At 40.7% G+C, this 72,089-nt stretch overlaps 2 protein-coding genes across 2 annotated transcripts; both read left to right on the forward strand.

The window, feature by feature from the left end:
- The first annotated feature begins 38,234 nt into the window (after positions 1-38,234).
- Positions 38,235-42,420, forward strand: LOC133823962 (COP9 signalosome complex subunit 2). The gene is made up of 12 exons (XM_062256821.1): positions 38,235-38,470; positions 38,680-38,772; positions 38,882-38,960; positions 39,758-39,998; positions 40,080-40,154; positions 40,242-40,376; positions 40,564-40,751; positions 41,053-41,121; positions 41,190-41,280; positions 41,370-41,504; positions 41,785-41,897; positions 41,996-42,420. The coding sequence occupies exons 1-12, from the start codon at positions 38,467-38,469 to the stop codon at positions 42,084-42,086; spliced, it is 1,314 nt and encodes a 437-aa protein (XP_062112805.1). The 5' UTR covers positions 38,235-38,466; the 3' UTR covers positions 42,087-42,420.
- A 4,611-nt stretch (positions 42,421-47,031) lies between these two features.
- On the forward strand, positions 47,032-48,893 carry LOC133823963 (uncharacterized). The gene is made up of 2 exons (XM_062256822.1): positions 47,032-47,501; positions 47,596-48,893. Exons 1-2 carry the CDS (start codon positions 47,235-47,237, stop codon positions 47,881-47,883), a joined length of 555 nt encoding a protein of 184 aa, XP_062112806.1. The 5' UTR covers positions 47,032-47,234; the 3' UTR covers positions 47,884-48,893.
- Positions 48,894-72,089: the final 23,196 nt, after the last annotated feature.

Below are 72,089 nucleotides of genomic sequence, written 5' to 3' on the forward strand. Positions count from 1 at the left end.
TTCTGATGAAGAAGTGAAACGATGGTTTCCTTTTAGTTTGGTTCAAGGTGATAAATGATAGAGATCTCATTTCAGTAATTAAATTAGTTTACTGAAATATCATTTACACGGAACTAAGTGTTTTAAGGATAAAATACAATGAGGGGTAAAACGATATTTTAGTCCTATCTCATTGTAGACCGTCTATAGAGGATTGAGTAAAAATTATGGTTGTAACAATGGATAATTAATAGCGTATCTATATTTGTTATAGAGCATTCTATGAATTCAAGAGTGCAATTCCAAGTCTATAGTGGAGTTACGAGGAATTAATAAGTTAGTAAATTTATTTGTTAGATTTATGATAACTTATTGGAGCTTGATTTCATAGGCCCATGGTCCCCATTGTACCTTGGATAAAATCATCTAGATAGTCTCAATTAATTGATTTAATTATCAATTAGAATTATCAAAGTTGACCAGGTCAATTTTGGATAGTTTCACAGAGTTGTGTAATTTTGAGAAGAAAAGAGAAATTATGGCAGATTTATTAATTAAGATAAATTGGTATCTAAATTAATAAATAAATTTAAATCAAGTTTCAAATTATAAATAATTAATTTGATAAAGGATTTAAATAATTATTTAATTAATTAAATCAATAGAAAATAATTACAGGCCTTGATTTTAAGTCCAATGGGCTTATAATCAAATGGGAAATTTCATGGACCTATAGCCCATGATAATTTCGACCTAGGGCTTCAAAATGGCTGTTATTTTATTGATTCTTTAATTAAATTAAATGACCTAATTGAGTCTATAAAAGGAGTGCTTAGAGAGAAGATTTCAGAGACGACAGATAAGTCACAAGTCAGATTTTCTGATAGTTTTATATTCTCTCGAAACACAAGTCCTTTTCTAAGACACTTTGTTATTTTCTCTTCTTCTCTCTATATCTATCTCATGTGTTGAGAATTTCCCACACTAGTCTAGGTGGTTCTAAGGATACATTGGAAGATCGTGAAGAAAATAGAAGATCGGTTCAGTTTCTTGATAATACTCTGCGACAGAAAGGATACAGAGTTAGAGAAACTGAAGGAAGGACTCTTAATTCCACTGCGTATACTGTAAGTATTATATTATTTGTTTCTCTTTGAATTCAATTTTAGAAACATGTTTTAGGCTATCTCGTATTAATTTGTTTAATATTAGATATACATGAAAATAAATAAAGATCATGTATAAGTTTATCTAACAACTGGCCTTAGAGCCTTTGGTAATATTTATTTTCATGCATGAACATGTTTAAAATTGGATTATTTGATATGTTTGAATAATTAGATGGTTTTTCATGTTTTTATGAACATATTGATTTTATGTGAATTTTAGCAATTTTTAGGTTATCTTGTTGTGTTTTCTATGCTATTAATTTTTATATATGCTTTATTTTGTGTAAAACATGTTAAAAATTAATTAGAAAATAGTTGGTTGAAAAAATTGCACAAAATTTTTTTTCGAAATTTTTTGTTATGGCTGCCGTGCACGTGCGCAGCAGCGAGCCCAGCGCACCTCCGCGTGCACGCCTAGTGCGCCACCACCCAGCCCCGCGCGCGCGCCACCAGTAGCCAGTGCACCCCACAGTGAACAGTACCCGATACGGGTACTGTTCATCCAGAATTTTTAATTTTTAATTTTTTTGAAAAATAAAGAAAATTAAAAATTGTGGAAATACATTATTTATTATCAAAACTAAAATATCATTTTTGTTTTATCATTTAATTTTTTTTTAAAATAAGATATTTTGGTTAGTTGAGATTTAAATAATTAATTATTTTCTACAAAGATTCAAATTCAAATTTAAAATTAGACTAACAACTTAATTTTAAATCTTTTAATATATTAAAATATTAGAATTATGATATCAGATATTTAAGATATTTTCATTTAAATTCTTGATATTTTTATTAAATCTTTATTTGAAAATATAAATATCTTTTTATTCTATAGTTTTTAATATTTAAATTATTTGAAATTTAATATTGTTAGTTAGATATTTTTATGGATATTTGAATTTGTTTAATTATTTGAGATATTTTAGGCTTGTTATAACTATTTGTATTTTATTATTTTTAAATGGTTAAAATATTAGATAATAGTTGTAACAACACAATATATTTTTTGAAAATAGTTTAGATATTGATTTTAAAATTTAAAATTGGTTAAATTTTGGAAAATATCATTTTTTTCAGCCAATTAATAAAATATTTTTTTTAATAAATGGGATTTAAATTAACTTTGGTTAATTGTTGATAAATCCTATTTAAATTAAATTAATTTTTTTTTTTTCAAAATTAACCTAAAACCAAGTTGATTGTTGATAAATGAAATTTAAATTAACTATTGTTAATTGTTGATAAATTTCATTTAAATTGACTTATTTTTGTAAAAATTTAATTAATTTGAATTTTTTTTTATAAATTCTAGATAATTAATTGTGGTATTTTTGCAAATGAAATAAATTGTGGTATTTTTGCATAAATTCATAGAATTGCTCATATAGTAACATGATTAGGCTCATCCAATTATAACATGTCTGTTTGCACTATATGTGGTATTTTTGCTATTGGGCTTAGAGGCATATAGCGGCCCATATGTTTGTTAGATATATGGTATTTTGCCAAATAAAATATTCATAAAATGATAGGTTTTATTTGGGCCCATTAGAAAATGTAAAGTTTAAATTCCTCTCTTGTGGGTGATTCCACTTGTGAAGGCCCATTTGCTTTGCATGACTATAGTGGGCCTAATCAATTAATAAAACGAATGTTTAAATTCCTGTCTTTTGGACCTTGTATGGAAGATAGGGGGTCTTTGTAGTGGTAACGACATACTGGACCCAGCCCTCCTCCATACAAGCCCAATTGTTAAGGCCAATTTACCTGAGTTGGACTTAATTGTATAGGTTCATTATATTAGTTAAACCTAAATATTGATTAGCAACAAATTAATTCTAAATTAATTGAATTTGTTTCAATGTGACACTTTAGAATTAATAAGAAATTATAGGACTTTGGTTTTAAAAATTTTAATCTGTTTAATTTTTTTTTTTTTGGAAAACCATAGTCATTAATTTTCTAAAAATAAATAATAAAAATACTAATTTTAATTTTATAATGATCTTATTTTAAGGATTTTATTTGATCTCCACCGTTGGTTTAACATAGTCAATAGCTTAATGGGGCCTCGAGGCGCTTTGATTCGTCCCCCTACGAAAGGTGTTCATTAGTTATTTTGACAAGGTTATATTTCGAAAGATATATAATTATAGGTCAAATTCTACTAGACTCACCCCTACGGTGACTACTAGGACTAAATCTATGATTATTGAAACCGTGGGTCTAGCTCATAAAATAAGAGATTTTGTTTTCTTATTTTGATCGAATAGTAGGTTGTTAATAATGGTGTCAATTATTAAATGAGTTTACAACTCTATTTAACTAGTGGTATTTTTGACTCTCGCCAACCGGGACAAGGATATCATAGATTAGTTAAAAACCTAAAGAAATAGAGATATGATTGTTTTTGGTATTTTTTCTCATATCTTACATATTTTTGGTATATGTTGTGCTATTTCTTGAAATTTGTGTGAATAGAAGTTTTATTGAGCAAATGTGATTGATTTCTATTTTATTGGTACTTTGTAGTTTTGAGTTATGGTTGTGTCTACTCCCATCCTTTCTCAACTTTCGATGGAGAAACTCACTGGAGAAAACTTCCTTAAATGGAAGCAAAACATCAACAATGTGTTGATAGGTGACAACTCCAAGTTCGTCATGACTGAGGAATCCCCAGAAGTTCCAGCTGAAGGAGCTACCAAGTCTGTGAGGGACAAGTATGAGCGTTGGCAGGCGGCTAACAACAAGGCGCGGTACTACATGTTGACTAGTATGGTCGACACTCTCAAGACAAAGATGGAGAATGTCGAGACAGCCTACGAAATCATGGATCAGCTCCAAGACATGTATGGTGCCAAGTCAGTGCAGACTCATTTTGAGACCACCAAGAAATATTCCAATGCTCGAATGGCACCTTCTCAACATGTTCGTGATCACCTGATCAAGATGACAAACTACTTTCAGGAAGCTGAACTGCACGGAGCCATAATAAATGAGGAAACTCAAGTTGGCTTAATCCTCAACAGTCTTTCTCCAGCTTTCCTTCCATTCACCACCAACTATGTGTTGAATAAACTCAACTATGGTCTGACGCAACTCATGAATGAGCTTCAGACTTTTGAGTCTATTATGGGTGGACCTAGTAAGGGAGGAGAAAAGAAGACAACTACTACTACTGCTGCTGATCCAGCTAAGGCTAAAGCTAACCAAGCTTCATCTTCAAAAGCTGGAAACAAGAGGAAAGGTGGGCAAAACAATAACCCCAAGCCTGAAAAAGCTGCAAAGGCGAGTGCACAACCAAGTGCACAGACGCCCAAGGGGAAAAACAAGAAAAACAAGAAAGGTAAAGGTAAATGTTTTCACTGCAAAGAAAAGGGGCATTGGAAACAAGATTGCCCCAAGTTTCTAGCAGATAAAAACAAAGGTAATGATTATAGTTCATTTATCTTAGAAACATGTGTTTTAGAGAATGATAACTCTGTTTGGATTATTGATTCTGGATCTACTAACCATGTTTGTAACTCTTTACAGCTTCTTGAATCGTGGGAGGAAGTGAACGAAGGCGGCTTAAAGCTTAGAGTTAGGAACAGAGCGTTCATTGCGGTCCAAGCTAGAGGAAGAGCTCGTCTGAAGTTCGGAAATAAATTTTTAATTTTAAAAGATGTATTTTTTATTCCGGATTTTAGTAGAAATTTAATTTCAGTTTCCATGTTGCAATTAGAACGATTTGTTATGACTTTCACAAGTTTTAATATATCTATTTCTTTTAATGGATCATAATTGTGTATTGCATGTTTGGAAAACGGGCTTTATATTCTGCGACCTAACGAACCCCTCGCTCTTAACAATGATTTATTCAAAGTAGCTAAACCTAGGACCAATAAACGTCAAAAGACCGATAACAATAATATGTCGTATTTATGGCACTTGAGACTAGGTCACATTGGCTATGATAGGATTCAAAGACTTACAAAGGACGGACCTTTGAGGGGACTCACCTTAGGTGAATTACCTGTCTGTGAATCTTGTCTAGAAGGCAAACTGACCAAGCGTCCATTCTCTGCAAAGGGTGATAGGGCCACAGAACCACTTGGTCTTGTGCATTCAGATGTTTGTGGACCTTTGAATATACAAGCCAGGGGTGGTTTTGAGTATTTCGTCACTTTCATTGATGATTACTATAGATACTCATGTCTTTACCTAATGCATAGGAAATCAGAAACATTTTCAAAGTTTCAGGAATTCCTAGCAATGGCTCAGAACCAATTAGGTAAAAGGTTAAAGATCTTGCGATCTGATAAAGGTGGAGAATATTAGGATATGCAGTTCCAAGATCATTTAACTGAACTTGGGATTTTATCACAACTTACTGCCCCAGGTACTCCGCAACAAAATGGTGTAGCGGAACGCCGAAACAGAACTTTATTGGAAATGGTTAGATGCATGCTTAGTTACTCAACTCTACCAACTTCGTTCTGGGGACATGCAATTGAAACCGCAAATGACATTCTCAATGTCGTGCCGCCAAAATCAATCCCCAAAACACCTTTAGAACGATGGAATGGTCGTGAACCTAGTTTACGCCATTATAGAATCTGGGGGTGTCCCGCTCACGTCCTGAGGAAAAAGGAGGGAAATCTAGAACCGCTAACTAAAGTTTGCATGTTTGTTGGCTATCCTAAAGGTACTCGGGGTGGACTTTTCTACAGTCATTCAGAAAAGAAAGTGTTTACTTCTACAAATGCTACTTTTCTGGAAAATGACTATGTCCAGAACTTTAAACCTCACAGCAAAGTAGTTTTAGAGGAGATGGTTAAAGAATTGACTCCAACCAATGTTCCATCGTCATCAACGCGTGTTGATGATGAAATTCCCACTCTTCATGTACAACCGATGCAAGTCGATTTAAATGAAGAAAGTACCACTGTTCCTAAGCAAACAGTCACGGAGCCTCGTCGTAGTGGGAGGGTTTCTAGAAACCCAGTTCGATATGGTTTGGATGGTGAAACCAATATGGTTGTTGGTGACTCTAGTGATGATGATCCATTGTCTTTCAAACAGGCAATGGCTAGCCCTGAAAAGGAACTATGGCTCGAAGCCATGAAACAGGAAATGGAGTCTATGTACTCAAATTCCATCTGGGATCTTGTGGAAGCACCTAGTGACTTTAGGGTCATTGGGTGCAAGTGGATCTACAAGAAGAAACGAGGTGTTGATGGAAATATCGAGACTTATAAAGCTCGATTAGTGGCAAAGGGTTATACCCAAAGAGAAGGCGTGGACTATGAGGAAACTTTTAGTCCGGTAGCCATGCTCAAATCCATTCGCATCCTCCTATCCATAGCAGCCGCTCTCGACTATGAGATTTGGCAAATGGACGTCAAGAAAGCTTTTCTTAATGGAAAGCTTGACGGGTCATTTATATGGATCAACCAGAAGGATTTAAAGTATCTGGACAAAAAGGAAAAGTTTGTAAGTTAAATAGGTCCATCTATGGACTTTAAGCAAGCTTCTCGTTCCTGGAATCTTAGGTTTGATGAAATAATCAAAACTTATGGCTTTGAACAAAATATTGATGAGCCCTATGTTTACCAACTGAAGGCAAATCAAATAGTGGTATTCCTGGTTCTTTATGTAGATGGTATCTTACTCATTGGAAACAATGTTAAGAAATTATCAGATGCGAAGAATTGGCTGAGCACTCAATTCCAGATGAAGGATTTGGGTGAAACAAGTTATGTTCTAGGTATCCAGATCATCAGGGATAGAAAGAACAAACTTTTAGCTCTATTTCAAGCAGCTTACATTGATAAAGTGCTTGAATGTTTCTCAATGAAAAATTCCAAGAAAGGGCGTCTACCATCCCGCCATGGAATTCATCCTTCAAAGAAGCAGTCTCCCCAGACTCCTGAAGAGGAAGATGCAATGAGAAAAGTTCCTTACGCATCTGCAGTTGGAAGTCTGATGTATGCCATGTTGTGTACTAGACCAGATATCTGCTATGCAGTGGAAGTAGTGAGCAGGTATCAGTCAAACCCAGGACCGGAACATTGGATAGCAGTTAAGCATATCCTGAAGTATTTGAGACGGACTAAGGATTATATGTTAGTCTACAAGGGTGGTGTTCTGAACCCTGTAGGCTACACCGATTTAGATTTTCAGACTGATGTCGATGATAGAAAGTCTACTTCTGGAATGGTGTTTACTCTTGGGGGTGGAGCTGTGATTTGGAGAAGCGTAAAGCAGTCTGCAATCTCATATTCCACCATGGAGGCTGAGTACATAGCTGCGTCAGAAGCAGCTAAGGAAATAGTCTGGCTAAAGAAGTTTTATTCAGATCTTGGTGTTATTCCATAAATGGATAAACCACTTGTGTTGTTTTGTGACAATACAGGAGCGATAGCTAACTCGAAAGAACCTCGAAGTCACAAGAGGAGTAAGCATATAGAAAGGAAGTATCACATTATTCGAGAATATGTGGCCAGGGGAGATGTGAAGGTTATGAAGATTGCAACTGAAGACAATCTTGCAGATCCATTTACAAAGACACTACCAGAAGCTACATTTGATAAGCATATCAAGGAGATGGGATTAGTAGAATTAAGGCATTAGTTTCAATTAGTGCAAGTGGGAGTTTGTTGGGGTTTTATGCCCTAATTAAAACCCAAATTCTTTGTAATCTGATTTTATTATCAATAAAAGAATAGAAATCATTTTTTGACTTGGTCAATCACTTTGCTCACATGTTTTATTTTCATGATTATTTGTTTAATATAAACTTCTATTAAATCCCGAGCATATAGCTAATCTTATTTATAGTGACGTAATCACAGTGGAATATAAATATGATTATATGTTCAAAAATAAGTTAGTCCTAAGATTAGTCAGTGCATCGGATTTACACTGACTTGCCAATCTACGATATGATCTACTTACACATTACAGTGTTATGTTCTTTCCAGAACATTAGCAAAGTAGATAAGATCGGATGTATTTGTTACATCGGACAGGACCGATATTGACAGTTGATAAGATAAGTAAACATACCGTTATTATTTATTCTAGTCATATCATATAGTTGACCATAGGTCAATTCAATCTCAATTCTAAGTGGTTAGTATTCTAACTGATTGTATTATTTGAGTTCTTTGACTTGTTCGTTACCAGCTTACCCTACGGACTAGCCCATACTTACATCTTGGGAACTCGGTAATGTAATTGAGTGGGAGTGTTAATCATAGATATGAACATTTATAGCTTCTGATGAAGAAGTGAAATGATGGTTTCCTTTTAGTTTGGTTCAAGGTGATAAATGATAGAGATCTCATTTTAGTAATTAAATTAGTTTACTGAAATATCATTTACAAGGAACTAAGTGTTTTAAGGATAAAATACAATGAGGGGTAAAACGGTATTTTAGTCCTATCTCATTGTAGACCGTCTATAGAGGATTGAGTGAAAATTATGGTTGTAACAATGGATAATTAATAGCGTATCTATATTTGTTATAGATCGTTCTATGAATTCAAGAGTGCAATTCCAAGTCTATAGTGGAGTCACGAGGAATTAATAAGTTAGTAAATTTATTTGTTAGATTTATGATAACTTATTGGAACTTGATTTCATAGGCTCATGGTCCCCATTGTACCTTGGATAAAATCATCTAGATAGTCTCAATTAATTGATTTAATTATCAATTAGAATTATCAAAGTTGACCAGATCAATTTTGGATAGTTTCACAGAGTTGTGTAATTTTGAGAAGAAAAGAGAAATTATGGCAGATTTATTAATTAAGATAAATTGGTATCTAAATTAATAAATAAATTTAAATCAAGTTTCAAATTATAAATAATTAATTTGATAAAGGATTTAAATATTTATTTAATTAATTAAATCAATAGAAAATAATACAGGCCTTGATTTTAAGTCCAATGGGCTTATAATCAAATGAGAAATTTCACGGGCCTATAGCCCATGATAATTTCGACCTAGGGCTTCAAAATGGCTGTTATTTTATTGATTCTTTATTTAAATTAAATGGCCTAATTGAGTCTATAAAAGGAGTGCTTAGAGAGAAGATTTCAGAGACGACAGATAAGTCACAAGTCAGATTTTCTGATAGTTTTATATTCTCTCGAAACACAAGTTTTTTTCTAAGACACTTTGTTATTTTCTCTTCTTCTCTCTATATCTATCTCATGTGTTGAGAATTTCCCACACTAGTATAGGTGGTTCTAAGGATACATTGGAAGATCGTGAAGAAAATAGAAGATCGGTTCAGTTTCTTGATAATACTCTGCGACAGAAAGGATACAGAGTTAGAGAAACTGAAGGAATGACTCTTAATTCCGCTGCGTATACTGTAAGTATTATATTATTTGTTTCTCTTTGAATTCAATTTTAGAAACATGTTTTAGACTATCTCATATTAATTTGTTTAATATTAGATATACATGAAAATAAATAAAGATCCTATATAAGTTTATCTAACAGACTTCTTGTCATCAACATTAGTCTAAAATCTGAATATGTGTAGCCTAACAGGTACAAAGATCCACCTAAAAAGACTAACATATAGTCTTTAGTCCATCAAGGATACCGACTTCCAGCTATTGTTTATTTCCAAGGTTTTACTAACACTTGCTCACCACTCCCACTGCATAGAAGATCTTCGATCACAACACACAACATAGCATGCAATAAACTTCTAATTTCAAATGCATAAGGAATTCGTTACATCTTTTCTTTCTCTTGAGGAGTCTGTGGAGACTGCTGCTTAGAAAAATAAATTCCATGTCAAGACACTAAACATCCTTTCTCGGAATTTGTTACAAAGTAATGACCAAGCACCTCACTAAAGTAGGTCGCTTGAGTTAGAGCTAAAGTTCAGTTATTTATTTCCCTGATGTTCTGGATACCAAGAACACGACTTGCTACAACGAAATATGGAATTTCGTTTTTAGCCAGTTCTTTATGTTTGATAATTCTTGACATTGTTTCCAATGAATAAGATATCATCTACATAAGGGATTCAAAACACCATAATGTCTTTTTCCCTAAGTTGTCAAACACAAGGGTCAACTGCATTTTTTTCAAAAACTCAGGTCTTAATGTTTCCATTTAACCTTAAGTTCCAGGAGCGCGAAGCTTGTTTAAGTCCATAGATTGACTTACTCAGCTTGCCGAATTTCTTGTCCAACTACTTTAAATCCTTTTGATTGATGCATGTTAATTGTCTCATCAAGATAGCCATGAAAAATGCTTCTTTGATGTCCATTTGCCTTATCTCTTATTCAAGAGTTGTGGCTATGGATAAGAGTATACTAAATGAATTTTAACATGGCTACTGGAGAAAAAGTTTTCTCTAAGTCAAATTTCTCTCTCTGCCACGAGTCGAGCCTTTAATGTCTCGACCTTTCTATCAGCTCCTCTCTTCTTCTTATAGATCTTCTTGCACCCCATGGGCCTAAAGTCCAATGGCACATCTATAAGATCTCAGAAAAATTAAGAGTACTTAGACTTTATTACCTGGTACTTGGATTTGAGTCAAAAAATCCCTTTCAGACTTACCCATTTCCTATTTAAAGGCCAACGAATCATTGTTACTTGTGTCCCCAACCAACTTGTGGGTTTCACTATCCATATCATAGGTACCGGATTCCGAGAAATCCTCCCACTATGACGAGGCATCGTAACTTTCTGACTTGGATTAGTGGTTTCTAAATGTACCTTGTTTTCATCGACTTGCGTCGGTAAGGATGGAACAATAGTTTATCGTTTTTCCATCTAATACTATTTTGATATGAGACTTAAAATTCATTATGTAGTCATTATCCAGAAAAGTAGCATTTGTAGAGCCAAACACTTTCTTGTTTACTGGACTATGAAACAGACCACCCTGAGTACCTTTAGAATAGCCATCAAACAAGCAAACCCCCAGCTCATTGTTATAGCTTTCTACCTTTTTCCTCATGACAAAAACATGACACCACCAAATTCCATAATGACGTAAACCAAGTTCACAACCATTTCATAATTCTAGTGGTGTCTTGGAGACAACTTTTGAGACGGCACACCATTTAAAAAAATATCACATGCGGTCTAGGTAGTATGTTTCCAGAAAAGATCTGGGTAAGAAGTTGGTAGATTTTAATAGCTTATCATAGAACACACATTTTCATAAACGTGTGATTCACACCGCTCATCAACATTGTTCTGTTGCGGAGTCCTTGGGGCAGTTGTTTTAGACAAATCTTCAAGTTTTATTAAATAATCTTGGTTCTGATTATCCAAATATCCTCCACCCCTATCAGATCGCAAGATCTTTAACGTTTTACTTAATTTGGTTTTAAATCCATAGCAATGAATTCTTTGAATTTCTTAACAAATTCGCAGAATTCCTATGCTTTAGGTACTTACATGAGTCTCTAGAGCAATCGTCGATGAAGGTGACGAAATACTCATAACCACCCATCACTTGAACATTCATATGTCCCCAGACATTTGAACATACTAGCCCTAGTGGTTCTTTGGTCCTTTCTCCTATCACAGAGAATGGACGCTTTGTCATTCTGCCCTCGAGACTAAATTCACAAACAGGTAGGTCACCCTAGGTGAGTTCCCTCAAAGGCCCATCCTTTGTTAGTCTTTGAATCCTATCATAACAAATATGACCAAAGCGAAAATGCCAAAGGTACATCATTTCTAACGTTATTGACCTTTTGTCGTTTAACGGTCCTAGAATTAGCTGTCTTAAACAACTCATTATTTATAACATAGGGTTCGTTCAGTTGCAATAGGTATAGCCTGTTTTTCATACATCCACCCCACAATTCACATTCATTTAAAGAAATAGGATTTTATTACTTGTGAAAGTAACTACAAATTGTTGTTGATGTAATAAGAAAAACTTAAATTGAAATTTCCATTGAAAATCAGAATAAAATAAACATTGTCTTAAAACAATATATTTATTTCCAAAATTTATTCAAGCTTATCCTTTTGCCTTGTTTGATACGAACAACCCTTGATGGATACCAAGCCGTGGCTTTTTATCCTTCATGGCTTTCCCAATGCTAAAAGTGTAAAAAGGTACATGCATGTTTAGTAAATTGTGATTTAGCGATCCAAAACCGAAGGATCATCCTCTAAAATCACATGCATCCAAGACAAATTTAATTATTTTGGGTTCCATATGCCTTGAGTTCTGGGCAATCTTGTTCCAATTCTCAGTTTCCTTGCAGTTGGAAACACTCCCCTTTTTGTATACTTATAATCAGGCGTTACTCCAAGATGCTTTGCAACATTTTGTGCCTTGCCAGTTGACTTCTTGTTATTTTTGTATGAATTTCTTCCTCTTTGCTCTTCGAAGAAGAAGAAGATCAAAGCAGCTTCTCCTTGAGCTTGTTTAGTAGTATTAGCATTCTTTCATTTGCTCGAATTACCATCAACAATCCTCTTTGAAGGATTTGGTGATCGTTGCATGGGAAAAATAGGAATATCTTTGATTATCACGAACTCGATATTGTCTAAAATCAACACCATGTTGATGTTGAACAAACATTTCGTGAGGTTCTCACCATAGAGTAACATTTTAGAGATTAGAGAGACTATAAGGTGGGAAGCCTAGAACTTCTATTATCAACTAAGTAGAAATCAACGCATTGCTTGACAAACATTTATTCATTAGATTTTTTAGAAATAGCATAACATACAAAATGTTTTGAGATAAACAAAATACTAAAACACTTATCTTCCATTTCTTAGGTACTTTAGCTAGCCATGAACCCATGTGTCCCGGTAGGCGAGAGTCACAAATATTCACGTAGTTAAATAGAGAAACATCTCAATTAATAAAACGTCATAGACTTTTATTAACTACCTATTCCATCCGATCAAAGTAACAGAAACTCATGTGTCCCGGTAGGCGAGAGTCACAAATATTTCATACTTTATGAGTTTGACCCACGATTTCGATTATTATAGACTTAATTCCTATAGTCACCGTAGGGATGAGCCTATAGAAGGTCCATCTATAACCATCTATCCTAAGAAATTTAACCATGTTAAGAAGTCCAGTGGCCACCTTCCGTAGGGAGACGAAATCAAAGCGCCATGAGGCCCCACTGAACTCTAACCTTGTTAAATCAACAGTGGAGATCGAATTGAAAATTTTTAAAACTCATTATTAAATATTTTAGTATTTTATTCTTTTTGAAAAAATATCAACTTAGGTTTTCCAAATTATCAAAATAATCAATAAACCAACTAAGGTTCGCCAAATTATAAAAATAATCAACAAACCATAGTTTATAATTTTTCCATTAATTCTAAAATTACCATTGAAAATTAATCCAAAAATTAGAATTAATATGTTTCTAATCAATTATTAGGTCCAACTAAAAGGAATAACCTAATACAATTAAGTCAAACTTAGGTAAATGGGCCTTAACAATTCGAGCTTGCATGGAGGAGAGCTGGGTTCAGTATGTCGGACCCACTACTAAGGCTCCCTAATTTCCATACAAAGCCCAAAAAGACAGGAATTTAAACATTTGTTTTATTAATTGTTATTCAATTGATTAGGCCCAATCTAGTAATGTAAAACAAATAGGCATTCACAAGTGGAACCACCCACAAGAGAGGAATTTAAACTTTACATGTTCAATTGAGCCCAAATAAAACCTAACATTTTATGAAAGTTTTATTTGAGTTTTCCCACATTTTTTAAACGCAAAAAATAGGTCATCATTATACTTATATTTAAAGCCCAAATGCAAAAAATAACTTAATAATGATACTTGATATGTTAATAATTGGATGGGTCTAACATGTTACTCTATAAGCATGTATTATTATATTATGCAAATATACCACACCAATATATTATTTTGCAAAATACCATAATTAATTAACATAAAATTCATCGGAAAAAATTCAATATAATTAATTAAACAAGTTACAAAATATTAAATTAATTAAAATAGAATTTATCAAACAAAATTCAATTTCAAATAATTAATTTAACCAAGGTTGTTAAGTTGTTAGGAATGATAAGATATTTTATTTTTAAATATTTTAACAAATTTTAAAATATCAAAATATTTTTTAACCAAATTTAAAATATCTAGTATAATTTGATAACTAATTATAAATATTTTAAACAATAAAAATATATTGAATAATCAGATAACTAATTTTAATATTTTATTTATAACAAAATAAAAAAAATATCTTAAAATGTCATGATTATCAGATAACAAATTCAAAATATTTTAAAAAGAAAAAATATCTATAAAATTATCACATAATCAATTTTAAATATTTTAAACCTAACTCCACAAAATAACCAATTTAATTTTTTTTTTTTTTGCGAAAAAATGCCGCGCGCGGGTTCCGGCACCGACGTCGTATGGACGTCCGTATGCCCTGGGTCTCGGCGGCGGCTCCATGCGTGCCCAACACACACATTGCAAAAAATAGTCCAATTTAAAAAAAAAAAAAAAATCTATGCAGTTTTTAAATCCAAAACAAGCAAAAAACAACCAAATTATTGCTAAATTTACATGAGAAAACATAACACATACACCAACAACATGTACCATCCAATTAACACCTAACATATCAATCAATTTCATACATGAAAATAAACTAGCAACCTATGGCTCTGAGGCCAATTGTTGGTAAAAACTTATTGTATGATCTTTATTTATTTTCATGCAATTTATATATTATCAAACAACACATGCAAATTCCTAGAACATGCTCCTATGAAACTGATACAAATACAGAGTAAAGTAAAAACTTATATTACGCAGCGGAACTGGAACAACTCCATCCTTCAATCTCTCTAACCCTTGATTCCTTTATGTAGCAGAGTATTATCAAGAGATTGAATTAGATCAGCAACACAGTCTTCCTCACCAAGCCTTTGATAAAACTAGAACTAGTGTGGGCTGGTTCTCAACACATGAGATAGAGATCTTGAAGAGAAGAAGAAGAGAGAGTGGCCAAGAAAGGTTAGACTGTCTAGGTTTTCACTTACCAATCAACTGAAACTCACTTCCTTATGAAAACCCTAGATATCATATTTTTTATATAGGCAACTTAATGAGATTTATTTAAATTTAAATTAATTAAAAATAATAAACAAAAATAAAAGCCTTGGGCTACCATAAATGAACTTGGACTCAATCTCTTTGTTTTGAATTTAAATCCCAACTGGGCCTAAATTCAAAACCTTTTATTTATTTATTTTTCTAATTAATTAATTAAATCCTTATTCAAATTAACTAATTATAATTTGAAACTTGATTTAATATTATTTATTTATATTGATACCAATTTATCAATATTAATAAATTTACCCAAAGATTCTCTTTTATTATCTAAATCTCATATCTATGTAAATTTTCCAAAATTGACCTAGTCAACTTTAAAAATCCTAATTGATAATTAAATCAATTAATTGAGACATTCTAGATGATTTACTCAAAGGTGATGCGAGGACCATGGATCCATGAAATCAAGCTCCAACTAGTTATCGTAAATTTATTTACGAATAATTTCACTACCTTATTAATTCTTCGTGACTCCACTATAGACTCGGAATTGAACTCTTGAATTCATAGAACGTATTTTCAAAATCATAAATACGTTATCCATTGTTATAACCATTACAACCAGTCAATCCTCTATCGATGACTTACTAACGAGCTGGGTGCAAATTATCGTTTTACCCCTCATCAGTATTTTATCCTTAACTCCCACTAAGTTCTTTATAAATGATATTTCCGTGAACTTAATCACAGAAACGAGATCTTAATCATTTAACCTTTTGAACAAAGCAATTAAGGAAATCATCTTTTCACTTCTCATACAGAAGTTATAGATTTCGTATCTATGAATAATACTCCCACTCAATTACACTAATAAATCTTCAAGATGTAAGTATAGGCTCGACCGTAGGGTAAGTTGGTAACGAACAAGTCAAAAGATTTAAATAATATAATTAGCTGAATATTATCACTCAGAATTAAGATCGACTTAACATATGGTCAACGTTGTGACATTGATTAGATTTGATAACAATGATACTTATTTATCAATCAATAATCAATATCGGTCCTAGTCCGATGTAACTAAATACATCCGATCTTATCTACTTGGTCGATGCCTTGGACAAGGCATCACACCCTGAATGTGTAAGTAGATCATATCGTAGATTGCCTAATCAGTGAAAATCCAATGCATTGATCTAATCTTAGGACTCGTTCTTTTGAACATATAATTACAACTATAATCCACTGTGACCTAGTCACTATAATTGTAACTATCCATATGTTCGGGATTTTATAAATGTTTGTATTATTTCAATAATCATGTAATAAAACAAGCAAGCAACACGGTTGTCAAACTAAATGATTTCTACTACTTTTATTGATAATATGAAATCTTGCTACATGTCCGACATGGTTTTATAAGGGCATAAAACCCAACACTTGCCAGGCCCAATAAGCAAGCAAGGTCCAAAACCTATGTAAATGGGCTTAGCCATCCAAAATGAGCTAGCTGGTACCCAGACCCGAGTCCAGGTGCATTCAGTCAGTCAAGGACATTGAAGCAGTCAAAATGCACACCCCTCCTCCCATAAAAATCAGAGGGAACCACTAAGAACGAGTCAGATGGGCGAGATAGACGAAGGGAGAACGGAAAGAAGAAAACGACTATAAAGAAGACCCTCAGGGTTGAGAAGGGAGGATCGAACAATCACTTGACTCTCTTTTTACTTTCTTATTGAAACGAGGCTATTCTCTCTCTGGACGATCTAGTCAAGCAGGTCCAATTAGTCAATCTGATCTGACCTCACCGGAATTGACCCAGCCGTTCAGTTCTGCCGTCATTGCCACCATCACTCCAACCATTCCATTACTCATCCATCCGTTACTACTTCATTATTTACATCTTAGTTTTATTGCTTTCAATCATCTTTCGTTACTGCCCGACTAACTTGAGCGTTGGAGTCCCTTTGGCTGACATCTCACCGGTGCTCCCAATTGAACTCTCGTCTCTCTCTTTGTTCTTGACAGGTTGCTGGTGCCCGTCTAATCAATTGTAGGAAATCACATCTACAGTTGATAGAATATCTTCCCCTTATTTCGGGAAGTTACAATTCAAATTTGAAATAAATACAAATAAATGCATTAATTACATAATATCCCATAATAATTGAGATTTAATATGATAGCAAAATATCCCTAAGGAATAGGGATCTCCTAATAGTTGTCGTGTGCAAAGCGCGTTGCTGACCTCAAACGCAAGGTTTACACGTGTACGCCCTAAATATCCATGAGTTATTAGCGAGCTGGAAAAGGGCATAATTCAATCCGCCACGTGGAAACCGTCTACCCGGAGCAGCTGTTACGAGTCTCCACCTCTTTAGCCCGAGCTAATCAAAGGGTTAGCAAGTATACTCGAAGGCATCGGGTTAGCAGTATGGATATCACGAGCTGGCGCTACATCAAGCTCGAGGTGTGGCATAGATCTGGCACCCCCAACCATTTGTGAAGTCAACCACGCAATGTAAACGTGCGCATATCAGACATCACGTGTCTACTCCATTCCTGAATTCTCAAACACAGTATAAACGTGCGTGTTCAGGCACCCCACGACTGATTTGGGTCATGCGACCCATTATCCCCCTTACCTATTGATTAGACAACACTTCATTGTTAGGTTTTAGGAATTAATCATAAGTGTCACAGAGGTGACATGATGGGTAAGAAGGTCACGGGATGACCCCCTTTACCAACACCCAGATATCCTCTCCCTATAAATATGGAGACCCTGGGCGTTGCAAGGGGTTGGCGTTTTGATTGTAAAGAAACACCCTATAAGGAATACTCAAGATATATCAATAATATTGACTGGTGGACTAGAGGGATTTTAACCTTCGAACCACCTAAAAAGAAAGGAGTGATAACCTTCCCACCATACTAATTTTGCCAGTTTGGAATATAAATATTTACATATTATGGTTCACTATTTAGCACTAATCCATCCCGTTTATTCGTATAATTATCTGTTGGCGAAGAACCGTGTCAACAGTTTGGTGCTTTCATTGAGAGGATTTAGATTGGTGCTATTGCAGAAACCTAGCCATGGTGGTTACTCGTTCGAGGCATGGTAATGAAGCGGATCAACGTGTTGGGTAGGAGGCCCACCACGCTGCCATGTCCGATGAACAAAACCCCGAGGTTCACCAACGACCGGGAAAGCAGCCAATGGGCCAGGGCAACACTGGAAGTTCGGCTCCCCTACTGTCGAATTCGAACTCGGATTTCTACACGGCGATAGAGATGGAAAATGCACAGTTGAGAAGTCAGCTGTCAAAAGCAAACAAGCAAATCGAAGAGGTCTTGGCCCAGTTACCCCCTCTTACAACCGACGTTAACGTCGGAAAGAGGCATAGTGGGACTCATAAGTCCCGCCGAGATAACTGGTCCAGGCCCAGCCGGTTGGTCAAAACCTCGACTCCAAATTCTACTCCCACGTCACACCACCACCAGGAAACTGTGTTTGAGGAATTTCCTAGGGCCGATCAGCAATTCAGCCGATCGGTCCGGACCTCAACTCCTAGCTCAATTCCACCCTCGAACGCACCCAGGAGGGCCTCAGGCAGCTCGCAAAGGAGATTCGGGGAGGGCTCGCGAAGACAGCTTGCCCCGGCCAGCCATCCTGCACCACGGTCAGACCACCGAGCGCAGGACGCATGGAATGGTAGAGTGGAGCGGCCGCGACCTAGCTTGATCCGCCCAAACGGGACTAGGATCGCGTCACCAGTCAGGCATCCCCCATCACCAATAAGATACCCGTCTCCTCTCCGTCCAGTCCGAGACATTCCAGCTCATGGGAGCAGCAGGAGAAATCCTCCTTCCGCCGGTCCTTCCCGTCGCAGCCGAGCGCACGGGGAAATCCTAGGTCCTCACCCTCAGCGGCGGGCTCCGAGTTTTTCAAACGAGAGTTATTGGACTGGGAGTCATCGAAGTGGCATGTCCAGCAAAGACCTGTGCCATCGTTTGAGTTCGGCTCAAAGCCCTCGGGCCACCCCTCGGGCCGACCTTCGAGATCGCCTCAACTCTCAGAGAAGAGATCCAGCTAGAAATGGTAGTCGTGCTCACCAAGGGGAGGGTCTATCAGAAGTACGTGACAGTGGGAATGTCCCACCTAACCTAGCTCAAGCTAGGAGGGACAATAACCCGCCTAACGCTTACAATGGAATTGGAGTTGTTGAACAGCCCCAGAACAACCAAGGAAGTAAGGACCAAACCCTAGAGCGTCTAGCTCAGATGGAGGAGCTGATGAAGAAGCTCTTATCGGAAAAGGAAAAAGATGAGTACGACTTGGGGGACGAACTTGAGCTCTTTGCCCCCAGCATAGCAGCCACGACGTATCCACCTGGTTTCTGTATGTCCCACTTGTCCAAGTTCGATGGAGACGGAGACCCGTCGGATTATTTGGGTATGTTCAACACCCTAATGATGGCCCACAACATCGGTCCCGAGCTAAGGTGTTTGATATTTCCTTCCACCTTGACTGGGTCGGCCAGGCAATGGTTCAAGCAGAATAAAAAGCAGTCCATCAGCTCGTGGAAAACCTTTTCTGCCGAATTCAAGAGGGCATTCTGAGCTTCTCAGGCTGCCCGCGTCAAAGCTGACACCTTGGCAAACATAAAGCAGTAGCCCGAGGAACCTTTGAAAGCTTACCTGAGCATATTCGCAAACGTCGTAGCTCGAGCCAGGGACGCGGATGATAGTTCCAAGCTTATGGCCTTGAGGACTGGGATCCTCGTTGGAGGCGGACTCTGGAAAGAGATATAGAGAAAAGGTGTCAGCACCGTGGACGAATTCCTAAACAAGGCCCAGGGATGGATAAACCTGGAGGAGGCGCGAGCATCGGTCGCGGGAACCAGCCAAGCCCTTGATCAGCCCGCTGGAGTGGGAACGGATGTCGTGAAAATGACTCAAGCTGTTACACAGAATAACCAATTGGGTGGAGGCAAGAGAAAAGGGAGCAGTGAGGGCAGCCAACACGGCCCAAAGAAGAACAAGCCCGTGGAAAACTTTAAACCAGTCTACGCGACTTACATCGAGCTCACAAACACAAGGGAGAACATTTTCCTAGCAAACTCTGCTCGCCTTCCCTGGAAGAAGCTGGAGCCTTTGAAGCACCAGAAGGCCAAGCGGGACCCCTCCAAGTTTTGTCGATTCCACAACGACATTGGCCACAACACTGACGATTGTAGGCATTTGAAGGATGAGATCGAGACTCTTATCAGAGCCGGACCCTTGGCTCAGTATGCGCGGAATAGAGTTCCCGCCGATCAACCAACTCCAGAAGCTCCGATAAGTCAGCCCGGGCCCCGGATAAATCAGGACACCTATCCTCCTATGATAGGAGGAGAGATCTCCACGATCTCCGGAGGCCCCCATCTGGCCGGCACAAGCAGAGGTGCCCAGAAGAGATATGTCAATGAATTGAAGGCTCATAACAGAGTGGAGTTCGTCCTAGAGCAGCATCTACCCAAACAGCAACGACTGGAGAGGCAACCAATCATATTCACCGAGGAAGATGCTAGTCACGTCCAATTCCCCCATAACGACCCTCTGGTCATAGCCGCCCAGCTCGCCAACTTGAGAATTAGGAGGATACTGGTCGATAATGGGAGTTCAGTCAACCTGCTGTTCTGGTCTACGCTGGAATAGATGGGTTTATCTGTCACCGAGTTAAAAGCCACCTCCATGATGCTATATGGATTTTCCGGAGAAGGGTCGGCAACAATAGGAACAATCGAGCTGGTGATTACCGTGGGAGAGGGACCCCGGGCTATCTCAAAACTCCTCGAGTTTGTGGTCATCGATTGTCCCGCTGCATACAATTATATTCTGGGCCGACCTACATTGATAGCATTTGAAGCCATAACCTCCATCCGCCACCTCGCACTAAAGTTCCCTTCTTCCACGGGGATATGCACGGTCCGAGGTGATCAGCTCGCTGCCAGGGAATGCTATAGCATTTCTATGAAGGGAAAGTCAAGACCCGGGCAGCAGACGATGGCCATCCAGGGCGGGAGTGAGGAATCTCAGGAAATTGTACCTATTCCTGAGATAGAAAAATCTCAGAATGCCAGTGGGGAGAGTATCATCTTAAATAATGATATCAACCCCAGAATAGGCGAGTATAGATCCGAGCTCCAGGCCATCGAAGAGCTCGAGGAGGTGAATATCGACCCACAAGACCCCTCGAAGGTGGTAAAGCTCGGGAAAAACCTATGTAGCGAAAGGAAGGCGGAGCTGATTAGGTTTCTGCAAGAAAATCTAGATGTGTTCGCTTGGTCTCATGGAGACATGGTAGGGATCATCCCGAGCGTCATCATGCACACCCTCCACTTAGATAAAAACGTGCCTGCAAAGTCCCAGAAACAAAGGCGCCTAGGAACGACCCGAGCTGAGGCCCTAGAGGAGGAAGTAGCCCGGCTCTTAAAGTGCGGCCTTATCCGCGAGGCAAAGTTCCCGATCTGGGTCGCCAATCCTGTGTTGGTCCCGAAGCCCAACGGGAAATGGCAGACCTGCATCGACTTTTCTGATCTAAACAAAGCCTGCCCCAAAGATTGCTTCCCTTTGCCAAGGATTGACCAATTGGTAGATGCCACGATGGGGCACGAGCTCATGTCTTTTATGGATGCGTACTCGGGCTACAACCAGATCGCCATGAATCTAGCAGAACAGGAACACACTAGCTTCATGACCCCAACTAACGTTTATTGTTACAAGGTCATGCCTTTCGAGCTGAAAAACACAGGAGCTACCTACCAGAGGTTGGTAAATAGGATGTTTACCAATCAGATCGGGAAAAATATGGAAGTGTATGTTGACGACATGTTGGTCAAGTCAAAAACTACCGATAACCATGTCTCCGATCTAGAGGAATGCTTTAAGATTTTGAGAGAATGCGGCATGAGGCTAAACCCCCAAAAGTGTACTTTCGGGGTTGCGTCAGGAAAATTCCTGGGTTTCATTGTCAATACTAGAGGAATAAAGGCGAACTCCGATAAGATCAGGTCGCTACTTGAGATTCCCTCACCCCGGTCGTGAAAAGACGTTCAAAGTTTGACAGGAAGGGTGGCAGCCCTTAATCGGTTTATTTCCAAATCTACCGACAAGTGTTTGCCATTCTACAACCTGCTCCGGGGAAATAAAAAATTAGAGTGGACCGAGGAATGCGAGCGTGCCTTCCTCGACCTGAAAGCACATTTAGCCAAGCCGCCTGTATTATCCAAACCAACAGCAGGAGAACCTCTTTTCCTTTACCTAGCTATCACGGAAGATGCGGCTAGCGTCGTACTGGTCCGGGAAGAAGACTGGTCTTAAAAGCCAGTCTATTACATCAGCAAGAGGCTTCTCAGAGCTTAATCCTGGTATCCATTGATGGAAAAGATGGCCTTCTTCCTTATTACGGCCTCCCGAAAGCTCATACCATATTTCCAGTCCCACTCAATACACGTCATAACCGATCAGCCTTTAAGGCAGGTTTTGCAGAAACCTGAAGCATTGGGACGTCTGTTGAAGTGGGCTATCGAGCTCAGCCAATTTGAGATACTGTACATGCCACGAACTGCTATAAAAAGCCAAGCCCTGGCTGATTTTTTGGTAGAATGCACAGGATTCCGAGAAGACTCGGTGGAAGAATCAGCTCGAGCCTCATGGAAAGTCTTCGTAGATGGCTTATCTAACGAGAACGGCTCCGGGGCTGGAATCATATTGATATCCCTAGAGGGACATCGATTCCACTCGGCGTTACGATTTGGATTCAAAGTGTCCAACAACGAGGCCGAATACGAAGCTTTATTGGCTGGGCTAAGGGTGGCCCAGGAGCTGAGGGCCAGCTTCGTCCAGTGTTACAACGATTCCCAGCTCGTGGTAAACCAAGTGTTAGAAGAATACCAAGCACGGGGAACCAAGATGGCTGCTTACCTGGCCAAGGTAAAGAAAGAGCTATCCGCATTTGAGCACGGCTTAATCGAGCAGATACCTCGGGAGCAGAATGCCAACGCTGACGCCCTGGCGAAGCTCGCCACCTCCGGCGAGGCAGAGACTTTGGGGCTAGTGCCGGTAGAGTTCTTGGAAAGACCAAGCATAGAGGAAATCGGGACAGAGGTCGAGATGATCGACACCCAACCGACTTGGATGACTCCAATCCTCGACTATCTCACAGCAAGGAAGTTACCAGAGGAGTGAAACGGCGCAAGGAGGGTACTTTACCGAGCTCTGAGGTATATAGTGATAGACGGGATATTGTACCAGCGTGGCCTCTATTTACCTCTTCTACGGTGTGTTCTGCCAAGCGAGGCGAAGACCATTTTGCAGGAGGTGCACGAGGGTTTTTACGGAGATCACGCTGGAGGGCAAAACCTGGCCTTGAAGATATTTAGGCAAGGGTATTATTGGCCCACTCTGTCAAAGGACTCGATTTCCTACATCCAAAAATGTAACAAGTGCCAGCGATTCGCCACAATTGCCCGGGCTTCTCCAGTCGAGCTGAAGATGATCTCGTCCCCATGTCCGTTTGCGGTCTGGGGGATTGACCTAGTTGGTGCTCTCCCCACTGGAAAATGAGGAGTTCGCTATGCGGTGGTGGCTATCGACTAATTCACAAAGTGGGTAGAAGCAGAGCCCCTGTCGACGATCACTTCAAAGAGGGTCCTCGACTTCGTGGTCAAGAATATTGTTTGCCGATTCGGGCTGCCAAAGAAGATCGTGTCAGATAACGGAACACAGTTCGATAGCGATCTCTTCACCGAATTCTACGAGAGGCACGACATAGTTAAAAGCTTCTCCTCCGTGGCCTATCCCCAGGCCAATGGGCAGGTCGAGGCTGTCAACAAGACGCTAAAAGCAAGCCTTAAGAAGAGACTGGATGAAGCCAAGGAAGTTTGGCCCGAACAGCTCCCCCACGTACTGTGGGCATACCGGACCTCGCATCGAACTTCGACGGGTCACACTCCTTTCTGTTAGGAAAAATAATATTGCCTCAATGGAAATGGTAAGATAATGTTACAACTCTATGCAAAATATTACAATGGACAAGATTGATTAAATAAAGTGTTACAATATGTGACACTCTATGTCACGTTTATTTAATCTAAAACATTATATTATAAAATAATATAATATTACATTATATTATAAAATAATATAACATTCCCCCACTAGATTAAATAGTCATCTATTGTAACACTTATTTAATCAATCATTATATTTAAAAATATAACATATCCCCCACTTGATTAAATAAGAACTCTCTCTTATAGGAGTCATTGCACTGATGCATAAAGTAAAGTGTTTTTCAACTTGAACTTTACTATAGTGTAATTATCACAAAATTTGTCGAAAATTTGGTTGCACTAGGCATTGAACCATCTTTTCATGATGACAAATCGGTGATAATACACACACTTTTGCGATGTTCACTTGAGACCTCTATGTCTCGCTTTGCACCGTTAATGGCCATGTGCACTTTCCATTCATGGACGTTCTTGAGAGTACTCCCAATTCTCATGAGAGGCGGCACCACCCCTAGGTCCATATAGGTAGAATTCTTACAGTATTTTGTTACCAAAAATACTTGTCTTTACAAGACTGAATTCTATTAAAAAACCTTTCGGTTTTAACCCTCCACTTGGTAACACACAAGTACTCAATATCTCAGATGGGACTTGTTTTGAGTACAACTAATATTCACTTGATTGATTTGTTATTACCTATTGAACCTAACACTAGTTGAATAACTAGTGTTAAGATAGGTTGCCATCAATCGTGAATCTCTTTAGGGAGTTTAAGTCCCATCCCTCGAGATGATGCAGCCACTAAATCCCTCGTTAGTGGCTTAGTGAAAGGATCCGCCAGATTTTCACTTGTTCTCACATAGGATATTGAGATGACTCCTCTTTGAATCAATTCTCTTACATATCCATGTCTTAGACTAATATGTCTAGACTTCCCATTATACACTCCGTTGTATGCTCTAGCCAATGTTGCTTGGCTATCACAATGTATCGATATAGTAGATACATTATCTTTGATTAGGGGAATCTCTATCAACAGATCCCTTAACCATTCGGCCTCTTTGCCAGTAGCAGCTAGAGCTATGAACTCTGCTTCCATGGTGGAATGAGATATACAGGTTTTTTTCTTGGAACCCCAAGAAATTGCACCTCCACCAAGTGTAAAAACCCAACCAGTTGTGGACAAGTTGTCCCCAAGATTGGATATCCAACTTGCATCTGTATATCCTTCTAATATCGAAGGAAATTTGGAGTAGTGAAGGCTTAGTCCTTTGGTTTTCTTGAGATAACCAAGGACTCTTCCAATTGCCTTCCAGTGATCCACACTTGGATTACTTGTAAACCTACTAAGTTTACTTACCGCAAATGCTATATCAGGTCTAGTACATTGGGCAGCATACATTAGACTCCCTATAGCACTAGCGTACTCCAATTGAACCACCGCTCTTCCTTCATTCTTCTCTAGTTTTACACTATGATCGAATGGAGTATTGGCATCTTTAACCTTGAGATGGTTAAATTTGTTCAATACTTTCTCAACGTAGTGGGCTTGTCCTAGCGCAAAACCCCCACTATGTTTCTTTACTTTGATACCGAGTATGGTATCAACTTCTCCAAGATCTTTCATCATGAAGGTTGATGATAGAAATCTCTTCGTTTCTTCTATCCCTTTTATGCTATTACTTAGAATAAGCATGTCATCCACATATAAGCAAACAATGATCACATATCCCTTACAAGTTTTGGAATACAAACACTTGTCTCCATTGTTATGTCTAAACCCATTAGACATGATGGCTTGATCAAATTTCTCAAGCCATTGCTTAGGAGCTTGTTTCAATCCATATAAGGATTTTACAAGTCTACAAACTTTATGTTCATATTTTGGTAGGACAAACCCTTCGGGTTGTTCCATATAGACCTCCTCATTGAGGTCACCATTAAGGAATGTCGTTTTGACATCCATTTGATGAACATACAAGTTGTGTATAGAAGCTAAAGCGAACAAAATTCTTATAGAAGTTGTTCTTGCAACAGGCGCATAGGTATCGAAATAATCGATACCCTCTTTTTGCCTAAACCCTTTAGCTACTAATCTAGCTTTAAAGGTTTGGATAGTGCCATCAGTGTGATATTTTCTCCTAAATACCCACTTACACCCAATTGGCTTAGACCCCGGTGGGAGGTCTACCAATTCCCAAGTGTTATTGGAAAGAATGGAATCCATCTCATCATTGATGGTTTCTTTCCAAAATGCACTATCTCTCGATTGCATAGCTTCTCTATAAGTCTTAGGATCATCCTCAACGAGAAGTACAATAGGAATTTTCCTAATGACTTCCTCTCTATTTCCTTCTACCATGTAGAATGAAATTCGTTGAGAATCTACTACTAGACTTTTGTGATTTTTAAGTCTTTGACTCCTTCTAGGTTCAAAGGGTTGCTTTACATCCTTTTGAGAATTCTCCTCTTGAGAATTAACTTTTGATGTAGAAGCTTGAGAATTATTCTCATATAACAAATTCTCCTTTAGAGATGTTGAAACTTGAGAATTGTTGTCACATAACATATTCTCAAAGAATTCAACTTCTCTAGATTCAATCACAATATTAGACTCTAAGTCTAATAGCCTATAAGCTTTACTATTGTTGGCATAACCAACAAAAGCACATTTTATGGCTCTTGAGCCTAACTTTGTTCTATTAGGTTCGGTTTTCTTGCAATATGCAAGACACCCCCACACTTTGAAGTACCCTATGTTGGGTTTTCTTCCTTTCCATAACTCATATGGAAATATCTCATTTTTCTTCATCGGTATTCGATTAAGAATGTGACAAGCGATTAAAAGCACTTCACCCCATAAGTTGAAGTTCAACTTAGAAAACACCAACATAGAATTTATCATCTCTAGATAAGTCCTATTTTTCCTTTTGGCAACACCATTGTGTTGTGGTGTATAAGGTGCAGTGCACTCATGAATTATACCATTTTCTTCACAAAATGTATTGAATTCATTAGAGAAGTACTCTCTATCACTTCTTAGTACCTTAATCTTTTATTTAGTTGACTAAATAATCTCAAAGTCACTTAACCAACTTTTGTGCGTTTTCTAAGAGTCTCTTTGAGATTCTTTTGAAAACATCATTTTGACATCCATTGATTTTCTCATCAAAATCAATTTGAAGATGTCAATTTTAAACACTTAAATCAAAGAAAATAAACCCTCAATGATTTATTTAAACACTTTGATATCTAATGCTTTGGTTTAACATTATCTCCTCTTTGACATTAATTTAAAACATATAACCGTTTTTAACAAGAATGAATAAAATTCTCTTCAACCTTATTCATTATTGGTATAAAGATTCAAAATTGCTTCTCCAATTTTGTAATGTCACCTCATTGAGACATTGAATATTTGAGAATTATTGTCACTAAATAATTCTCAAATGTTTTCTCTTTTGACCACACTTTAGACTCCAAGCCTATAGGTCAATATTTCATTCCATAATTTTGGATTCTCTTAATCCATTTTCTTGCAATAGCAAGACTCTTATCAAAAGATGTAACCCTTTTAGGTTCATCTTTTCTTATCTCATAAGTTGAGATGGTCAACACTTAAATGAGAAATTTTAATTTCTCAAATAGTTCTCTTTATTTACCAAATAAATGGTAATTCATCACATTGCAATAAAATATGATAAAACATATTTACATTATTATCACCTTAATTATCATATTATATGAAACACCATAATAATCATGATAATTCTCATGTATATATCAATATAATTTTATATATTAACATAATTATGTCTCAAAGAAATTTCACATAATTTTCCAACATACATCCATCATATTAGCATGCATTTTGAATCTCAAAATTATATTGTAAGTGTATCACAAATATCATACAATAATTCACATATCCACATATTGATATATTCTATTGATTCACAAAATCAATATATAGGCATGTCAAAAACTACCTAATTATCATGATTTATAAAATCTCAAAAAATAATTTTCATGTCAAATGTATGTCTTACTATCTCACATATAGCATACACATAAGATTAAAAATCACTAGATTATGTAGAGCTTCTCAAAAGTTCACTTCTAAAGATTTAACTTTCACAAATAGATGTGTAACATATGTTACAATGTATCTCATATTGTATTAATATGTTAACATCTACACAATTATTCATATATCAACATATGAAAACATGCTAATACATGAAATAAAATCTCATCACTATTATATAAAAGAGTGTATACATTTACACTTACCCTGTCTTACCACCTAGTTCAATGGGATCCATCAAACCTATCAAACCTCACTAGGACTTGGTTCATGATCTTGATTGTCTCACCTTCCATTGAAACAACAATGGGGCTAAGCTTTTGAATGTTAGGAAAAATAATATTGCCTCAATGGAAATGGTAAGATAATGTTACAACTCTATGCAAAATATTACAATGGACAAGATTGATTAAATAAAGTGTTACAATATGTGACACTCTATGTCACGTTTATTTAATCTAAAACATTATATTATAAAATAATATAATATTACATTATATTATAAAATAATATAACACTTTCTCCCTGGCTTTCTGGAGTGAGGTCGTCCTCCCTGTCGAAGTAAAGGTAGCCTCGCATAGAGTCCAGACATTTGACCAAGACCAGAACGACAAATTGCTCTGCGCGTCCCTCGACCTAATTGACAAAAAACGAGAAGCTTCACAGCTGCAGCTCGCGCATTATCAACAGAAGATCACTCGTTATTTCAACTCAAAGGTCAAGAAACGCATCTTTAGCGTAGGCGACCTGGTACTCAGAAGAGTCTTCTTAGCCGGTAAGGATCCCAAGGACGGAGTGTTGGGACCAAACTGGGAAGGGCCCTATCAAATAACAGAGGTCGTGAAAGAAGGAACCTTCAAGCTAGCTCGGCTTAATGGAGAAGCAGTCCCACTGACTTGGAACGTGATACACCTGAAGAAATATTATCAGTAATACTTTTGTAAGGCTTAATTAGAAAAGCCACCTTTGTTTATTAAATAATGAGAGATAGTCTTTTCGCGTTGTCGTATATGTTTGTGGATGTAATGTTAAAAAAAAGGGGGGTACGTTTCAAGTAACCATGAAAGGTCCTTTCCTGATTACTTGGGGAGCATATATCCTGGATACAACCAGGTCCTAAAACTTAGAAGTTGATTCAAATTAATTGATCGATGTTTTTCTTAAAAAGCACGAGATATCAATAAAGGATTAACGCGAACTAAGTTTTTAAAGTTAATGTCCTGGATACAACTAGGTCCTAAAACTTAGAAGTTGATTCAAATTGATTAATCGATGTTTTTCTTAAAAAGCCCGAGATATCAATAAAGGATTAATGCGAACTAAGTTTTTTAAGTTAATGTCCTGGATACGACCAGGTCCTAAAACTTAGAAGTTGATTCAAATTGATTAATCGATGTTTTTCTTAAAAAGCACGAGATATCAATAAAGGATTAACGCGAAATAAGTTTTTAAAGTTAATGTCCTGGATACAACCAGGTCCTAAAACTTAGAAGTTGATTCAAATTGATTAATCGATGTTTTTCTTAAAAAGCACGAGATATCAATAAAGGATTAACGCGAACTAAGTTTTTTAAGTTAATGTCCTGGATACAACCAGGCCCTAGAACTTAGAAGTTAAGTATAAATTGATTGACTGATATTTTTCTAAAAAAGCATGAGATATCAATAAAAACACTAACAGAAACTAAGTCCTTACCAAATGCGTTGAAAATGAGTAACAATAAAGGTAAAAAATAGATTAAAGTGAAATCTGGGGAAACCAATTGTCTTGAGGAGAAAAAAGCTCGTGGTAGAAGATTACAAATAAAAAATAAAAAAGAGAAGGATCAAAAGTCCTAGGCCCCTTCAGGCCGCTCCGACGAAGTCACCCCTTCGGCATCCTGCTCGGCTGCAGCGGAAGTCTCCCCAGTCTCAAAGGGTGCCTCCTGTTGAAGTCGAGCCTTAAACTTCTCAAGGAAGGGCTCCCACACCTCCGGTGCCAGGAAGGAAAAATCACCATCCTGGTTGAAGGCTCATCAATGATAAAGCATGGCCTCCATGGAGGAGCTGGAAGATGCCCTCTCTGCCACAAGGGCGGCCTTGGCCTCCTCAAGCTCGACCGTCGCAGCATCCAAGGCGACCTGTGTAGCCTCAGCCTCCAGTAGCTTAGCCCGGTTTGCCTCCAGATCAGCCTGTGCAGCGACCAAGGCGGCCTACGTGACCTTCTTGCTTTCCCTGGCAGCCGTTAGGGCAGCCTTGGCATCTCGCTCTTGTTGTTGAGCAGATGCGAGGGTGCCCTGAGCAGTATGGAACTCGCCCTTGACTTCGTCAAACCTGGCCCTGAACCGAGCTATGCTTCGGTGTAGAGCCAAAGCTGCCTGCAAGGTCAAAAGATGATAAGGCATGTGCTTTAGAAAAAGCAAAGAGAACCATGGATTAAGCAAACTTACTGTGAGGGTCATCCCCAGTGAAGACTCCATAACGTTCTCGGGGCTCCTCGTTTCAATCTCCCGCAAGTCCCTTGGGGTGGCATTGTAGCAATGATCCACCATATAGGTCGCAGTTTCGTAAACCGTCCCTCGAAAGGCCTCGGGGATTTTCTCCAGGGCCTGAGTGTTGACCAGGATGCGCACAGTGGGAGTAAGAGCTGGCAAGGTCCCAGTTGGTACCTCCAGTTCCCGGTTAGAGACCGGAGGTTGCGGGGGAGGTGGGGGCATCTTCTCTATGGCGGGAGGATCCTGGCCCTTCCCCTTGGAGGGAGACTTGGAAATGGTCCCAAGAGGAGGAATTTTCTTGGTCAGCCGGGGCTTCTTTATTAATGGTCCAGACGACCCGGAGGGAGGATTCCCCCCCTGGAAAATGGATCGCAGGACGTTGTCCCCAGGCTGTGACATCTCCTCGCCTGAAACAAAGACAAGGAAGCGTTAGTATGCGTGTAAAAATACTTGATAAAAAAAATCTCTAAAGAATCTAAAGAACATATTGAAAAGGTCCTACCCTCCGATCTAGAGGAGGAATCTATTGCCACGACCTCCGGCCGCGGAGCTTCTACGAGGGAGTCTAAGATTATAACTTCACGAATGAGAGGAGGCTCTGGGTCCGGATCCGCCTCAGGACTGGACTCCTCTACATACTGCCTAAGCCCCAGAGCTACTACACCCTCCAGAAGGGAGGGCCACGACCAAAGGTTGGTCCCATACTCCTAAGAAAAGGCTAACCTAAAAGCCAGGGTATTGTCTACTACTACAGTGCCCCTAGGGCGACCCATGTCATAGCGCAACACTAGTTGATCAACGCACTAGAGTAGAGTTATGTTATGGTCTGGGTCATTTTGATGACGATGTACGAGTTGGCTGGGGTTAAACCTAGCAAGCTATAGGTCTGCGGCAACCCTGTCTAAGTCCTTAAACAAGTATGGGTTACCTTGGCCGGAGGGGCCGGCTGCTGCTGTAACATCCCAAATTTCCTAATATGGCTTAGTGCCTGGATTAGGGGGCCGGGAGGCAATAATTGAGTTATTATGTGAATTATATTATAATATAATCATGCTTGTATGTTAGAGATATTAAATATGTGTATGTGGGTCCGTTTCTTATAAGAAGGATATATTAGTAATTTGACCCGTTTGGGGTATAAATGCGAATATGTGCTTGTGTGATTAAGACCACATTATTATGTTGATATATATTTGGGTTACTCAACGAGAGGTGGTCCCGATGAGCAAGTTAGCGGAAAAGTCACACCAGGGTCTTAATACCCGGTTCGGGGTGAGCTTAGGGGTATTATAGTAATTTAGTACATTACCGGGAATTAGTGGGTAATGGGAATTTATTGGTAACCGTGTGAGAATATTGGAAGTAGCGGGAATAATAGGATGCAAATTGTGGATAGCGGGATTTAAAGCAAAGGACAAAATTGCCCTTGTAAACACTTGATGAATAAGATAAGGGCAAGAGGCAAAATGGTCATTTTTGGGTTAATTGTGGTGTTTGGGTGAGCTGGGATTGCTGAGAAGACTAAGGAAACTAAAGGAAAAAAAAAGGAATTCAGCAGCTCCCTTTCTCTCTCCCTCATTTATTCTAGGTGCCATGGAAGTTTGAGGAGTTTTTGGAAAATTGAAGAGGATCAAAGCTTGGGAAATCAAGGTGTTAGGCTTGGGGATTAGTTCAAGGGCGTTTTTCATCTCTGAGGTAAGATTTAAACTTAGTTGCTCTTGGTGATTCTGTGATTATTGATTGAAGTTTAAAGTTTATGCATGTTAGATAGTTGGAAGGTTGAGTTTGTGGATTTTGATAAGTTTTATTATGATATATGGCTAGGTTTTGTTTTTGGAAAGGGTTGTGATAATTATGGGAACTGAATTGGAAGGTTAGGGTGGAATTAGATGGGTTTTAGTTGGGTTCGGTTGAAGAAAAACCCAGAAATTTTTGGGTTCGTGGTGGTGAGCCGCGGCTTGCGAAGGGATTTTTGAGCCAGCAGGGCTCGGAGGCAGGGGCGGGCCGCGACGCCTCAGGGGCGCGCCGCAGTGCGTGTTGGTTTCCAGGGAGGCCAAGCCTCTGGAATTAGAGGTGGGTCGCGGCTCGGGTGTGAGGGGTCGCGGCTCTTAAGGGGAATTTTGGCTTAAATGGGATTTTTAGATTGGGAACTTAACCATTTAGGCTCGGGATCGATTCTTCTTCCTTGTTAAGTGGAATTCGATGTCCCGGAGGCTAAGAGTTGGTCTGGAAGTTGTTAATTACCTGTTATTGATGGGAACTTCCTTATCGCGGTTGTGACTAGGTTTTCGCTAAGGGCTTGAATCGGGGGTCGTACTCAGAGGGTCGTCGCTAATAACCCGCATACGGACCAAAGGTAAGAAAACTGCACCTGTTATGTGAATGCTTGATTAGAGCTTAGTTAAGGTGATGAACATGATTATAATTATGTTGCGAATGTCTAATTAGGTACGCTGTAACGTGCATAATTATGATTATAATGCATTGTATGACTATTTGATAAGTATGTTATATGAAACATGTGACTGTCTGTTATGACTGTGAAGCTTAGTTTATAAACTAGGGTATTATTAGGATGTTAAGTGGGGATCAACTTATTAGTTGAGAATATGATGGGCTCTAGGAGATCCTTATTAGTTGAGAATCCCAAGGTTTCAACTTATAAGTTGGAGGCACGTGGTGGTTTGACTTATAAGTCAAGGGCATAAGGAACTTAGTTTATAAGCTAAGATTGGCAGAATGCACGTGGAGTGCAGGCCACCATGGCTGGGCCACCCTGGGAGTGCAACATGCACTTGACTGGCTCGGATGCCAACAACTTGAAAGAAAGTGCAACATGCACTTGTGTGACTCTATGGTCTCCAATTGGGTTTAATGAATGCACTGGATTCAGTTATTACTGATTGATGGTTGTTTTATTCACTGAACTGTTGATTATGTTTTCTTGCTGAGTCTTCTGGCTCACAGGTGCTTTGTGGTGCAGGTAAAGGTAAAGAGAAGCTCAACCAGCCATGAGTCGAAGGGCATTAACAGTGGTATGTACATATGCAGTCTGCTTGACCACCACAACCGAGATACTCAGAGGAACTAGGGTTAAACCCAGCTTTTGCCGCTTAGGACGGCTTATTGTGTAATCTGAGTTTTGTAATAAGCTTTTAAACTAACTTTTTTGGGATCCCATGTAAAGAACTTGTTTTTAACTTAATGGAAATGTTTATGAGATGATCAAAAGTTTTTAATACCCAAACCTTAGTGGCTTAATCACATGTTTAGTCCAAATGACTTGTTTAGCAAGTCCAACACTAGTTTTAAACACACTTGGTAATGGACCCTAATTAGCAGGGCGTTACAGCTGCCCCGGACTGGATCCGCTCCGCGTCGACTCCCTGGGCGATCTCAAGAGCCCACTTCCGATGCACGAGCGACACCTCGTCTTCCTCGTCCTGCTCGTCGTCATCCGCAGCACCCCCCTCGGGGATGGGCGCCATCTCGCAAGCTGCTGGGACGGTCCGCGGCCTCCTCAAGGCCAGGGTCTGACCCGGAGAAATTAACTTACATGCCAGCATCGTCTCATCAGACACGAGCTGGCGGTAGTCTTTTTCGCTTGGAGGGAGCCCGGCCAAAGTTTCATATTGACCCTTGAGGGTCACCGATTTAGCCGTCCTCGCAAAAATAGCTGCACGATGGTATTCAAGTCAATACGCATGGAAAGAAACAAGTCAGCGATGATTTTGCAAGCTGAGGATAGAAAGAACTTATGAGGACGGTTGAAGTAGTGGTGTTCGCAGTTGCGGAACCCCGTCGACATAAAGAACTGGTCCTTGAAGTCGTTGGGGTGGCTGGGCAGCTCGATGACTGCGGCAGAGTTGGGAAAACGGGTCAAGTAATAGAACCTGTCGCCTCGCCCCCGTTGATCTGGGCTGGCTTTGAGGCAGAAGAAATAGAGAATGTCCGTCGGTGTAAGGACCTCCCATTCCTGCTTCAGGAACAGATACCTCAGCCTCGCTAACAGGCGGTAGGAGTTAGGGGGGAGTTGAAAGGGGGCTAGCTTCACGAAGTTCAGGAAGTCCGCGAAGTACTGGTCCAAAGGAAGAAAGGCCCCAGCCTTGAGGTGTTCGTCGCTCTAGGCCGTGAACTCCTCGTCGAGTGGTGTGCAGCTCCGCTCGCCCTCGAGGGGCGGTCAGGCAACAAGAACGCCTGTCCTTATTTCGATGTTGTGGGATAGCAGGATCTTGTTGACCTTCCCCTGAGTTGTAACCTTCGAAACAATCCTCTCGGCCTCGAAGAAGGCGTCAGGTCCCACCTCAACCTCTTTCTCCACGGTGGGACCGAAGTGGGGGATAGGGGATTCCGCTACCACCTCCTTCCCCTTGTTGGCCTGCTGGGATGATGAGCCGGCGGCGCTCTTTTTCGGCATGTTCTTCCTGGGTCCCATCTGGTCGCCTAACGAACAAAGATGAAGAAAGTTTAGAAATGCGACCTAAAAATAGGAAAGGGAATCTAGCGCGAGAAATGATTTTCCTTACACGGGCTGAGGTAATCTCAGCCCGTGGTGCGTGAGGCCACGCTAATCTATGAACACGGGACTACGTTCCCAACGGGTCCCCGATTGCTCGGGATCCGTGTGTCAGGAGGGTCAGGATAATGCTTGCCTTGGAGGGAAAGTTTCAAAAAGCAAAACCGCCTGGGAAAAGTGACCCCTAAGCTACCCGGTTTTGCATCCTAGAAACTTATCGCCTTCCCCTCTCCAAACAGACATTTCAAAAGGTTACCCAGAAAAGTCACCCCAGAATTATCTTGTCCTATGCGTCACATTCCTAAACATATTCTCATATGGTCATACCCCTAGGATAAAAACCTACGCACAAAACACCAGCCAAAAAGAAAAAACAACCTACAATGTGCGACTAAGAAAGAAGTTTACCTAAACAAGAGAAATGGAAACATCTAAACGTACAACAGGCAGAGGACTTACAGAGTTTTTTGCTGTGTGAAAATCGCAAAAGGCGTAGGAGTCGGAATCCTGGTGGAGCCTTTAGAACTGGAGTCACGGAGAAACCCTTGTGTCTGGAACGTAGAGAACTCTGGAACGATAACTGGAAGGAAAAAGGCTTCCGAGGCTAAAGAAGAGAGAAGATGAGGAATTTTTTTTCAAATAAAGGGTGGCTCATGCGAAAGGTGGCCAACCTTATATATACGTAAAAGGCAAAGGAGCGAGGACCGTTCGATCGCCTTAATGCGAGATACGAGGGTCACAACTCAAAAGACGAAACGACGACCGAAGATAGGCTAGGCCATTTAATGCGATTCTTGGAAGTCGGACCATCACCAACCACGATGCTCCACGTGTCCGATACCAACGCAATAGGCGGGACATGAAGAGTCGAAAAAGAAGCCTAAAAGCCCCCACTGTGGCCACAGGTGACGTCACGTGTCACGAGTAGGGTCTTGGGGGCAAATGTACGCCCTAAATATCCACGAGTTATTAGCGAGTTGGAAAAGAGCATAATTCAATCCGCCATGTGGAAACCATCTACCCGGAGCTGCTGTTACGAGTTTCCACCTCTTTCGCCCAAGTTAATCAAAAGGTTAGCAAGTATACTCGAAGGCATCGGGTCAGCAGTATGGATATCACGAGCTGGTGCTACATCAAGCTCGAGGTGCGACATAGATCTGGCACCCCCGACCATTTGTGAAGTCAACCACGCAATGTAAATGTGTGCATATCAGACATCACGTGTCTCCATTCCTGAATTCTCGGACACGTAGCATAAACGTGCGTGTTCAGGCACCCCACGACTGGTTTGGGCCATGCGGCCCATTATCCCCCTTACCTATTGATTAGACAACACTTCATTGTCAGGTTTTAGGAATTAATCATAAGTGTCACAGATGTGACATGATGGGTAAGAAGGTCACGGGATGACCCCCTTTACCAACACCCAGATATCCTCTCCCTATAAATATGAAGACCCTGGGCATTGCAAGGGGTTGGCGTTTTGATTGTAAAGAAACACCTTGTAAGGAATAATCAAGATATATCAATAATATTGACTGGTGGACTATAGGTATTTTAACCTTCGAACCACCTAAAAAGAAAGGAGTGATAACCTTCCCACCATACTAATTTCGCTAGTTTGGAATATAAATATTTACATATTACGGTTCACTATTTAGCACTAATCCATCCCGTTTATTCGTATAATTATCTGTTGGCGAAGAACCGCGTCAACAACACGCTTTCAAGATCGCCCAACACTTTGAGCTCATTATTCTAGTCAGCCTCATTTTTAGCTAGTGATTTCATCGAGCTCAATCTTCGGAGACCAACGTCTTCAAGTTTGCAAGTAATGTTCGAATAACACCCATATGCATAAGAGAAGATTCATTATTTCGAGCTTGATGCTTAAGCTCGAGCCTTCTGAACTTGTGCTCGATCGCCAACAAGAACAAGTCAGGAATTATGCAAATTTATACGAGTGTCCAGGTACTGCTTGTTATTTTTGAGCTTATGCTTTACGAGCCTATATTTCGAGGCTCATTTATGACGGTGTCAAAATTTGGGTGTAACACATATAAAGTTATAATATTAATTAATTATTTCTTAAAAATTAATTGATTAATTATTATATTAATATATAAGTCACATATTATTTACCCAAAAATGGACTACCTGATGACGTGACATGATTGACCTACACGTGGGATACACGTGGCAGTTTAAGTAAGTATGGTCTGTTCGACCATCGACCAGAAGAGAATTGTCTCATAAGACAACATAATTACGGGCGACCAGTGTGCTCGCATATTTTCATTTATTTTCTTGAGATATGTAATCTTACAATTACGCATTAATTGTAATTTCTATTATTATTTAGATAAACTTGTATTAAATGTAATTATGGCTCAATAGTGAGAATTTGGAACTCTTAACTTTTGAACTTCAGAATTCTAAGAGAGAAATAGAGTGTTTTATCCACCACAATTGTATTCATCAGAGAGTTTGTGAAACTCATGAACCCTATTCATTGATCACAGTTCTTGAGATTTTATATCAATAAGAAAACTAAGTGGATGTAAGTCATTACCATTGATTGTGACCGAATCACAATAAATTTTTTGTATCGTTTATCTTTTCGTCTTGATTTTATCTCATTTTCTATCATTTTACTTATTTCGTGTTGTTGAGGGTCAACACATATTATATATATTCGAGGTAATGAATAAATAATATTTTTCTTATATATTCAATGAAGATTTTTAACAATTGACTAAAATAATATATGTAATAATAATTAAATAATTAAGAAGGGAGAGGAAATAAAAAATGAAGTGCATGCATATTAACGAAAGAAATTTTCTGAATAAATATTTTCTCTAGAAACGACTCATTTTTATAAATAAAAAGATTAAAAAGAGTCGAACCTGAGAGAGGAAGGGAGATATTAAAACGCGGCGTCGCACGAGGTAGCATAGCAGTAGCAGAAGAGTGGGAGGAAGAGAGTAGAAGACATACGGGACAAGCTTCTCTGGTGGTGCGGTAGGTTTGGGCGTTCAGGAATCTCACTATTCAAACAACAAACAAACAAGGCACTGAGAAAATCACAGCGAAGCCTCAATTGTATCCCATGGGTATGCTATGCCTCACGATTTCCTTTGTCTTACTTCTCGTTTAGTCGCTTAAACCCATTTTTTTCTTGTTTGTTTTCGTAGAAAATGTTATAATTAGGGTTTTCAATTTCAGTCTGCCTTTTTTCACCATTAAAAATAGTGTCAATGGTCTCGGTAGTTTTGGCCCTGAGTTTTATTTTTAGTATTTATAATGGGTTTATGATGTGCAGACGCGGATATGGAAGATTATGGGTTCGAATACTCCGATGAGGAGCCTGAGGAACAAGACGTTGATATTGAGAACCAATATTACAACTCCAAAGGTCTCTTTCTCTTTTGATTATTGGGAATTTTGATTTGCTAAATTGAATTTATCATATCTTTGGTTTTCTTTTAACAATTTATTTGTTTTATTTATTTAAAAAAATAAAGGTTTGGTTGAGACGGATCCAGAAGAAGCTCTTGCAGGATTTGCTGAAGTTGTTCGAATGGAACCTGAAAAGGCCGAGTGGTGAGTGCTACAAAATTTGATCAATGGGCGGTGATTTAGTGAAATGGTCAATAAAGGAGTACTTTAATGTAATGCATCATCATATTCAATCATTGCTCTTTACTATAAACTTTGACTATGAGCGATTATTTGTTTGTTTTCATCATCATTCCAAAATCAAAACTGTCTTGGTTGCACAATCTACGCTTCTGTTTTCTTCCTCATTGTAATTCGATTGAATAAATTTCTGACATTTAAGTTGAGCTTGAAATGCTTTTCAAAATAGAATTCAGTCTCTTCTCTGCTTTGCACGTGCAGCCATAAAAGTCTCAGTGTTCAGACTCGTACAGGCTTATTTAATCAGTATATAGGTCTTTTATTACCAACTTTTGGTTTTGGGCATTCTTTAGATTTTCGGATGTGATTATTGTTGGCTCATACAACTGAAATAAATCAAAAGAATAGTTGGAAACAAATGTATTTAAAACTAAAACCTTATAATTTACACACTTATAGCCACCCGGCACTTCCTATATCACTTTCTTCAGCAAAAAGTGTCAGGACACCCACATCACTTCTACACTATTTTTAGACTAGGCTACTAGACTTTAGAGATATTAGGATTTCTTTCAATCCTAAACTTTGTGCTGGTATTATATATCTTTTTTAGCTGTAATTCCCACTTTTTATTTATTTATTTTTTATATTCTTGATTATGATTTTAAATAATTCAATGATTTGCCTCAATGGTTATGACAATTCCCAAATAAGCTTTTTTATACATTGGCTTAGTTACTATTTATGTTGCATGTTTCTAGGGGCTTTAAAGCTCTAAAGCAAACTGTCAAGCTCTATTACCGTTTGGGAAGGTACAAAGAAATGATGGATTCATACAGGGTGATGTTGACATACATTAAATCAGCAGTGACTCGAAATTACAGTGAGAAATGTATAAACAATATTATGGACTTTGTATCTGGTTCAGCTAGCCAGAACTTCAGCCTTCTTCGAGAATTTTACCAGACTACTCTGAAGGCACTTGAAGATGCAAAGAATGAGGTAGGCTTATGCAAATGCACTGTCTCTGTAATCACATCTTGTTTTATGTCAAATTTTTACTCCTCTTTTGCTGTACTGCAGAGACTTTGGTTCAAGACAAATCTTAAGCTTTGCAAGATCTGGTTTGATATGGGAGAATATGGGCGAATGAGTAAGGTAGTTTGTTTGGACACCTAGTTTTGTTACTGCTTTATTTTTCTTTTGAATGCATAAATATGGGATTAACTTGTAGAACGTATTTAGATTTTGAAGGAGCTTCATAAATCTTGCCAAAAGGAAGATGGTTCAGATGATCAAAAGAAAGGAAGTCAACTTTTGGAGGTATATGCAATTGAGATTCAAATGTACACTGAGACGAAGAATAACAAAAAGCTGAAGGTAAGATCTTTTCATAAAGATGATTTCTTGAAAACCTTTCTAAGAGAGAACATTGTGATTTACTGATTGAGTTTGCAATGCAATTAATTTCTGGTCTTCTATTGCTTCCATGTGTCACTGGATGATTTCAGTGTCTCTATCTGTCCTTTTGATTGAACTGTAAAGCTAACATTGTCGTTCAATGCAGCAATTGTATCAGAAAGCTCTTGCGATAAAGTCAGCAATACCCCATCCAAGAATTATGGGAATAATTCGTGAGTGTGGAGGTAAGATGCATATGGCAGATGGTCAGTGGGCAGATGCTGCCACAGATTTCTTTGAAGCGTTCAAGAATTATGATGAAGCTGGGAACCAGAGGCGTATTCAATGCCTGAAGTATGATCACAATGCCCTTACACTTTTCTATTTTTTAAAACATACCTACTTCTCAGTTGACCTCTTTTTCTTCTCTCTTTTCTCTTTCTTAATTTTCCCCTTCTCCTTACTTGTTGATAAGTTAAGTAACACTCTTGTTCTAGTTCCACAAAATGGTTCTTTTGTTTTGAGTTGTCTCAAAATAGATTGAGTATAAACAAATTTAATTTTATGAAGTATTTATTGTTGCTGGAGCAGTTTGTATAGGAACAAGGACAACATTCTTTTATTAATCTTGCTAATGTCCTTTCTTGCTTGTCAGATATCTAGTTCTAGCTAACATGCTGATGGAATCTGAGGTTAATCCATTTGATGGTCAAGAAGCAAAGCCGTAAGTCCTTGCAATTTTCTTCATTGTGCTTGCTTGTGTTTGCTCTTATTCTGATCTGTAAGGTACAGGTATAAAAATGATCCTGAGATTCTAGCAATGACAAATCTGATAGCAGCATATCAAAGAAATGAGATTTTGGAATTTGAGAAAATACTAAAGGTACCACAATGTTACAATGAAATGGGTTTAACCTGTGTATGTCGATCTCCTTGTTCCTGTTACTAAGCCCTCATCGATGCTTGTATTAGAGTAATAGGAGGACGATAATGGATGATCCATTCATTCGAAATTACATTGAAGATCTTTTGAAGAATGTACGCACCCAGGTGCTGCTTAAGCTTATTAAGCCTTACACAAGAATTCGCATTCCTTTTATTTCAAAGGTACAACCTTAGTTTGCTAATCACTTTCTTGTGTGCTTAATTACTTTGATTTTGATATTTACTTTCCATTTAAATCTTCCAAATTATGGTAACTCATTCCTACGGTAATTTCTTAGGTTTTAAATTATGGTCATTTTGTCTAGCTGAAAAAAATAAAAATCATACAGATTCTCTTGTACTCGAGTAAATAAATTTCTATGTCCTAAAATCACACCAATGTGCCATTTTGATCATCAGTAGTCCTATTAACTGTACTTACCCGAGCTTTGCTGATGTCCAGGAACTCAACGTGCCAGAAAAGGACGTGGAGCAGCTATTGGTTTCACTAATTTTGGATAACCGAATTGACGGACATATAGATCAAGTCAACCGGCTATTAGAACGTGGAGACAGGTTTGTTATCTGATCATCGCTGCACATTATTGATTATCTTGATTGCTTCTTGTCAATGTCATCAATACTCATTATTGCCAATTTATTATAACGCACAGATCAAAGGGCATGAAGAAGTATGCTGCTATAGATAAATGGAACACTCAGCTGAAATCCCTTTATCAAACCATCGGTAACAGAGTATATTGAGAACGATTACAAAATGAAATTGTGTTTATTTGTTCCATGCGGTGGTGACTGGTTTGAACTTTGCCTGATTTGAAGTCACAATGTTGAATGAGCTGTGTAGTATTGAAATTCCATAATTTTGACCCTTGATAGCTATAGCTATAGATATGAATGTTTTGATATGACAAAAGGTACTTTCACCATTGCATAAAAAACAAAAGCCATCCCAATCGCAAATTCATGTTAGGTCATCTGTAAATTATGGTATAGTTACTATCATTTGTTGATAGTGTAATTGCCATAGTTTTTTTGTTTATATAATCATTGGTCCACATTTAAGGGTTTTGCCCCCTAATGAGGAAGGTATTAGAATTGTCACGTAGGTTTAAACACAATATTATAGCTGTCTATGGGGTGTTCAGGATCCAAACTAATTCAATTATCATGAACTAATTACAATTTGATTGGATTTGAAAAGTTTGATGTTAATTGGATTGGATCGGATGGTGGATGAGATTGTGAAAATCCAATTAAGATCATATCCAATCCAATTACAATTAATATATATTATATTATAAATAAATATATTTAATTGGATTGTTGTTGTTTTTGGATGCAATGTTAGCACTTTGAAGATGTTGTTGTGTTCATGTTATGTTACTATCTAAGTACTCTAGTTATTAGTTTTAAATTTGAATGGATGTGTTGGAAACTAAATATTTCAACGACTTAATGTAAAGACTTTTAATTTTTAATGTTATTACTAAATAGTGTTTAGTTTTTTTGTATGATTTTTTTTTTGTGTTTTTTTTTGTTAATTTATTTAATATTAAAATTTAGGTTCAAGGAGAAAGATAAAATAACTTATTTAATCAAATTACAAATTTAGTTATAATTAGATTGGATTGGTTTGGATGTTGAGGCTAAATTAGATTGGATTGGATGATGATTTCTAGCATTCAATCTTGAATTAGATTAGATTGGTTAGGGGTAAAAAAATTGGATCGGATCGGATGTTCACCCATAGCTGCCTCATTGCCTTATGTTTGAGATGGATTAATGCTTCAAAGCGCATTCAATATCACAAAATATGGTATTTTATAAGTGAATGTTCTTCTAAATATATATAATGTCACATTTGTTATGTAGGGTATTCTATCTAAGATGTCTTATGTTTTTCAAGAAATTCGGAATAAATTATGGTACCGAAACAAGGTCTAAACTGTCTGTTGCACGCCTGCTTGTTTTTTTGTGTACGCATGTAAAATTTGACAGTTTAAACTTTGTTTTCGGTTTCGTAAACTATTTAGAATTTCTTAAAAATTTGCAAGATATTCTAAATACTTACAATGTACATCGTCATATAAAAAAAATTGGGATTATATCTATCCAGGTGCCAAAATAGAAAAAAGATGCACTGGTGTTGCAAAAAAATAGGATGCGTTGTAGTCGTTCTCTATGTTTTTATTAAACAATATATATTTGGGAAATTTACAATTATATACATAAAATCTCAAGTATTTACAAAAATACCTTCAACCTAATTATTTACAAAAATACCGGTGTCATGTCAACATAGCATATCGAATTTTGAAAAAAATTGGGAAATCCAGCTTCCCGATTTTTTTTTTGTTTTTTCTGGGTTATAAAAAGTTACATTTTTGTTGCTTACAATACCGATAAGGTACCTGTTGAAGTTCTTCGCCAACAGGTAAGTATATGAATAAGTAGGATGTATTAGTGCTAATTGGTGAACCGTAATATGAAAATAACTAAATTATAGACTTGAGAAGTTAATATCGTGGGAATGTGATCATTCTTTTCTTTTTGGGTGGTTCGAAGGTTAAAATCCCTCTAGTCCACCAGTCGATATTATTGATATCTCTTGGCTATTTCTTACAGAGTCTTTCTTTACAAAAATATGCAGCCCCTTGCACTGCCTAGGGTCTTGGTATTTATAGGAAGAGGATACCTGGGTTGGCAATGGGGTCATCCCGTGATCTCTTTACCCTTCACGTTATTTCTGTGACACTGATGATTAATTCCTAAAACCTTACAGTGAAGTGTGGTCTAATCAATAGGCAAGGAGGGATAATGGGCCGCATGGCCCAAATCAGGCGTGGGATGTCTGAACACGCACGTTTATACTGTGCGTCCGAGAATTCAGGAATGGAATAGACATGTGATGTCTGATATATGCACGTTTATATTGTGTGATTGACTTTACAAGGATTCGGGTGTCAGATCTCAGCCGCATCACGAGCTCAACGTAGCACCAGCTCGTGACATCCATACTGCTGACCCGCTGCCTCCGAGTAGCAGTTAACTCTCTAATCAGCTTGGGCTGGACAGATGGAAGCCCGTAACAACAGCTCCGGGTGGACGATTTACACGTGGCAGATCGAATTAGGCCATTTTCCAGCTTGCTAATAGTGCGCATATGTTTAGGGCGTACATTTGCCCCCCAAGCCTCTGCTTGTGACCCATGACGTCATCTGTGACCTTCACAGCGGGGGCTTTTAAGTTTCCCTTTCGACTCTTTATGTCCTGCCCATCGCGGGTATCGGACACGTGGAGCGCCGTGGTTGGTGACTGTTAGGCTTCCGAGAATTGCATTAAATGGCCTAGCTTGCCTTCGTCCGTCGTTTCGCCTCTCGAGTTATGACCCTCGTATCTCGCATTAATTTGATCGAATGGTCCTCGTTCCTTTGTCTCTTACGTATATATAAGGTTGGCCATCTTCTGTATTAGCCACCCTTTATTTGAAATTTTTTCCTCATTTTCTCTCTTTTTTAGTCTCAGAAGTTTTTCTTCTTCCGGTTATCATCCCAGAGATCCCTACGCTCCTATCACAAGAGTTTCTTTGTCAGTCCAGCTTTAAAGGCTCCACTAGGACTCCAATTCCTACGCTTTTTGCGACTTTCACTCGGACAAAACACTGCAAGTCCTCTGCTTGTTGCATGTTTTGATCTTTCCGTTTCTCTGTTAGGTAAACTTCTTTCTTAGTAGCACATTGTAGGTTATTTTTGGCTGGTTTTTGGTGCATAGGTTTTGATCCTAGGAATATCGACTATATGAGAACATGTCTAGGAATATGATGTTTAGGACAAGATAATTTCTGGGTAATTATTCTGGGTAGCTTTAGGAATGCCTGTTTGGAAAGGAGAAGGTGAGAGGTTTCTAGGGTGCAAAACCGGGTAGCTTAGGGGTCACGCTTCCTAGGCGGTTTTGCTTTTTAAAACTTTATCTCCAAGGCAAACATTATCCTAACCCTCCTGACACAGATCCCGAGCAATCGGGGATCCGTTGGAAACGTGGGCGCGTGACCATGGCAACGCGTGGCTTCACACACCGCGGGCTGAGATTACCTCAGCCCGTGTAAGAAAATCACTTCCCGCGCTATATTCCCTTTTCTATTTTTAGGTTGCCTATTTAAATTTTCTTCATTCTTGTTCGTTAGGCGACTAGATGGGGCCCAGGAAGAACATACCCAAGAAGAGCACGGTTGGTTCGTCATCCCAGCAGGCCAGCAAGGGGAAAGGGATTGCAGTGGATTCTCCCATCCCCCACTTTGGTCCCACAGTGGAGAAAGAGGTCGAGGTGGGACCTGATGCTTTCTTCGAGGCGGAGAGGATAGTCTCGAAGATTACGACTCAAGGGAGGGTCAACAAGATCCTGCTGTCCCATAACATCGAAATTGGGACAGGCGCTCCTGTTGCCTGACCTCCCCTCGAAGGCGAGAGGAGCTGCACGCCTCTCGACGAGGAGTTTGCGGCTTGGAGCGACGAACACCTCAAGGCCGGGGCCTTCCTACCACTGGACCAGTACTTCGCAGATTTTTTGAATTACGTGAAGTTGACTCCCTTCCAATTGCCCCCTAACGCCTACCGTTTGCTAGCGGGGTTGAGGTACCTCTTCCTGAGGCACGAGTGGGAGGTCCCTACACCAGCGGACATCCTTTTCTTCCTCTGCCTCAAAGCCAGCCTGGATCAACGGGGGCGAGGCGAAGGGTTCTACTATTTGACCTGTTTTCCCAACTCTCCTGCAGTCATCGAGCTGCCCAGCCACCCCAACGATTTCAAGGACCAGTTCTTCATGTCGACGGGGTTTCACAACTGCGAATACCACTACTTCAACCGTACTCGTAAGTTCTCTCTATTCTCAATTCGCAAAATCACCACATTGCTTTATTTCTTTTCACGCGTGTTGACTTGAACATCATCGTGCAGCCATTTTTGCGAGGACGGCCAAATCGGTGACCCTTGGGGGTCAATACGATACCTTGGTGGGGCTCCCACCAAGTGAAAAAGACTACCACTAGCTCGTAGTAGCTCAGTAGGTCGCGGGCTATCCCAGTAGCTCGCGAGCTGGTGAGGTGCCGCTCGTGCGATGAAAGCGGGCTCTCGAGGCTGCTCAAGGCCTTGACGCGGATCGGATTCAGTCCGGGGCAGCAGCCGGCCCCGCCGGCCAAGGTAACCCATACCTGTTTAGGGACTTAGACAGGGTTGCCGCAGACCTAAGGCTTGCTAGGTTTAACCAAAGCCAGCTCGTACATCGTCACCGAGATGACCCAGACCTTAACATAACCCTACTCCAGTGTGTAGATCAACTAGTGTTGCGCCATGATATGGGCCGCCCTAGGGGCATTGTAGTAGTAGACAACACCCTGGCTTTTAGGTCGGCCTTTTTTGAGGAGTAAGGGACCAACCTTAGGTCGTGGCCCTCCCTTCTGGAGGGTGTAGTCGCTCTAGGGCTTAGGCAGTATGTAGAGGAGTCCAGTCCTGACGCAGATTCGGACCCAGAGCCCTCTCTCATTTGCGAAGTTATAAACTTAGACTCCCCCATAGAAGCTCCGAGGCTGGAGTTCGTGGCAATAGATTCCTCTTCTAGCTCGGAGGGTAGGACCTTTTCAATACACCTTTAGACTTTTCTTGTAATGAAGTAACCTTACATGTATACTAACGCTCCCTTCTTTTTTGTTTCAGGCGAAGAGATGGCCCAGCCCGGATACAACGTCCCGCGGTCCATCTTCCAGGGGGGAATCCTCCCTCCGGATCGTCCGGGCCACTGGTCAAGAAACCCCGGCTGACCAAGAAGACTCCTCCCCCCGGGACCACCTCCAAGTCTCCCGCTAAGGGGAGGGACCAGGTCCCTGCAGCTGTAGAGAACATGCCCCCACCTCCCTCGCGACCTCCAGTCCCTACTCGGGAACAGGAGGCATCGGCTGGAACCCCGCCAGGTCCCACTCCCATCGTGCATATCCCGGTTAACACCCAGGCCCTGGAGAAAATCCTCGAGGTCTTCCGAGGGACGGTTTACGAGACCGCGAGCTATACGGTGGATCATTACTACAATGCCACCCCGAGGGACTTGCGGGAGATCGAGACGAGGAGCCCCGAGAATGTTATGGAGTTTTCGCTGGGGATGACCCTCACGGTAAGTTTATTTAGTTAACTTTCTTTGCTTTCTTCCCAGCACATGCTTCTTTGCTTTCTTTCCATCACATGCCTTACTATCTATGTCTTTGCAGGCGGCTTTGGCTCTACACCGTAGCATAGCTCGGTCTAGGGCCAGGATTGACGAGATCAGGGGCGAGTTCCAGGCTGCTCAGGCCGCTCTCGCGTCTGCACAACAGGAAGAGAAAAATGCCAAGGTTGCCCTGACGGCTGCCAAAGAAAGTGAAAAGGCCGCACAGGTCGCCTTGGCCGCTGCGAAGGCCGAACTGGAGGCGGCCAGGGCTAAGCAATTGGAGGCCGAGGCTGCACAGGTTGCCTTGGCCACTGCGAAGACTGAGCTCGAGGAGGCCAAGGCTAAGTAGTTGGAGGCCGAGGCCACCACTGTGGCAAAGAGGGCGTCTTCCAGCTCCTCCATGGAGGCCATGCTCTATCACTGCTGGGCCTTCAACCAGGATGGCGACTTCTCCTTCCTGGCGCCTGAGGTGTGGGAGCCATTCCTCGAGAAGTTCAAGGCCCGCCTTCAATAGGAGCCGCCTTCTGAGACTGGGGAGACTTCCGCTGCAGTAATGCCCCGAATTCTCCGATGAGTTTAACGGCATGAATAGTAGGCCGGGAGGGCCATATTTGCTTAATTATGTTATTAATTGATAAATGGATGTATATGTTGATTATATTATGATATGATGTGAAATGCATGCATGTGAGTCCATATCTCTTATTACAGGGGTGTGATGATAATTTGGCCCGTTGAGGGTAATTTGTGTATTTGGGTGCATAACTTGTTTTGTGAATGAGATTCCATTATTATGGAGATATATTCGAGCTAAGCAACATGAGACGATTATTTTTAGTGGATTAGGGGTCAATTTTGGGGTAATAGAAATGTTCATTTGATGATAAATTGGGAATATTTGAGATTAGGGTGAAATTTTGGAGGTTTTGACTATAATGTCCCCGGGGGTGTTTTCGGGACCTCGAGCATTAGGTTTTATTTGAGGTTACTTAAGGTTGAAGTAGCTTATCAGATAGAACATACGATAAGAAAACCTTTCGTTCCCCCTTTTCAAAGTCCGTTTTACCGTTTAAGCCTTTTTGACGAAATCTTGAGTTCTAGGAGTCGGAATCGAGTGAGGATCGAGGCATAGCGATCCTAGGGAAGATTAGAAGCTTCTTAACTGAAGGATTCGACGGAAAACAACCCAATTGAAGGTAATCGAAGTTTAAGTTTTGAGTTTTTCCGAGTTTCTAAGCTTTGAATTGACTTTGTGAATTGTTGAGTTTTCGGTTCGTTCGAGCCTTGGGTTTTGAGGGTTTTGATGCATGGGGAAGCTTGGGAACTTTATTTTGATGATTGGGGAATGTTTAGGGATGATTTTGGAGTGTTAGAAACGCGGTTGGGAATGGCCCAGGGTGGAGTGCCGCGACCCTGTTCTTGAGGCGCCGCGGCCCTTCTTTGAAGAAGCAGGTGGGGAGCTTGTGCTCACTGGGCGCCGCGGCCCTTGATGAAGAGCGCCGCGGCCCTAGCCTCTGGGAACCCTGGGGGCCGCGGCCCAAGGTGCTAGGGCCACAGCCCTTGCCCTGTTTTCGCCCCGTTTGCTCGTTTTGACCTCGGAAACCTAGTTTTAGGCCTCGGGAGTGTCCTTGCTACTTGGATTAGTTTGGATTGATCTCTTGGAGGTTAGATAATGGTTTGAGAACCTTGATTATCTTGATTATTAATGGTATCCCAAATGTGTTGTGATTAGGTAACCGCTAAAGGACTAAAAGCTAAACCGTTCTCAAAGGTCGTTCTTTTGTTCATTCTAGCTCGAATCAAAGGTAAGAAAACTGCACCCCAAATGTGACATGCATGGATGTTCATGAGGCATGTGGATTGTGAGAATATGGACATGGATTGAATATAGAATGCTTAGCATATGTTGCTCACTTGTGCATGGTACTGACTCATTAGTCAGGTTTGGCAAATGTGCTAGTATCAACTGTGAAGCTGTGACTTATTAGTCAGGTTCGGCAGTGGTACTGGGCACTGATCATGTTGAGCTGACTCATTAGTCAGGACGACCTTAGCGTGTATTACGCAAGCCAATAAGATTGAATCTAATCGACTATCAGCATTGAATGACTCAAAGAGCATTAATGCCAGACCGACCCCGAGGGTCGATGAATGAAGTAAGCGCTTGGAGGCTAGTGGCTTACTTAGCAGCCACTCTCCCATTTGAATTAGTGACTTGCTTGTCAGTCACTCAGTATGGTTTACCAGAACCTGTTGAAGGCTAGTGGCTTACCTAGCAGCCACTCTTCCATTTGAATTAGTGACTTGCTTGTCAGTCACTCAGTATGGTTTACCAGAACCTGTTGAAGGCTAGTGGCTTACCTAACAACCACTCTTCCATTTGAATTAGTGACTTGCCTGTCAGTCACTCAATGTGGTTTATCAGGACCTCGTGAGATGTTCACTCATTTGTTTAAAACTTATTGCTCAGTGTGATTATAATGATAATCACTTGATAATGTTTATGAAAAGTGTTATGTTTTTTTGCTGGGCTTTGGCTCATGGGTGCTATGTGGTGCAGGTAAAGGGAAAGAAAAGCTCACCTAGCCTTGAGTGGAGAGCTGATGTGGTGTTGTGTACATATGCGGCCGCTTGACCACCACGGCCAAGGAGTTCTCAGAGGAACTAGGGGGTTTACCCTATTTTGCCGCTTAGGTCGGCGGGATTGTAACTTGACAACTATAGAGACCATTTTGTACTGAGAACCACTTGTAAATGTTTTGTTTAGCTTTGCAGAGCAGTTTGTAATAAAATCTCCATTTCCTTTTTATTGGTTTTATATACCTTAACCCGTTAATTACACTTAGAGCATGTTTTTGACCAAAGGACTCAGGCAACGAGTCAAATTTCCGGTCCACCGTTCACCGTAACTGTTCTGGGGTAGCCAGGGCGTTACAGCTGCTGACGAGCAGGAGACCGAAGGGGTGACTTCATCGGAGCGGCCTGGGGGGCCTAGGACTTTTGTATTCTTTATTTACTTGTAATCTTCTACCACGAGGTTTTCCCTCCTCGAGACAATTGGTTTCCCTGACTTTCATTTCAATCTATTTTTTTTATTATTGTTATTATTTATTTTTTAGCGTGTTTGGTAAAAACTTAGTTTGCGTTAGTTTATTGAATTTTTCTTCGAAACCACAAAGCACTGCCAGTCAATTTTAACTAACTTCTAAGTTTTTAGGTCCTGGTTGCATCTAGGACAGTTAACTTTAAAAACTTAGTCCGCGTTAATTGTTATTGATACCTTGTGCTTCTTAAGAAAAACATCGATTAACCAATTTGAATCAACTTCTAAGTTTTCAGACCTGGTTATATCCAGGACATTGATTTTAAAAACTTAGTTCGCGTTAATTGTTATTGATACCTCGTGCTTCTTAAGAAAAACATCGATTAACCAATTTGAATTAACTTCTAAGTTTTCAGACCTGATTATGTCCAGGACATTGATTTTAAATACTTAGTTCGCGTTAATTTTTATTGATACCTCGTGCTTTTTAAGAAAAACATCGATTAACCAATTTGAATTAACTTCTAAGTTTTAGGACCTGGTTATATCCAGGACATTGATTTTAAAAACTTAGTTTGCGTTAATTGTTATTGATACCTCGTGCTTTTTAAGAAAAACATTGATTAACCAATTTGAATTAAATTCTAAGTTTTCAGACCTGGTTATATCCAGGACATTGATTTTAAAAATTTAGTTCGTGTTAGTTTTATCGACACCGCGCGCTTTTTAAGAAAAACACTGGTTAGTCAATTTAAACCAACTTCTAAGTTTCGGGACCTGGTTGTATCCATGACATATGCCCCCCAAGTAACCAGAAATGGAACTTTCTTGGTTACTTGGAACACGCTCTTCTAACACTACACGCACACGGAAACATACAACGATATACGAGGGATGTACTTCTCATTGTTTAATAAAATAAGGCGGCTTTCATGATTAAGCCTTACAAAAGTATGACTATTGATAATATTACTTTAGGTGCGTAGCATTCCATGTCCGTGGGACTGCTTCTCCATTATGCCGAGCTAGTTTAAAGGTCCCTTCCTTCACAACCTCTATTATGTGATAGGGTCCTTCCCAGTTTGGTCCCAACACTCCGTCCTTGGGATCCTTACTGGCCAAGAAGACTCTTCGGAGCACCATGTCGCCTAAGTTAAAGACGCGTCTCTTGACCTCTGAGTTGAAATAACGAGTGATCTTTTGTTGATAATGCGCGAGCTGCAGCTGCGAAGCTTCTCGTTTTTCGTCAATTAGGTCGAGGGACGCGCTGAGCCATTTGTCGTTCTGGTCTTGGTCAAACGCCCGGACTCTATGCGAGGCTATCTTTGTTTCGACAGGAAGGACGACCTCGCTCCTGAAAGTCAGGGAGAAAGGAGTGTGACCCGTCGAAGTTCGGTGTGAGGTACGGTATGCCCACAACATCTGGGGGAGCTGTTCAGGCCAAACTCCCTTGGCTTCATCCAGCCTCTTCTTAAGACTCGCTTTTAGTGTCTTGTTCATAGCCTCGACCTGTCCATTAGCCTGGGGGTAGGCCACAAAGGAAAAGCTTTTAATTATTTCGTGCCTCTCGCAGAATTCGGTGAAGAGGTCGCTATCGAACTGGGTTCCGTTATCTGACACGATCTTCTTTGGCAGCCCGAATCGGCAGACAATATTCTTAACCACAAAGTCGAGGACCCTCTTTGATGTAATCATCGCTAGGGGCTTCGTTTCTGCCCATTTTGTGAAGTAGTCAATAGCCACCACCGCATAGCAAACTCCTCCTTTTCCTGGGGGCAGGGCACCAACTAAATCAATTCCCCAGACTGCGAACGGCCACGGGGACGAGATCATCTTCAGCTCGACTGGAGGGGCTCAGGCGACCGTGGTGAACCGCTGGCACTTGTCGCACTTTTGGACATAAGAAATCGAATCCTTCGACAGAGTGGGCCAATAATATCCTTGCCTTAATATCTTCAAGGCCAGGTTTTGCCCCCCGGAGTGATCTTGTATAGTCCAAGAACTTTACTTAGCTAATTATTTAGTAGTATTATAGTATGTATAGTATTATCTTTGTAACTGTGGATTGTTGGTTCAGACCGGGAATTATTTGGACACTCATAGTAGTACTTACAGATTTTCGAAGTTTAACCTATAGTTTAAGAATATTAAGTATAACCTAAGGTTTGATTATATGACTGATATTAAGGATAATATTTGTTATACTATAAGGATTAGATATCAACCAATACGATTTTAAGCACATGTTATGAATGGGTGATTAAGGAATTAAGTATTTTGAGGATTTAATTTAATAAGGAGTAAAGTTTGAATGTTATAGGGTCAGTCAGCAGCTTTGAATACGTTGAGGGCTTAGTCAAGGCTGTTTACTCCATTCAAACTTAGCTAAAAATGTGTAATTTCGTGTTTAAATATTCAGCGTGTGCCGATATATCGCAGCTATAGGGGGCGATATATCGCAGCACGTAGATACGGAAAACACGAGACGATGCACGGTCGCCTCGGGCATACTGGCCCAGGCGATATATCACCTACAGGGGGCGATATATCGCCTCCTTCAGTGTATATTCAAATATTTTTGAATTCTTTTCCCTTTCAGCCATTCAACTTCTTCATAAGTCCAGCATCTTTTGAACGAGTCTTCAGCCTTTGCTGAACGATTATTCAAATTATTTTCACCTAAAAATCTATTATTTTTATTCAAGTAAAATTAAGATTCCTTCATTCCCAAACTCTATAAATAGGACCTAGTACCCAGCCATTATTCACCTTTTTACTCTAAGTTCAGAAGCTGCAAGTGCTAGGAGAGTGTGAGAGTTAAACACCTGGGTTGGGGAAATCATAAGCTTAAACATCATAAGCTTATCAAACACTTTGGGAAGTAAGGTTCTATAGTATTTCGGTTGTGGTGTAGATTGGTCTTGCAAGTCTTTGAGGTAAACCAAAACTCTAGTTCATTTGTTTTATGTTATGTTTCCTTCTCTTAGTCTTATACTCAGTCTCCTAACCTCATTCTTATTTTGGTTAGGAAATCTAAATTCTTGAGCACATAAGTTTTGGTAAGTGTGACTTTCAATGGTTTAGTCTTTCCATCCCTTTCATTTCATCTCTTTTCTTCAAATCTACTCACCCTTTATATATGGTTTTAGGAGTATTCCAAAAGTCCCAACTCAGTCCACATATCCCGGTAACTTTGGTAAGGAAAATAGGCTAGAATCTATATGTTTTATGTTTATGTTATCTTATGTGTTATGTTATGAAATATGGTATAAATATGTTATGAATATGTATGTTTGTAGGCTTGGGCATATGACCCATATGACTAACAAGACCCCAAATGGGTTATGGGCATATGACCTACTTAGCTAGTAGGACCCCACTAATCCCATGGGCATATGACTTGTTTAGTCTATGGGACCCCAAGTAATAATGGCCATTATAATAAGTGTATGTAATAAGTGTTATGATATGTCTTTATGTTTATTATGAAATTTTATGTTTATGACTATGTGTTAGATTTTCCTTGCTGGGCATTAGGCTCATTCCTTTCTGTTTTATGTGCAGGAAAATAGCTATTAGTGACGGTAAGATTCATGGACGCTTAGAGAATGTGTATCGGTGATGAACGGATTCAAGGAGTCGAGAGTTCGATCTTTCAAGGATGTAGTCTTGTTTTAACTTTTTATGGTTTTACATGTATTTTTCCGCACTTTCTATGTAACTCCTTTTCATTTTAAGTTATGTTTTGTTTTAAAGACAATGGGTACCCATATCCTACTTATTTTATGAAAGTAACTTTTGTTTCTACAAATCTCAATAAAATTTATGGTATTTCTGCAAAAATGTAAGTTTATGTATAGTTTCGTTAATGGTCCAAAAGTCTAGATTAGTGGGTCATTATAGATCTCCACAAAATCCCTCATGCATCTCCCGCAGAATAGTTTTCGCTTCGCCTGGCAGAACACACCGCATAAGAGGTAAAGAAAGACCACGCCGGTACAACGTCCCGTCTACCATTGCATACCTCGGAGCTTCATAAAATACCCTCCTTGCGTTGTTTCGCTCTTCAGGTAACTTTCCTGTTGTGAGGTACTCGACTATGGGAGTCATCCAGGTCGGCCTGGTGTCGATCATTTCGACCTCCTTCCCGACTTCCTCTATGCTTGGCCTTTCCAAGAATTCCACCAGTACCAGGCCCAAGGTTTCGGCCTCCCCGGAGGTGGCGAGCTTTGCTAGGGCGTCAACATTGGCATTCTGCTCCCGAGGTATCTGTTCAACTAGGCTGTGCTCAAATGCGGACAACTCCTTCTTTACCTTTGCCAGGTAGGCTGCCATCTTGGTTCCCCGCGCTTGGTATTCTCCTGACACCTGGTTTACCACGAGCTGGGAATCGCTATAGCACTGGATGGAGCTGGCCTTCAGCTCCTGGGCCACCCTTAGCCCAGCCAATAAAGCTTCGTATTCGACCTCATTGTTGGATGCTTCGAATCCGAATCGCAACGCGGAGTGGAAACGATGTCCCTCTGGGGATATCAAAATGATTCCAGCTCCGGATCCATTCTCGTTAGACGAGCCGTCCACAAAGACTCTCCACGAGGCTCGTACCGGTTCTTCCATTGGTTCCTCTTGGAATCTCGTGCACTCTGCTACAAAATCAGCCAGAGCATGGCTTTTGATCGCAGTCACGACACATACAGTATCTCGAATTGGCTGAACTCGATAGCCCACTTCAAAAGACGCCCCGATGCCTTAGGTTTCTGCAAAACCTCCCTTAAAGGTTGATCGGTTATGACGTGGATTGAATGGGACTGGAAATACGGCCTGAGCTTTCTGGAGGCTGTGATAAGGCAGAACGCCATCTTTTCCATCATCGGATATCTAGACTCGGCTCCGAGAAGCCTCTTGCTAATGTAGTAGACCGGCTTTTGAGATCGGTCCTCCTCACGAACCAGCACGGCGCTGGCTGCATCTTCCGTTACAGCTAGGTAAAGAAAAAGAGGCTCTCCTGCTGTGGGCTTAGATAACACGAGCAGCTCAGCTAAATGTGCTTTTAGGTCGACAAAGGCACACTCACACTCATTGGTCCACTCAAATTTTTTATTTCCCCGGAGCAGGTTATAGAATGGCAAACACTTATCGATTGATTTGGAAATGAACCGATTAAGGGCTGCCACCCTTCCTGTTAGACTTTGGACGTCTTTTTGCGACCGGGGTGATGACATCTCGAGTAGCGACCTGATTTTATTGGGGTTCGCCTCTATTCCTCTAGTGTTGACTATGAAACCCAGAAATTTTCCTGACGCTACCCCGAAGGTATGCTTTTGGGGATTCAGCCTCATGCCGTAGTGTCTTAAAATTTTAAAACATTCCTTCAGATCGGGGACATGGTTATCGGCAGTTTTTGACTTGACCAACATGTCGTCAACATACACTTCCATGTTTCTCCCGATCTGATTAATAAACATCCTGTTGACCAATCTCTGGTATGTAGCTCCTGCATTTTTTAGCCCGAAGGACATGACCTTGTAACAATAAACGTTAGTTGGGGTCATGAAGCTAGTGTGCTCCTGGTCCGCCAGGTTCATGACGATCTGGTTATAGCCCGAGTATGCATCCATAATGGACATGAGCTCATGCCCCGCAGTGGCATCTACCAATTGGTCAATCCTTGGCAAGGGGAAGCAATCTTTGGGGCAGACATTATTCAGATCGGAAAAGTAAATGCAGGTCCACCACTTACTGTTGGGCTTCAGGACCAAAACAGGATTGGCGACCCAGATCGGGTATTTTGCCTCGCGAATAAAGCCGCACTTTAAAAGTCGAGCTACTTCCTCTTCTACGGCCTCAGCTCGGGTCGTGCCCATGCGCCTTTGTTTCTGGGACTTCGCAGGCACATTCTTGTCCAAGTTGTGGGTGTGCATGATGACGCTTGGGCTAATCCCTATCATGTCTTCATGAGACCAGGCGGACACATCTAGATTCTCTTGTAGGAATCTCTTCAGCTCAGCCTTCCTTTCATTACACAGGTTTTTCCCGAGCTTTACCACCTTCGAGGGGTCTTTCGGATCGATGTTCACCTCTTCGAGTTCTTCGATGGCCTGGAGCTCGGATCTATCTTCGCCTATCCTGGGGTCGATATTATCATTCAAGGTGATACCCTCCCCATTGGCTTCTTGAGGTTTTTCTATCTTAGGAATAGGTCCTACTTCCTGAGATTCCTCATTCCCGCTTTGAATAGTCATTGTCTGCTGCCCAGGTCGTGATTTTCCCTTCATAGAAATGCTATAGCATTCCCTGGTAGCGAGCTGATCACCTCGGACCGTACATATACCCGTAGAGGAGGGAAATTTGATTGCGAGATGGCGGATAGAGGTTATGGCCTCAAATGCCATCAACGTAGGTCGGCCCAGAATAACGTTGTAGGCGGTGGGACAATCGATAACCATAAATTCAAGGAGCTTAGAGACAGTTCGGGGTCCCTCTCCCAAGGTTATTACTAGCTTGATTGTTCCTATCGCTGCCGACCCTTCTCCGGAAAATCCATACAGCATCATGGAGGTGGCCTTCAGCTCGGTGACAGACAATCCCATTTTCTCCAGCGTAGATCAGAACAGCAGGTTCACCGAACTCCCATTATCGACTAGTATTCTCCTAACTCTCCGGTTGGCGAGTTGGGCAGTTATGACTAGAGGATCGTTATGGGTGAACTAGACGTGACTAGCGTCCTCCTCGGTAAAAATGATTGGCTGGCTCTCCAATTGTTGTTGTTTGGGTAGATGCTGCTCCGGGACGAATTCAACTCCGTTATGAGCCTTCAACTCGTTGACATATCTCTTCTGGGCACCTCTGCTCATGCCGGCCAAATGGGGGCCTCCGGAGATTGTGGATATCTCTCCTCCTATTACAGGAGGAGAGGTATCCTGACTTATCCGGGGCCCGGGCTGATTTACCGGAGCTTTCGGGGCTGGCTGACTAGTAGGAACTCGGTTCCGCGCATATTGAGCTAAAGGTCCGACTCTGATGAGTGTCATGATCTCATCCTTCAAATGCCTACAATCGTCAGTGTTGTGGCCAATGTCGTTGTGGAATCGACAGAACTTGGAAGGGTCCCTCTTAGCCTTCTGGTGTTTCAAAGGCTCTGAATTTTTCCAGGGGAGGCGGGTAGAGTTTGCTAGGAAAATGTGTTCCTTAGTGTTTGTGAGCTCGGTATAAGCTGCGTAGATTGGCTTAAATTTTTCCACGGGCTTGTTCTTCTTCGGACCGTGCTGGCCGCCCTCGCTGCTCCCTTTTCTCTTACCACCACCCCTTGGTTATTCTGTGCAACGGTTTGAGTCGTTTTTATGACATCCGTTTCCACTCCAATGGGCTGATCAAGGGTTTGGCTGGTTCCCGCGACTGATGCTCGCACCTCTTCCAAGTTTATCCATTCCTGGGCCTTGTTCAGGAATTCATCCACGGTGCTGACACCTCTTTTCTGTATCTCTTTCCATAGCCTACCTCCAACGAGGATTCCAGTCCTCAAGGCCATAAGCTTGGAACTATCGTCTGCGTCCCTGACTCGAGTCGTGACGTTTGCGAACCTGCTCAGGTAAGCTTTCAAAGGTTCCCCAGGGTGTTGCTTCATGTTCGCCAGGATGTTAGCTTTGACGCAGGCAGCTTGAGAAGCTCGGAACGCCCTCTTGAAGTCAGCAGTAAAATTCTTCTACGAGCTGATGGAATGCTTTTTACACTGCTTGAACCATTGCCTAGCTGGCCCAGTCAAGGTGGAAGGGAATATCAAACACCTCAGCTTGGGGCCGATATTATGGGCCATCATCAGGGTGTTGAACATACCCAAATGATCCGACGGGTCTCCGTCTCCATCGATCTTAGACAGGTGGGGCATCTGGAAACCTGGCGGGTTCGTTGTGGCTGCTACGCTGGGGGCAAAAAGCTCGAGTTCATCCCCCGATTCATACTCGTCTTTCTCCTTTTCTGACAAGAACTTCTTCATCAGCTCCTCCATCTGAGCTAAAATCTCTAGGGTTTGGTCCTTAATCCCTTGGTTGTTCTGGGGCTGTTCAACAGCTCCAGTTCCATTGTACGCGTTAGGCGGGTTATTGCCCCTCAAATCTTGAGCTTGGTTAGGTGGGACATTCCCACTGTCACGTACTTCGGAAAGACCATCCTCTCGGTGAGCATGACTTCCATTTCTAGCCGGATCCCCCCTCTGCGAGTTGAGGCGATCTCGAAGGTCGGCCCTCGAGGTGACCCGAGGGCTTTGCGCCAAACTCAAGCGATTACGCAGGTCTCCACCGGATCTGCCACTTCGGTGGTTTCCGGTCCAGTAGCTCCCGTTGGAAAATCTTGGAGCCCGCTGCTGGGGGTGAGGATCTGGGACCTCCCCGCGTGCTTGGTTTCGATGGGAAGGACCGGCGGGGGGAGGATTTCTTCTGCTGCTCCCGTGTGTCGGAATGTCTCGAACTGGACGGGGAGGAGATGGGTATCTTATCGGCGACGGGGGATGCCTAACTGGTGACGCGAACCTACTCCCGTCCGGGCGGATCAAATTAGCTCGTGGCCGTTCTACTCTATCATCTCCAGCATCCTGCGCTCGGTGGTCGGACCGCGGCATGGGAGGGCTGGCCGGAGCAGGCTGTCTTCGCAAGCCTTCCCCAGATCTCCTTCGCGAGCTGCCACGAGCCCTTCTGGGCACGTTCGACGGTGGAATCGAGCTAGGAGTTGAGGTTCGGACTGATCGGCTGAATTGCTGATTGGCCCTGGGAAACTCCTCAAACATAGTTTCCTGGTTGTGGTGTGACGTGGGTGCAGAACTCGGGGTTGAGGTTCTGACTGATCGACTGGGTCTGGGCCGATTATCCCTACGGGACTTGTGAGTCCCAGTTTTCCTCTTTCCGACGTTAACGTCGGTTGTAAGAGGGGGTAGCCGGGCCAAGACTTCTTCAATTTGCTTACTTGCTCTGGATAGCTGACTCCTCAACTGTATGTTCTCCATCTCTATCGCCATCAGGAAGCCTGGGTTCGGATTCGGCGGTCGGGGCGCTAAACTCCCGGTGTCGTCCTGGCCCATCGGCTGCTGGACCTCGGGGTTTTGTTCATCGGATATGGCGGCATGGTGGGCATCCTGCCCATCATGTTGATCTGCCTTGTTACCATGTCTTGAACGAGTAACCACCATTATCAGGTTTTTGCGGTAGCACCAATCTAAATCCTCTCAATGAAAGCACCAAACTGTTGATGCGGTTCTTCGCCAATAGGTAATTATATGAATAAGTAGGATGTATTAGTGCTAATTGGTGAACCGTAATATGAAAATAGCTAAATTATAGACTTGAGAAGTTAATATCGTGGGAAGGTGATCACTCCTTTCTTTTTAGGTGGTTTGAATGTTAAAATCCCTCTAGTCCACCAGTCGATATTATTGATATCTCTTGGCTATTTCTTACAGAGTATTTCTTTACAAAAATATGCTAACCCCTTGCACTGCCCAGGATCTTGGTATTTATAGGAAGAGGATACCTGGGTTGGTAATGGGGTCATCCCGTGATCTCTTTACCCTTCACGTCATCTCCGTGACACTGATGATTAATTCCTAAAACCTTACAGTGAAGTGTGGTCTAATCAATAGGTAATGAGGGATAATGGGCCGCATGGCCCAAATTAGGCGTGGGATGTCTGAACATGCACATTTATACTGCGCGTTCAAGAATTCAGGAATGGAATAGACACGTGATGTCTGATATATGCACGTTTATATTGCGTGATTGACTTTACAAGGATTCAGGTGTCAGACCTCTGCCGCATCACGAGCTCAACGTAGCACCAGCTCGTGACATCCATACTGCTGACCCGCTGCCTCCGAGTAGCAATTAACTCTCTAATCAGCTCGGGCAGGACAGATGGAAGCCTGTAACAACAGCTCCGGGTGGACGATTTACACGTGGCGGATCGAATTAGGCCCTTTTCCAGTTCGCCAATAGTGCGCGGATGTTTAGGGCGTACAATACCAATTTGTCACTTTTTTTTATTAAAAGCTTTAGTTTTAGATCATATTGTTTCAATTGCTTTTGGTTACTTCCAAAACTCATTTGTAGACATCTTAATATACCGATTAGTTATTTTTATGTTATATTATGGTATTTTACTATTTAAGATACATTTTGGTAACCTTCAAGCTTATTTAAGAAACTAATGAGTTGTCATATAGTTTATTAAAAAATTAATTTAGTATACTACATGGTAACTTTTAATAGACTTTTCTAGTCACTCATGTAATTTGCATGTCTTATTATTAATATATTTTTACGTTACCTTCAAGTCTATCTTAAAAATTAATTAGTTATCATATAATATAAAAAGTTACTTCTATAATTCCAAGTTATCACGAATAGCTTATTAGAAAATGATACTATTTAGTATACTGCATAATTACTTTTAAAAATTACATTTTTGTTGCTTTTTATAAATCATTTAAGATTTCAATTGGTTACATTTTAATATTTGACTAAATTTTTTAGTATTCCACAAATTTAAAGTAACCAACAAACTTAGTGAGTTACCAAAAATAGTCTTCTTATGTTCTATTTATAAGTTACCAAACAATACCTAAAAAGTCTATTTTAAAAAAGTTACTTGAAATGTTTTTAAATAACTTTAAAGTTATTTAGAATACCAGATGTTATATTTTTAAATATCAAATAAGAATACAAATTTAGTATATTAAATTTTATTTAAATTTAAAATTTAGTTATTTTTTAGTCAACATAATATAAAAAAAATTAACATATTGCTTTTCATTTTGATCATATTCTCTGACAACGGCGAAAAAACATATGCTTCACATATATTAAAATGATTACCTTAAATAGTAGGTCGTGATGGTAACACTCTTAAGCCCAATCGACTAGCGATATGGTCGGAAAAGATTTTTGAAATTAAGAGGAAGAGAAAATGTAAGAAACTAAAAAGAAAAAAAAGAATGAAACAAGGTGGAAAGAAAGAGAGAGAGAGAAACAAAATAAAAAGGAAAAAAAGCTGACAATATTTATGTAAATTAAATTATGTACCTTATTTTTGTAATTAAATTGTAAAAAACAATGTGGAGTATAAATTTCACTATATTTTTTGAGGTTTTATTTTATTTTATGGGTTTGATCATATATACAAAGTTGTATTTTTAAAATAAAAGCTTAAATTGTAGTTTTGAAATAAAGTTTTTCTACGGCCGTAAAAATGATAATTATATAAAAAGAATTCATTTTATTATTCTATAGTGTTAACTAGGCAATGTTAAGTTAGTCCAATTTTGTGTTATGTCAATTCAAATGCATGTCTCTTGTGGTCAATACGTAACGTGCTTCATCCATAACAACAACTTTTGTATCTATGTCCCACTACTTAAAAATTGATAAATCAGCTATTTATTAATAATATATTTTCACATATTTATTTAAATATATATTTATATACATAAATAATGATTTGTTAAATTTTAAGTATTGGATAGAGAGGAAGTGTATTATTTGGAGATAAAAAATTTCTATTTGATCAATAAGTGAATTTGTAGCTCGTGTATTATTATGTTATTATAAAAAAAATTGTAATTGAAATATATTAATTTCCAAATATTTATTATATAAATAACATTATTTAAAAAAAAATTATATTTATAATTTTTATATAATAATTATACATTAATTTTGAATAAATAACATTTTTGCCCCCGAATTATAACCATTATATGATCGTATCCTTTGAACGATTCACGATGTTAAAAATTCCCCCCCGAACTATACACGTTTTGAGATATGAGATTTTTGTTAGATTTCGTCCTAGGTAACTAACAGGTTTGTCGACTGCCTTTTTCACTATCAACCTAATGTAAGTATTTAAAGAAAATAATAGACAAGAACACAAGGATTTTACGTGGTTCAACTATAAAAGAGCCTTAGTCCACGAGTCTCTGATATTTAGTGAGATTGATGCTTGTTTGAGCAAACTTCAATGGTGGTTCTCTGACAACGTATATATTGCATTGAGTTACAGGGTTTCTCTCTCTAAAAATCTCAACCCTTTGCAAGGAGATACCTCAATCCTATTTATAGAGGCTGTGGTCATTAATGTTAATCATCTATTATTAATACAAATTCCCTCATTTGGAGTATTAATGCTGAATTAATACAAAAAGGACTGCACTAAATAGAGACTATGACCTAGGCAGATTACACAGGGCCCATTACAGAAAGTCGTGTGCCAACTTTATGGCGAACATATCTCTGACTGTTAGGGTGTGGCGCACGTTTGCCCATGTCAGGCGGCGTTGTGGGAAATGCCGATTGTTGAGAGTATGAACTCGACACCATTAATCGAGGCTTACTGAAAGTTGTCAGATGATCTTCTAGTGGTCCATACCCGCAGTGACTGACACCTGGCATCTACTGCAGGTCCGAGGACCAGAATCCTAAACCTGAGAGATGGGCGAGTGAAGAGTGTTAAAAGTAAACAATTATGAGCATTAATCAAAACAATAATCACAATAATACTCATGAAAAACAATCCAAGATCAAAGTAAGTATTTAGAGCATTAATGATGATAAGACATACCTCCCATAGCCATATTCTCCATTTGAGTCATATTGCACTATAAATCTTCAAATTGATCAATAGAAACACAAGATATATGAGTGATTAAATTGAGAGGAACCAATGAAGAGCAACCCCTTTTTTTATCACCATACCATCAATTGAAAACCCATTTTAAGCTTAATATATCACACACCCATCTAACCCTAAGGGATTATTGGGCTTATTGGGCTAATACACATTATTAATGGTGGACCATAATTTAATGGGCCAATTATAGTCATAAGGGCGCTCTCATGTGCCTCTAACACAATTAGTAACTATTAACCATCCCGTTATGGTTATTGACATTATTAGGCACTCTTATATTAATGATTGTGGTTATGATATTATACTTATGATTATATTAGTCCACATAATATTCTAACATTCTCCCACTTAGACAATATAATCCGCCATCATAACATTCTCCAACTCATAAAGCAATTAACTAAATCATACACAATATCATATCGATAGGATACGTATATTTTATATGACTTGGCTTTGAATACAATAACAATCATTAATATTTGTCATACAGTATAGTAAATTGAGATTATGCGCATTCATCTCTCTTTATACATGTCACTTCGATAAACAACATATATACAAATATGTAACATCATTATGCATGTTCAGAACACAAGTCATAAGCATTCCATACAAAATACTAGCATGTTCAATACATAAATAACAAAACTCCCACTGAGCTCAACAAGCTAGGCTCCTGACAATCCCATTCGGGCAACGTGCTCCAAAAACACACATATAGGTAAGCCTTTCGTTCGTGGGTCTGCTAACATGCTAGTGGTAGGCGTGTACTCAATAGAAATGAGGGTCTCAGCAAATTTCTCTTTAACAAAATAGTACTTTATATCAATATGCTTTGAGCGAGAAGTACTCTTAGTGTTCTTAGAGAAAGCTACTGCTGTGGAGTTGTCACAATACAATTTCAGCGGCCTCGAAATAGAGTCTACAACACTCAATGCTGAAATGAAATTCCGCAGCCATATTGCTTGACAAGTAGCCTCATAACACGCCATATGCTCTGCCTCCATCGTAGAAGAAGATGTGAGTGTCTGTTTGACACTTTTCCATGAAACAACCCCTCTAGCCATCATATAAATGTAGCCTGAAGTGGACTTTTTATCATCCACGCATCCTGCATAATTAGCATCACTGAACCCAACTATTTGAAGAGTGTCAGCTCGCCGGTAAGTCAACATATGATCCTTAGTACCCTGAAGATACCTCATGACTTTCTTAGCTGCTTTCCAATGGCTAAGTCCAGAATCACTCAAGTATCTACCCAACACGTCGACAACAAAAGCGATATCAGGGCGTGTGCATACTTGAGCATACATCAAGCTACCAACCAGTGATGCATAAGGAACGAATTTCATTTCATCTCTCTCTTTATCATTTTGTGGACATTGAGCCTTTGAGAACTTGTCACCCTTCACTATTGGTGCCTTCCCAGGAGAACATGCATGCATATTGAATCTTTTCAAGATCCGATCAATGTATGTCTTCTGAGACAAACGAAGAATACCATTAGCCCTATCTCGAAGAATCTGAATCCCAAGCACGTAGGAAGCCTCACCAAGATCCTTCATATCAAAATGGCTAAACAAAAGTTGTTTTGTCTCAGACAACAGGTTAGAATTATTAGATGCAAGCAGGATGTCGTCAACATACAATACTAGAAAAATAAAACTGCTCCCATTGACCTTCATGTATATACATTGATTTACTACATTATCCTTGAAGCCATTTGCAGTGACAATCATATCAAACTTGAGATACCACTGCCTTGATGCTTGTTTAAGTCCATATATAGACTTCTTGAGCTTGCAAACCATGTGTTCTTTGCCAGACATCTCAAAATCAATAGGTTGAGTCATGTAAACATCTTCAAACATATCTCCATTCAAGAAGGCGGTCTTCACATCCATTTGATTGAGTTCTAGATCAAAATGAGCCACTATAGCCATAATGATTCGCAATGAGTCTTTGGTAGAAATAGGTGAAAAGATTTCTTTGAAATCAATACCTTCTCTCTGGTTATAACCCTTAGCCACAAGTATAGCCTTATACCTTTCCACTTGCCCATTCGAGTCACGTTTGATCTTATACACCCATTTGCATCCAATGGGTCTGCAACCTTTGGGTAGTTCAACCAACTCCCAAACATCATTTTGTGACATAGAACTTAATTCTTCTTTCATTGCATCCATCCACAACACAGATTTAGGAATACTCATGGCTTCTTGATAAGTCACTGGCTCAGAATTATCTCCCACATCAAACTCATGTTCCTGCAAATAGACAAGGTAGTCATCAGGAATAGCAGGCATGCAGGCTCTCTGTGTTCTTCTCACCACAACTTCATCATCCCCAACATCAAGATTTTTACCTTGTTCTTGATTTAGAGGTTCATCACGAGTTTCTACTGGAATCTGTTCAATCATAGGATCATCAATAGGAGCGGAAGCGACAGGTACAGGGACAAAAATGCGTTCTTCCCTGAAAACAATTTCTCTTGACCCTTGACTTGAACTAAATTCATCTTCAAAATAGACAGCTCTATCTGATTCTATCACTCTGGTGGTGTGAGAAGGACAATAGAACCTAGAACCCCTCGATCCAATAGTTTAACCTACAAAGTAGCCAATGATAGTTTTAGGATCAAGTTTCTTAGATTGTGGGTTATAGGGCCTTACTTCAGCTTTACATCCCCAAACATGAAAATGACGCAAACTCGGTTTCTTACCTGACCACAACTCGTATGGTGTCTTTGGGACAGACTTACTAGGCACTTGATTCAAGATATAAGCAGCAGTCCTCAATGCCTCACCCCATAAAAATTCTGGCAAGCTAGAATGAATCAGCATACATCGCACCATGTCAAGAAGTGTGTGATTTCTCCTTTCAGCGATTCCATTCTGTTGGGGTGTCCCTGACATTGTATATCTTGCATCAAGACCACATTCCTGTAAGTATTTGGCAAAAGGCCTGGGGTTCCTTCCATTTTCATCATAACGTCCATAATACTCTCCACCTCTATCAGAGTTGACAACTTTGATCATTTTTTCCTTTTGAAGCTCAACATTCGTCTTGAAAATCTTAAAAGCATCCAAAGATTCAGATTTTTCACGAATGAGCTCAACATGGCCATATCGGGTCATCAATGAAGGTGATAAATTATTTATAACCACCCATAGCAGGCGGAACAAAAGGCCCACAAATATCAGTATGAATAAGCTCCGATACATCTGTGCACTTGTCTGACTTGCTCTTTCTAACCTTGGCAGTTAACTTTCCTTTAATACAATCAACACAGGTAGTGAAATCATAAAAATCCAGATCTTGAAGTACCCCATCTTTGATCAACCTTTCCATTCTGTCTCTAGAGATATGGCCTAAACGTTTGTGCCACAGCATAGAAGATTTCAAATCTAATCTTGCACGTTTAGAGCCAACAACAGTATTAAGACAAGAAGTAGAAGAAACAGAAGCAACATCATGCAAATCAAGTTTATATAAATTTCCACATAAAGTTCCATTTTCAACCAAAAGAGAGTCACGATACAAAGTGAGTTTTCCAGTTCCAAAAAAAAGACAATAACCTAGCTTATCCAAAATAGATACAGAAATCAAATTCCTCCTAAAAGAGGGTATGTAAGCAACATCCTGTAACTCCAAAAAATGTCCTGTATTCAACTGCAATCTAACTGTCCCCAAAAATTCAACTTGGACTTTGGTATCGTCTCCCATGTACACATTCTGCTCCAGACTACTCGGTCTTCTTCGACTTGTCACTGCCTGCAAGGAATTCGTAACATAAATTGTGGCTCCAGTATCTAACCACCAATAATTTGAGGGCACATCAATAATATTGGATTCTAAACAAACCATCACAAGACAGTTACCTTTCTTCTCTAGGTGAGCTTTGAGCTTTCTTGTGCCCAAAATTCTGGCAAAAGTTGCACTTCCCTTTGAAAAACTCATTCTTATGACCATTAGAGGATGTGCTGGATTTTCCATTCCCTTTAGGACTGAGTGCCTTTTTCTTGGGAGGTTTTTGGTTACCAGAGTTATTGGAAGTGATCTTTCTCTTATGAGGATTGTTTGGGTTCGTCACCATGGAGATACTTCTTGCCCTTCCCTTTCTCATGTCCTCTTCTTCCTTGGCAAGAATAACAGTCATCTCCTCAATAGTCCATTGCTCCTTTTGAGCATTGTAGCTTGATCTGATTGAATCAAACTGGGGAGGAATGGTTTCCATCACAAACCACACCATGTAATCCTCACCAAGATCCAACCCCATAGCCTTAAGCTTTTGGTAACAATCCATGAGCTTGTCGATATGAGCTCTAATATCACCCGTATCAGCGTAATTGGTGCGATGGAGCAAGGTTAAGCACTCATTCTTCTCATTCTTTGAGAGCTTTTTGTACTCCTCCTTAATGGCAGCAAGAAAATCCTTTGCATTTTCAGTCTGAGGAATACTATCACGAATGGATTCATCCATGTGATACCTCATAAGCATCAAACAACAATGATTTGAATGCTCCCAATCCTCATAGGATTTCTTGTCCTTTTCAGTGGCATCATCAGCGGGTTTAGGTGGTGCATCCATTCTCAAGGCCAAGTCCACTATCATAAGAGTCAAGTTCATCATGAGAGATTCAACCCACTGCTTGTGGTTGGTTCCATTCAGTGTCAACATGGCAGAGGTTCTCGGAATGCTTGCAGCTGAATGAGAAACAAGAGCAACGACTATCAAATACATGTTATGATAAATCATGTCATTTGTGCTATTTTCTCATCAATATATGATCGCAAAATAACAAATGATCATCGTGTATGCTAGAGTTCTTAGACAAACACACAAAATAGAACTCATACACAGGTAAGAACAATCTATTAAACATTATAATCAAATACATTAATTTACTATCGAAAGTGTTTATCGAGATTTTTGGAAACCACACTAATAGATATTAGCTAAGAATAATGATATGGAAAGTAGAAGATTAACACAGGATTTTTACGTGGTTAGGGCGATAATGAGCCTTAGTCCACGAGTCAGTTATATTAGAGCTTGGAAAGTCTTTTACAATGGAGTTTCTCTCTATGTTTTGACAGAGTAACTGTATATAAGTCGAAGAGAGATCCCTTTCCCAGTGTTCTATTGCCTGTATTTATAGGCTCATGGGAACACTAGGTCTGGGCCGGGTATGACCTGGGCCCATTAGAGATATGGATACTCTTGGCTTCTCTGGTGGAAGCCCAAAATAAAAGATAAAACATACATAGATTCAAGACTAATTAAGGCCCAATAGGGTGGCCCAAGAACTATATTTCGCCCAACAAAACAATGCTTTTGGTCTAGGCACTTTGAGTTACGAGGCAGATTCAGGGGACAAGACCAGTCAGAGTACTTGGCAGTGCAGATCTAAAATAGCGGCGTGCAATCCCGAGGTGGCCTTTTCCGCAGGTGAAAAGTGGGGACAACCCCCACGCGTCGTGGGGCGGCTTCAGGGTCACGGATGCTTTTCCTTACCAACCGGGGATGACCTGATCTGGGTTCGTTTACCTTTGTCCCTCTTCGTTTACCACGGGCCCGGACCGTACCAGACTCCGGGACTGTTTTACGTATACTTCAATGGGATTCTGAGCTCTGTACGGCTCCCGGAAAACTGTCTTGGATCACCATCCCGGACACCGTCCGGGCCCAGAATCGCACTAGGGCCGTGCTCCTTGGATATTTCGGTACCAAGCGGGCTTGGGCCAGGCCCACATTTGAACGCCCAAACCATGGGCCTAGATCACTGTCCCGGGCCCACGTCAGGGAATGGGGATAACATTTACCCCCCAAGCCTTCGCCTGGGGCCGCCAGGTGGAGGCTTGCCTTGCTCCCAGACGATCCACAGTTGCCTTCCCAGTTCCTGCTTGGAATCGTGGGTCCGTGACAGAGGGCAGTGACGTTGGCCGTATGTTGGGCCCGGACCATTTACCAGTGCCCGGGTACGTTTACCTAAGTCCCGCTTTGTGGCAGGGGGACACGTGTCACCAGGTGAATGCTAATTGGATGGGCTTCGACCTCGAAAGGTCACCTAGCCCCCTCAAGGGTCGCTAGGCCTAGGCCACTGTGTCAGCACAGATCTCGAAGCGTCCCATTCGCACGGGGGCCCTTCATTAATACTTCTGGGTTGATGTGGACCGTGGGATGGGGAGACCTTTGGCATCCGCCCCTCCTGGGCCGTTAGATCTGAGATGGCGAGGATCCAGCTTGAGAGGGCTCTTAAATGCCCCTGCACGATTTTGGACCGTTCGATGGGGAGATACCTGTCCGTTGGATCAGAGGCCAGGATTTGGGCCTTTATAAATACACCACAGACTCTCATTTGACATTTTTTGCACTCTCGAGCCATTTCAAGAACAGATAAGCGTTGCCTAATCTTTGCATGTCCGATATCGCCGACGACATCCACCATCGTCTGCTAGATCTACGCCGTCGTCTACTTCCAACGCTTCCAGCGTCTACCCATCCGCCTGAGAGCACGTCTTGGGATTGTCCTATCGACGAGTTGCTGAACTGGCTTCACCATTTCAAGAACGAGGTTCTGCCGTTCTTACCGTCGGACAACCACCATCTTCTACGGCCAACAATTCATGGTAAGTCCTTCTGACCTTCTTGATGAATATGTGAACTTAGGCTGTTCTTTTAATTCGCATGTTTAGGCTGTTAGAATCTGATACATTTAGGAGTTATTAGGAAGGCCGCCTGGTTCGGGTTGCTCCGTACCCAGATGCTTCCCGGACAGATGGCGGAGCCTTAGTAGCTCTTTTTCCGTTCCCGATCAGGGTCTCGTGGTTCCTTGGTGATCCCGGACCCGATCCGAAGGGGCTCCAAGTAGTCCTTAGGATACCCCCCGTACTTAACCGACTTTCTTGGGTTTAGGTACTGACTGCTTGGCTTTCTTTCTTTGTTCCCAGATCATCAACTATGACAACGGACGTCACACTCCACTCTGAGGAAGAAGTCAACAGGGCCCTGATCGTCATCTCTGGGTCCCGGACACCCAAGGGTAACAGGTGGGAAATGGACGTGGTGCCCAACCTGTTCTGAAATTACCGGATGATGTACCTCCTGGAGAAGCGTCTGGGCATAGAGTCCACCCTCAGACTCTTCCACAACCACATGGCCAGGATCGAGGAGCAGACGCACATGTCCATAGAGGGATTCGGGGCCTGGAGCGCCGGACACATCAGCGCGGGAGCCACACTCCCGCTCCACGATTATTTCGTGCGATTCCTGACGTATGTAGGGATCGCGCCGTTCCAACTCCTGCTGCAAACGTACCGGCTACTCGCGGGATGGCGAGTGTTCTGCATCGTCCAAGAGATCGCGGAGTCGACCCCTGCGAAAGTCTTATATTTCTACAAGATGGAGTTGCAGGTCAACGTCAAGGACAAGATCTTGGATGACTTTTACAGACTGAAGCCGCTAAGTAGCTACCCCGCTCCCACCCGCTCCTGGAAGCATCCCCCGGACGTCCGTCATTATTGGTTCATGACATCCGGGTTCCTCGTGGAGAAGAACCCTACGCTGCTGCTGGACTTCCAGCGAGTGGGTAAGTGCTTCCCCAATCATTTTTCTCTTTATTTTTATTCTCTTTATCTCCGTTTCTCATTATGTTCCTTCGGGTGGCAGGACCTTTCGCTCAAACTCCTCTCACCAAGTTCATCATGGAACGGAGGAAGTTTTACTCCAGATTGAGCGCGGATGACCTGGACGTAGGCGGCTACGTTAACACAGACAACCTTCAAGTGGTCGGGATGCTCACGGCCACCCAAACCATTGTCATCTCGAACCTTCGGGGCATCGCCTGAAAGAAGAGCGCTGCCATCCGGGAACAACTGGCCTTGGACCACATTGCAGAAGTGGAGAAGGCAGTGCGAGCTGACGCGACCTAGCGAAAGAAAGACCAGGCGTAGCCGGAGGCGGCCTCTTCGGAGGAGCTGGAGGAGCTCTTCGAGGACGCCCTACCGAACACGGGGAATCTCGGGGCTAGTGTATCGGGGTGAGGTAACTCCCCATCAATCTTGACTTATGCTCCCCATGTCGGGGACTTAACTAGGGATAGGCTAGTACTCCGAGGCCCCGCGTTCGGGATTGACGGGGAGACAAGACCTTCGACTCCCGTCCCCGTAGGCTCGGAGGTCCTTATGTTTCTATCCGGGTTCCTTCAGTACGGGAATTTCCTGAACCTGGACGACATGGGGGACTGAGTCCATTCCTTCACTTTAGAGGAGTTGAGTCGCGGGCATAGATGAGGGTTCGTCCCGAGTCATTATTAGTTTTGATGATTTTTGGTTGTTTGATTTGCCATGTTGATTCCCTTTTCTGTGCTTTTGCAGGAGACTCCGACATGTCTACTCCCGCCAGCGAGATGAGGCAGCTTCTCAAGAACAGGGCGGCCAGGAAAGCTGCCAGGAAAGCAAACGAGGCGAAGGGCCCGGAGCCCAGCCTCAACAAGGATGGGTCCGGGACAGAACTTCGTCCCGGTGGGGGAGCCCTTGCCGCGGTCCCCATTCAAGCCATGGAGCCAGCTGCAGTCTCTGGCCCCGCCCAACACCCGGTGATAGACCTGAAGGCGAGTGTAGCGGCCAGCCAAAACTCTGGGAAAAGGGGGCTGGATGTCGGCGCTGAGGAGGCCAACACCGGGAAGAGGCCCCGGATGAGGCGGGCTGGCTTGGCCGATGAGTCACATGACGAGAGTCGGCTCGCCGCGAAAGAGATCCCTGGCCCGCCAGTTCTTCCCATACGCCCAACTCTTCTCGAGGAGGGGGAGGCAGTTATGCGGGATGAGCGCTCT

The sequence above is a fragment of the Humulus lupulus genome, chromosome 3 (assembly GCF_963169125.1).
Source record: "Humulus lupulus chromosome 3, drHumLupu1.1, whole genome shotgun sequence".
Taxonomy (NCBI): Eukaryota; Viridiplantae; Streptophyta; class Magnoliopsida; order Rosales; family Cannabaceae; genus Humulus; species Humulus lupulus.

Coding starts and splice junctions, on each gene's coding strand:
- LOC133823962 (XM_062256821.1), top strand. Junction 40,155..40,241: donor AATATGGGCGAATGAGTAAG/GTAGTTTGTTTG, acceptor GAACGTATTTAG/ATTTTGAAGGAGCTTCATAA. Junction 41,898..41,995: donor CTATTAGAACGTGGAGACAG/GTTTGTTATCTG, acceptor TATAACGCACAG/ATCAAAGGGCATGAAGAAGT.
- LOC133823963 (XM_062256822.1), top strand. CDS start 47,235: ATGCCCCCACCTCCCTCGCGACCTCCAGTCCCTACTCGGGAACAGGAG. Junction 47,502..47,595: donor CGCTGGGGATGACCCTCACG/GTAAGTTTATTT, acceptor ATGTCTTTGCAG/GCGGCTTTGGCTCTACACCG.